This window comes from Temnothorax americanus, unplaced genomic scaffold (assembly GCF_048541705.1).
Source record: "Temnothorax americanus isolate GAGA-0224 unplaced genomic scaffold, ASM4854170v1 Scaffold65, whole genome shotgun sequence".
NCBI lineage: Eukaryota > Metazoa > Arthropoda > Insecta > Hymenoptera > Formicidae > Temnothorax > Temnothorax americanus.
In genome coordinates this window covers 296571-368659 of record NW_027509787.1, presented here as the reverse complement: position 1 = coordinate 368659, position 72089 = coordinate 296571, and the positions used below count along the sequence as shown (strand labels likewise).

At 43.5% G+C, this 72089-nt stretch overlaps 2 protein-coding genes, 1 long non-coding RNA gene and 1 pseudogene across 5 annotated transcripts; 2 read left to right on the top strand and 2 right to left on the bottom strand.

Moving 5' to 3' along the window:
* Positions 1-23652: 23652 nt before the first annotated feature.
* On the bottom strand, positions 23653-32938 carry LOC143905666 (uncharacterized). Of its 2 annotated transcripts, none has more exons than XR_013259285.1 (3): positions 32771-32938; positions 32636-32668; positions 23653-23977 (listed from the first exon to the last, which is right to left on the bottom strand). It is a non-coding gene; the product is annotated as an uncharacterized LOC143905666 (long non-coding RNA). The 2 variants fall into 2 exon arrangements; XR_013259286.1 differs by having other exon boundaries at positions 23653-23957.
* Positions 24001-25428, top strand: LOC143905669 (uncharacterized; annotated as a pseudogene). Its single transcript, XR_013259287.1, has 4 exons — positions 24001-24135; positions 24326-24578; positions 24658-24793; positions 24893-25428. The product of XR_013259287.1 is annotated as an uncharacterized LOC143905669 (transcript).
* A 5034-nt stretch (positions 32939-37972) lies between the features above and the next one.
* On the top strand, positions 37973-42640 carry LOC143905681 (uncharacterized). The gene is made up of 3 exons (XM_077421234.1): positions 37973-38452; positions 38652-38946; positions 39141-42640. Exons 1-3 carry the CDS (start codon positions 37973-37975, stop codon positions 42638-42640), a joined length of 4275 nt encoding a protein of 1424 aa, XP_077277360.1.
* Positions 42641-44312: 1672 nt separating this feature from the next.
* LOC143905680 (uncharacterized) lies at positions 44313-45515 on the bottom strand. Its single transcript, XM_077421233.1, has one exon. The coding sequence runs from the start codon at positions 45513-45515 to the stop codon at positions 44313-44315; it is 1203 nt and encodes a 400-aa protein (XP_077277359.1).
* Positions 45516-72089: the final 26574 nt, after the last annotated feature.

Below are 72089 nucleotides of genomic sequence, written 5' to 3'. Positions count from 1 at the left end.
AGTATTTATTTCGTTAACACTCGGGGGGGAGTGTGTAGGGAGCAGCATATCTGTCTCCCTTCCGATTGGTCAGCCCCCTCTCCTGCGCTAGCAAGAGGGTTGAGAGTTACGAGGTTGGCAGAACTGAGTTTCGACGACCGTTACATTTGTACTGACTTTTGTGGCTGTTGCGTGGTCCGCAATAAAGTATTATTTATATCAGCAGTAATCGAGTGTATAGTTATTCCTCGATACCTCTCGTCAAGACATCGGCAGTAGGCCGACACCCGGAGGAATAATCGACCTCCTGTGGTATTTAATTTTTACAGATACCCGATCGATGCTGCCATCTGAAGGGATGGCGCACCGTGATAACGGAATCTCGAACATTTAGATATCGAGAAAACTACAGCAATTCTGTTTGGAACAAAATAAATAGTGGCACTAAAGATACTGAATATTATCATAATGTATTGATAAAAAAAAAAAACCAGATATAGTATGTGTTGTGAAAATTTGTTTTTTTTTTTAATCAGTAGAGCTGTTTGAAATCAACGTATAAAGAGAAAGAGAGATTGTGTTGGTGCGGCCATCTATGGCGTTCATCTTGCGGTAGGTCGGAACGCGCGAATGTTTGTGCGCGAAATAGGTCCCGACCCCGTAGTAACCCAGGCGTTCGAGAACAGCCGAGCGCGGGCTTCCCGCGCGCTTGCGTGAGCATGTTAGGAGGGGCGCGCAGCCTGGGCGAGCGAGTATTCGTCTCCCAGACATCGTGCGTGATACATCGTGCGTGATACATAAGTTCGAGTCAAATATTTTCATCATCTTTTCGCAGTTAAGTTGTAAAGTATCCGAGATCGGCCTATCCGTGTGCAATAAACAGGATAATTGTGAAACATATACTACTCGAAAAAGGACAACAACGATCGTCACCGAGAGGAAGCCAGTGAGATACGTCCTGGCGAGCCATGCCGGCACGTGGAAGGCTCGAGGAAAGCAGCTATTTTCTGGAACGTTCGAGAGAGCCTTTTCGGCATGAGATAAAACGCCCTTTCGAAGTCTTGGATAAACGAGGTTTTGGCTTGGTACTTTCGATATATACTCGTGTGTGAACATCCTACGTGATGTTATCATCAAACAAAAGGTAACCTGTTTAAATATACTTGAGTGGGAACGTTAGACATTCGTCTACCGTTACGAGAGAGAGATAATCAATCCTCTCAAGGTTAGCTTTTGCGGTTACAACTTGCAGAGATCACGAGAGCAAGCGAGAGGAAGACTTCTGAAAAGTCTTTTGAAAAGAGATTAAAAGTTCATTTCGAGTCTAATTGTAACACTGAGCTCAGTCTAAAGTATATTAAATAATTAATCCTTCGGTTGCAACCATTTTAGTTACAAGGAAAAAACTTTATTTCTTTCTTTCATGCGATTGTTTCATTATAATTGATTATATCATATTCTTTATCGTTTATTACTTTAATTTGCGGACATTCGTTACATTCACTTGTATTACGTACTAAATGAGAATGCGTTCTTTGCGAAATATATAAATCGTTCCTGGCATTGTAATAAAACTATCGAATAACCGTTTCCGTGCGTTGCTATATAAGTTCTTATTCAATTACTTTATAATCTTCTAATAAATATCTTGCGAATTATTAGTTATCTAGTATTACGTTCATGCTGTGGTGAATTAATGTGTCAATCAAAGACTGCCTAGTACAAGATTTAGTTCAGTAAACTCAGTGAGAAACTTATCGCTTATGTTTCTGTTGTTGCTCATGTCATGTATATAGCTTATGTTGTAGTAATCGCTCATGATATAGGGTGCGTTCGGGAAGACGTTATTAGTGCTATTTGCATATTTTATCCTTGTTTTACACCTGATGAGCGATAAAGATAAAATGATGCAATAGCGCTAATAGCGCGCTTCCCGAACGCAGCCATAGTATAATGCTTTGCCGAGATTTAGACACTAGTTTGGTAATACTCAATCAGTATTGAAATTACAAATAACATTATTTAATAGACTGATGATAGTAATTTGTTATTTAAAATAAAAGATTGATGCATTATTTCCCAGATTATATAAATTATATCTGAAGTGATATTCTTGTATTAATTGATTTATGTTTATGTTTCAAACGATCCTTTCTTTAGAGAAGAACAACTAATTTTAAGCTTGACTACGTCAAGAGAAATTATACGAGAACATACTATGACAATTCTTCTTATAATGAAGATTTTATATGATAAAGAAATACCTCAGTAAAACCTCAAAGTATATTATGATACATATTTAAAGAAAGGACTGTTCTATGATAACCATTTATTTGTTTCTTTTATGCATTTGAGACATTTATTGTACTTATATTGTATTTTTATATTACCGATGTATAATTTTGTTCACGAATACTGGGAAGGTTTTAGGGCAGTTTCCCTTCTCCTATGCAACAAATGTTGGTATTCTTTGTATAGTTCTGCCCACTTTAAACTTTTCTTTTGAATTACATATAAATCACGAAACGCAATCTCTCTTTCAATAAACGGATTCTTTTTATTTGTTTCTTTTTTATCTGATTCCCGAGATCAGGCTTGTGCGCGAGCTTGTGCAAACAAGAACGTTTTAATATTACGAAAATACGAAATAAATTCAGTGACACAAAGATTGCAATTAATAAATTTATTAATCAAATTGTTAATAACTCATCGGAATACGTCTGCAAGATATGCAAAAAATATATTACATCAGGAGACGTTCCAAAAACAGCATCAAATGCAAATTTAAGATTTTCAAATGTGCCAAAAGTAGTGACAAACTTAACTGCCCTTGAAGAACGAATGGTGTCACCATATATTCCGTTCATGCAAATAAAAGCATTGCAACCGTATGCTATTAATCCTCAATTATCACTAAAAGGGGACTTGGTTAGATGGCGCGTGTGTGAATGGTAGCGGTGAAAGTACGTTGTGCGATTTTAGCTTTGTTTCTGGGTTTAAAGATTAGTATGTGGCAAGTAGGGATAATGGAAAGATAGGGAGATAGTAGGGGATGCGATGAGAATGAAGGGAGATAGTAGGATGCAAGTAGAGAAAAGTAGTATAGAAGTGTTTAGCGAACGTGGTAGGAAGAGGTTATGGTGACGAGTCAGTTAGGCGGAAAAGGCGGTAAAAGTAATGTAGGTAAAGTAGGGAAGGTTTCGATCGATGATTGTAAAGAAGATTGTATGGTAAATGATTAGCTAAGGAACCTTCGGCCGTAAATTAAGTATAGGTTAAGAAGATAGTTGAAAAGATGACAGGTTGAATTCAGAACACATGTAAATCTTAGATTGGGACAAATTTTAGACTAGGAAATATAGGATTAAGAATATGAATAAGAGGAAGAAGAGGTAAAGCATAGAAAACAGAGGAAAGGACAAGAAGTAGGTAAAAAAAGCGTTGTTATAGAAGAGGCTATACGAAACAAGGGAGGATTAAATGTGAAGAGGATTATCGAAGAAGGAAGAAGAAAAAGCAGTCGAAAATCTCTCGAGTTCCGGGTCAATGGAGATGGAAAGAAGAAAGGTAAAATAAAGCTAGGACACAAGGATGGGCGGGCCTAGAGGTATTCTGGGAAATGGAAAGTAAAAGAAGATAAGCATAGCTGAGGAAAGGTTAAGCCAACGATGAAGAAGAGATAAGATGAAAAGAAGAAAGGTAAAGGATTGGCAAACGTTGTAGGAAAGGAAAGGTAAAAGAAGATGAAAATAGGAAAATTAGTTAAAAGGACACGCAAGGTTTGGTGAGATAACGAAAGGAAGAAGAAGAAGGAAATGCGGAAGGAGAAAAAATTAAGAGGTATGAACGTTACAGTTTAAAGGACGCAGCAGTTTTCTGGAAATATTAGAATCTTTGGACGACACGGAGGCGAATCCAGGTATATTAATTATGCAACGGTAGATAGGAAGCATGGGAATATAACTAGAGAACGCGCATGCGAGAAGGAAATAAATGTTGTTTCAGTGGGAACGAGAGAAGAAGAGCTGAGACAAGAAGGAGACAATTTACTAGGAGTGAATAAAGAGCAGTATCGAGGAATTTGGCAAATAAGGAAGAGGAATGGAGCGATCCGAGGGCACAGAAGTGATTTGAGTTAAATTAGGAATGAATTCAAAAGATCAGGAAGATTAAGAAGATAATATATTGGAAGAAAAAAGAAGGGGAGGTAGGTGCATATAGGGAGGTGTGATGAGTTTAGAAGGGCTGGGGACATAGGATAGCATTAGTTAGGTAGTAAGAGATTTGTTATTAGTCAAGTTTATTATATGTATTGTAAGATGAGAGTTACGTTAATATTTGAAGGTAAAGGTAAATAATTATTAATATATTAAGATGTGATTGAAAAACAGTGTTGTGCCCTTTTTTGGGTACACTAAGATTCGATCGTTCCAAGGAGGAGGCAGGATGGGTGACTGATAGAACACTCTTTGATAAACGGCACTTTGAATAAAGAATACTTTAGTTGAATCTTTAATTGAATCTGCTTTACAGTTATTGCGTACAAGAATGCCCGTTACTGATCTGCTCCCTGACTCCGATTGCCCTGTCGTCTCCTGTTGTCGCTTCCTTTTGAGTCCTTGTCCTGTCCTTCGATATCGCTGAGTTGCTCGATCGTATGTGGGCCGATCGCGCAACTCATCTCTTGCTGATTCGGCGTTGCGTAATTCTTTCAGGCTTTCGCGGTTGCGTTCCCTATTGTTATTCTCGGTCTTTTTTAATACTATTCTTATTTTATTATTACATTAATTGGGGCCGCAACATCCCTCCCCCTTTGAGAAAAGAAAACTACGGTCTGTAGTTTTCGCTACAATTTTTCGCTGCTTATCCTATTTTTATTTTTATTAGGGTGGTTGATTTTCTTTGTTTGTTTCTGAGGTTACATTCATCAGTACAAAATTACTTTTTTCAAAAAAGGTAAAAAAAGGGCGCCAAGTACACGCGTGGTTGTTACCTCGAAAAAAAAACCCAAGTGGTAGTATCATTAATTTTATTCAAAAATAAATAAAATCTATTCTAACCTAGGTGGTAGTAGCTTTAATTTTTTTAAACAAAATTATTAAATTACAAAATTATTACTTTATTTAATCCAAGTGATATCTACTTCGAAAAAGCCTAAATAACAAGTAGTATCTATTTAAAAAAAAAAAAAAAGTGAAATCTTTTAATACTGCGCCAATTACAAAGAGAATATATACCTAAAAAAAAAACCAAGTGGTATGTATCTTTGTATTCCTGAGAGTCTTTCTATCAACCCAAGTGGTAATATAATAGTTTTAATTCTCCTTGATAAAATTATAATATTACAAAGAATTATTTTAATCACAAAGAATTAAAGAGGTAACATTATAAAATAAAAATATTTAATTAAAATAAAATAAATAAATTTTTCTTGTAAAAAACTTGGCGCTGCTTTTTTAAGGTTTAGAACCTTTGCACAAGACTTTCGTATGGCAACGTAATGTAACGAAACGTCGGTCAACGCACAAGAAACGTATCAGTTACGGCGTTAAGCGTCGTCTACAATGGCAGCAGGAGTATGCAATAAGACGTAAGCAGTAAACTATTCTATTGACCAATCACAGTCGATTATTCTTGAATTGTAAAAATTCCATTAGTCAATAACTTACTGCTTACGTCTTACTGTATACTCCTGCTGCCATTGTAGATGACGCTTTATACGTCAATACGTTTCTTGTGCGTTGATCTACGTTACGTTACCATACGAAAATTTTGTGCGGAGGCTCTAACCGATACGTTTCTTGTGCGTTAATCCACGTTACGTTACGCTACGATATCATACGAGAGTCTTGTGCGGAGGCTCTTATCCAGACAAATTTGCATAGCGCATAAACATAAGAAATTAATTGGTTTATATGTATATGTGCAAAAGGAAATAGACCAATCCATCTCTTTATGCATATGCTTATATGCACCTATGCAAGTTTGTCTAGGTTAACCTTGGACAAAGCAGCGCCAAGTTTTTTACAAGAAAAAATTATTTATTTTATTTTAATTAAATATTTTTTTATTTTATAATGTTACCTCTTTAATTCTTTGTGATTAAAATAATTCTTTGTAATATTATAATTTTATCAAGGAGAATTAAAACTATTATATTACCACTTGGGTTGATAGAAAGACTCTCAGGAATACAAAGATACATACCACTTGGTTTTTTTTTAGGTATATATTCTCTTTGTAATTGGCGCAGTATTAAAAGATTTCACTTTTTTTTTTTTAATAGATACTACTTGTTATTTAGGCTTTTTCGAAGTAGATATCACTTGGATTAAATAAAGTAATAATTTTGTAATTTAATAATTTTGTTTAAAAAAATTAAAGCTACTACCACCTAGGTTAAAATAGAATTTATTTATTTTTGAATAAAATTAATGATACTACCACTTGGGTTTTTTTTTCGAGGTAACAACCACGCGTGTACTTGGCGCCCTTTTTTTACCTTTTTTGAAAAAGGTAATTTTGTACTGATATCATGCGTTTTGTAGTGTTACGCATCCTCTTCTAAAAAGGGCATGTCATCCATACGATCTATCGAATCTATAGAAATATTAATTGTTGTCGCTTTTCCGCTTTTCTCGTCCTGCTGCCGAGATCATCCTATAAATACTAAATAAATTATATACATGTATAATATAAATATAAATAATTTTAATTACACACACACACACACACACACACACACACACACACACACACACTACGTTTACGCAAACTTTACTTCTGTAGTAACTTACGATAATTCCTTCGCGTAGACGGGATTTTGTAGTAACTTACGATAATTTACTCCGCGTAAACGAGTGAATTATCGTAAGTTACTACAGAAGTAACACTCGCGTAAACGTAGTACACACACACACACACACACACACACACACGCACGCACGCACGCATGCACGCACGCACGCACGCACGCACGCCCGCACGCCCGCACGCCCGCACGCACGCACGCACGCCCGCCCGCACGCACGTACGCCCCCCCGCCCGCACGCACGCCCGCCCGCACGCCCGCACGCACGCACGCACGCACGCACGCACGCACGCACGCACGCACGCACGCACGCACGCACGCACGCACGCACGCACGCACGCACGCACGCACGCACGCACGCACGCACGCACGCACGCACGCACGCACGCACGCACGCACGCACGCACGCACGCACGCACGCACGCACGCACGCACGCACGCACGCACGCACGCACGCACGCACGCACGCACGCACGCACGCACGCACGCACGCACGCACGCACGCACGCACGCACGCACGCACGCACGCACGCACGCACGCACGCACGCACGCACGCACGCACGCACGCACGCACGCACGCACGCACGCACGCACGCACGCACGCACGCACGCACGCACGCACGCACGCACGCACGCACGCACGCACGCACGCACGCACGCACGCACGCACGCACGCACGCACGCACGCACGCACGCACGCACGCACGCACGCACGCACGCACGCACGCACGCACGCACGCACGCACGCACGCACGCACGCACGCACGCACGCACGCACGCACGCACGCACGCACGCACGCACGCACGCACGCACGCACGCACGCACGCACGCACGCACGCACGCACGCACGCACGCACGCACGCACGCACGCACGCACGCACGCACGCACGCACGCACGCACGCACGCACGCACGCACGCACGCACGCACGCACGCACGCACGCACGCACGCACGCACGCACGCACGCACGCACGCACGCACGCACGCACGCACGCACGCACGCACGCACGCACGCACGCACGCACGCACGCACGCACGCACGCACGCACGCACGCACGCACGCACGCACGCACGCACGCACGCACGCACGCACGCACGCACGCACGCACGCACGCACGCACGCACGCACGCACGCACGCACGCACGCACGCACGCACGCACGCACGCACGCACGCACGCACGCACGCACGCACGCACGCACGCACGCACGCACGCACGCACGCACGCACGCACGCACGCACGCACGCACGCACGCACGCACGCACGCACGCACGCACGCACGCACGCACGCACGCACGCACGCACGCACGCACGCACGCACGCACGCACGCACGCACGCACGCACGCACGCACGCACGCACGCACGCACGCACGCACGCACGCACGCACGCACGCACGCACGCACGCACGCACGCACGCACGCACGCACGCACGCACGCACGCACGCACGCACGCACGCACGCACGCACGCACGCACGCACGCACGCACGCACGCACGCACGCACGCACGCACGCACGCACGCACGCACGCACGCACGCACGCACGCACGCACGCACGCACGCACGCACGCACGCACGCACGCACGCACGCACGCACGCACGCACGCACGCACGCACGCACGCACGCACGCACGCACGCACGCACGCACGCACGCACGCACGCACGCACGCACGCACGCACGCACGCACGCACGCACGCACGCACGCACGCACGCACGCACGCACGCACGCACGCACGCACGCACGCACGCACGCACGCACGCACGCACGCACGCACGCACGCACGCACGCACGCACGCACGCACGCACGCACGCACGCACGCACGCACGCACGCACGCACGCACGCACGCACGCACGCACGCACGCACGCACGCACGCACGCACGCACGCACGCACGCACGCACGCACTCACGCGCGCACGCACGCTCGCACGCACGCACGCACGCACGCACGCACGCACGCACGCACGCACGCACGCACGCACGCACGCACGCACGCACGCACGCACGCACGCACACTATCTGTCACGTATACTATGTTTACGCGAGCGTTTTACTTCCGTAGTAACTTATACGATAATTCCTCCACGTAAATGGAGATTCTGTAGCAACTTATGATAATTCATCCCGCGTAAACGAGTAATGCCGGGATTACGATGAATTTAACGTAACGGGACGCGACGGACGCGAAGTAACGTAACGTGAACTTAAGAAATTACGATCGCCGTAACGTGAAACAGCGTGCATTTCAGAAATGATTTGACAGCTTGGTATGAATAGAAGGTTAAGATTAAGGTTATCTTTAAATTACGGCGATCGTAATTTCTTAAGTTCACGTTACGTTACTTCGCGTCCGTCGCGTCCCGTTACGTTAAATTCATCGTAATCCCGGCATAAATTATCGTAAGTTACTACAGAAGTAACGCTCACGTAAACATACATTTTGACAACTTTTACAAGGCAGCATATACGTACGTGTTTGTACGATTTTGTAGATACACCTTTTTTCTTAAAGATCTCTCGGCATCAGCTCTTTACGGTCAATACTTATATGTATTTCACTATCTGTCACGACGCGGCAACGGTCACGACTATCACACACTTACACTTATCCTTTTCTAGGTTGTAAAAAACTGTCACGCACTGCGACAGTGCACGAGTGCACTCTTGTGTCAAAAATGGGAAAGTGACACACCAGCCGCCATTTTTGTCCGACGTGGACGTTTCTTAAAAAAAAATTTTCCACATTTAGTCTTTGCATTGCAATATCTTCGCTCGTAGGGCACGTAACGAAAAAAAAAGACTCTTATTTATAAATCAAACTCCAAGCTATCGATCGAACCTACTTAGAAGTTGATCCGTTCACTCGTTATTGAGATCTCAAAATCTCGGATAGTCGCAACTCATGCGTTCGCGTAAAAGAGTCACGGTGCGTCTCACTTCGCGCGTACTTGGCGCGAGACACTACCGTGTCTCTTGATCTTATGTTCTAGTATAGTATCGCTGAGTCGCCCTGTACGTGCGGTCGGGCGCTTGCTCGTTTCTTATGTCTTTTTATTACATAGATGATTATTCCTACTATGCTTAATATAATTATTAACGTAAGTGTCGATCCTACGGGATATATGACATAGGGATTTTTTATTAGAGTGTCTTGGGATTTTTCCAATTCTTTATTTATGTCGCTTATTTTTAGACTTAATTCCATTAATTCGTTCGGATTTCTAATTACAGGTTTTAATCTAATTTCTTTTTTCGCTTGTTCGTTAATATTTTTATTTTTGTTTGTTAGCGTTAAGTTGAAATCGGCTAAGTGCATTTTTATTTGTCTCATAGTCGTTTGTCTTTTTGTTTTTATAATAATGTCGGGTGTGGTTAGTTTACAATTTTCGATTATACTTAGTTTCCCTGTTCTTTCTATTTCTATTTTTTGTTCTGCCTGTTCATTACATTGAATCGTCAGCTGTTGTTTTTTCGGCGTTGGGAATAGCCACGTTTGTGGTTCGCTTAATGTTATCCATAAGGTTACGTTTGACATTATTTGACGTTTCTCGCAGGTGTTTACATATGCTGGCGTTTTTACGTAAACTTGTACTTTGCATGGTGCGTCGGCTTTTACAAAATATACCGGATAGTTTCGGTTACATACATATTTTACTCCGTTTCGTTTACAGTCGTTTAAATCGCGTTTCTCTAGCGTTATGTAATTATGATTCTCTTTATCTATTGCTAATATGTTGTGAGTAATTCTTAGGAATGTGAAAATATTCGCGTGGTTATAAACAGGTAATGGTGTCGCTCTTATTATTTCATACGCGGGGTATGCTACCACGAGAAATTTGATTATCGTATAAATGTTCGGTTTATCATAATACGCGTTAATTTCTACATAGCTTTGTATCTCGTTCCAATTTTCTAATCTAGTTTTAAAAGGAAAGTGGGATTCATGCGTCAATTGTGACGTTGCCTCTTTTAGTTCGGTTATTATTTTTTCTATTGGTAATAGGCGGGTGAGTATGACTCCTTCTCGCGAATATGTGAGGTAGTCTATCGTGTCTTTCACGTCTTTTATTAGATCCCCTGTAATTGTAGTTAGTATTAATAACTGTTTATCTATTTCTTCTCTTCTAGCGTACAGTGCTGTCTCCAGCTGTATCCGTCTCGTGACGTTCGTCATCAGTTGTTCGTTATGGTATAACGATTTTTCTAAGGCCTCCATGTGGCCTATTGTGGCATTTATCACCTTTAATTGACTTTTTGCGATGTGCCGTAGAGTCTGTTGCTGATTTTGTATCAGTTCAAGCTGCTCTTGTATGTGTTTTGCGTCGTCGGCATCCATAGTGCCGAAGCGTTTTGCTGATTGTGCCGATCGCGTCTATTAACCCTCGTTTATTATTATTTGTTTTATATATAGTCTGTAATCGCATTAATAGTTGCGTTAATTTTTTGTTATTTTTCTCTATCGTATGGAGAATGTTTTTGCACGTCTGCTGTTTGCGATTATCGTTTTGCATATTTCTTCGGCTTGCTGTAGAAATTCCTGAAGTTGGTGATATCGGTTTCCTAGGGCTGCTCGATTTTAATCGCTAGTTTCCATGTAGCTTCTACCTGTTGCAATTGTCCGGTTCTCTCAAAGTATATTTCTGGCTCGCTGCTGAATTGTCGTATCTCGTACGATGGTGCTGTCTCAGGTTTCGCTTTTTTCGCGAAGTGCTGGACGACGATCAGCGTCCTGTAAGATAAGGACTCATGTTACCTTTCTTCGAATTTTTACCTTGGCTTGATAATGCCTTCTCCTCGCGTTTTTTTCTCTCCTCGCGCGTTTAGTTGCTCTTGAGGCTTAGATCTGAGCACATATTTGTTTGCGCTAATTGTAAAATGAGGTGCAGGCTGTGCAACCGCTTTTTTGTTTTGTCGACGTGCGACGCATGTTGGCGCACGTACTGGCTACGCGCTGTTCGTGCGGGTGCCGTGAGTGGGGGTGCCGTGAGTGGGGGTGCCGCGCTTAGTGCGCGAGTGGCGGCGAATTTGGGTTCGGGGTCGACGTCGCCCCCTCCCTCATACGCGGAAGTGTTGCTAACACCCCCGGGTACATGGATGCATTTTCTCTACCCCCTGAAGGTCACGTTGGATGTGGCCACCGGACGCCGTGTGGTGCGACGTGTTTGATGTTCGGTAAGTACTTATTATCTTATTTTCCTTAGTTTTTACTATCGCCTACTTTCTATCGCCTACTTTCTATTGCTTGTTTTTGTTCTTTTGCGCTGTTTTTACTGTTCTATAAAGGGCTTTAATCGGTTTACGTGTACTCGCGTGGTTTTCCGTCCCTTTTTGATCGTGTAATTGACGTCTGAATGTTTTTCAATTACTTCATACGGTCCTATCCACGGGGATTCTAATTTTTTTTATCTCCCTCTACGCACCGTTTCGTTGTGCAAGAGAACTTTGTCTCCCACTCGGAAATTAATTTCCTTTGTCTTCTTATCATACGTCTCCTTGGCCTTAGATTTTTTGTTTCGCAAATGTTCCTTTGCAACTCGTTGTGTCGCTCTTAATTTTTCTTTTAGCTCTTGCGCGTAATCGTCATACGTATACGTTGGTTTTGGTGGTTGCGACAGTGCCGTCGGTAGTGTCGCTCGGTGCCCGTATACTAATTCAAAGGGTGTAAACCCGGTCGCTGTGTGTGGCGTCGTGTTATACGCGAACATTGCGTATGGCGTCCATTCATCCCAGTCTGTCTGGTCCGCGTTAATATAATGTCGCAAGTATTCGGCTAATGTTCTATGAAAGCGTTCCAATGCTCCATTACTCTCGGGATGGTAGGCCGTTGTTTGAATTTTTTCTATCTTCAGTAATTTACACGTGCTTTTAAATATCTCGCTAAGGAAATTCGTTCTTCTATCCGTCAGTACTTTGTCAGGGATACCGTATTCAAAGATAATCTTTGTGACAAATTCTTTCGCGATTGTATTTGCTTCTTGATTAGGTACGGGTATTGCCTTACTAAATTTTGATAAATTATCCTGAAACGTGAAGATATATTTATTTCCGTTTTCGGTCACCGTCAGTGGTCCTACTATATCTAAAGCACATTTTTCGAACGGTTTGTCTGCGGTGTCTGTTATTACTAAGGGTGCTTTATTTTTTCACGATAACTTGTTCTTCTGACATAGTTCGCATTTATTAATGTAATCTTCGACGTCTCGAGTTAATCCTCTCCAATTATGCGTCAACCTTATTCGGTTTATGGTGCGTTTCACACCCTGATGTCCTCCTACAGGTGCATCATGGTATTCGTATAATATACGTTGCTTCTCTTCTTCTGTATATTTTCTTTCGCTCTCCTCTTCGTTATTCTCTTCTTTCTCTATCTTGTTGATGTCTGTTGGCACATGTCGACTCAGCGCATCCGCGTTTCTATTCTCTTGACCGGCCTTGTGTACGATAGTGTAATCGTTTTCTTCTAATTTCAATCTCCATCGGATTAATCGTGATCCGGGGTCCTTTACGTTAAATAGCCAAACCAATAATTTATGGTCTGTCACTATGTTAAATTTTGTTCCATAAACGTATGGTCGGAAGTGTTTCACCGCCCATACTATCGCTAGTAATTCTTTCTCGGTAGTATTATAATTTTGCTCGGCTTTAGATAGTACTCTGCTCGCATACGCCACGGGTTGATCTTGACTTATCTTTCCCTGTGACATTATAGCTCCTATTGCGTAATCTGACGCGTCGGTCGTTACTACAAATTCTTGGGAGAAATCCGGGTATTTCAATACCGGTGCTGTGGTTAGTTTTTCTTTAAGTATTGCAAATGTGTTTTGTTGTTCTGCGTTCCATTCGAATTTGATATCTTTTCTGGTCATTTTTGTGAGTGGCTTGGCAATTGCTGAAAAATCTTTAATAAATCTTCGATAATATCCGGCTAATCCTACGAAAGCCTGGATGTCCTTTACTTTTGTTGGTCTCGGGATGCTTTTTACTGCTTCTAATTTTGAAGGGTCTGACGAGATTCCGTTTTCTGTTATTACATGTCCGAGATACGTCACTTCTTTCCGAAGAAATTCGCACTTATCGGGCTGTAATTTCAAATTAGAGTTTCTCAGTCTTTTTAACACTTCAATTAATCTCTTATTGTGCTCTTGTAAACTTGTTCCGTATACTATTATATCGTCTAGATAGACTAAGCATTGTAATCCTACTAGTCCTGCTAAGACGGCTATTATTGCTCGTTGAAATGTCGCTGGGGCATTTTTCAGTCCAAAAAACATTCGATTATACTCGTAATGTCCGTGTTGTGTCGAGAACGCTGTTTTTTCTTTATCTTCTTCTTCCATCGGAATTTGATGATATCCCGAGGCGAGGTCTAGCGTGGTAAAATATTTTGCTTTTCCCAGTTGGTCTAGGATATCGGTTATGTTTGGCAATGGGAAGGAATCTCCCTCCGTTAGGTCGTTCACAAACCAAAAATCTATTACCACTCTCAGTTTTAATTTTCCTGATGCGTCTCTTTTCTTCGGTACTACTAGCAACGGCGCTATCCACGGGCTTGTGCTAGGTCTAATAATTCCGTTTTTTAACATCTCTTTCACTTGTCTATCCACTTCTTCCTTGTGCTTTTCTGGTAAACGGTACGGTCGGACGTTGACCGGTACGCTGCCCGCCTTCGTGGTAATCTTATGCGCGACGATATCAGTGCATGTCAGTGGTTCTCCTTCCACGTGCAATACATCGCTGTAATCTCTGCAAATTTCCATAATGGTTTTCTTTTCTTCTTTGTTTAAATGTTGCGTGCGTATCAATTTTTCGACTTTTTCTCTACGCGTCATTGTTTCTTCTGCTTTGTTTACTTGGTTTATTTCTATCTCTTTTGCTTCTTCTGCTCTAACTCTTCTAATGTTACTTGCGGCATTAGCATTTCGACTGTCTTCTCCGTCGTATTTAGTATGCTTGCCGGACATAGAAAGTTTTCTGGCATCACCAGGCAATTTCCTATGAACACTCCTGGCAAATTGTCTTTTCTGCCTGTATTATTCCTAGTGAATTTTTATCGGTCGCAACTTGTACTATTGTCTTGCTTCGCGGTTTTAAAACCATTTTCTTATACGGGTATAATTTTAATGTGCTATCCCCTATGCGTATTGAACTCGATTCGTAACTATATGACGCTCGATGTTTCTTTATAAAATCTACGCCTAGTATTCCGTCGTATTCTATCGGAAAATCATCCTTGACGACATATATCGTGTGCTTGATCTTTCTATCTTTCAGGTCAATAGTTGCTGTAAATTTTTCAATCGTATGGGCTTTATGACCTGTTACTCTTGTAAGAGCCATTTTATCCTCTTATATCATTGTTTTGCCTTTCAAATGTTTTACGTTTATTATTGATACGGCCGCTCCGGTATCGAACAGTAAATTTAGTTTTTTGCGCTTCGTTTCTCGCATGGGCAGAGTGATTAAGTCCAGCCCTGCATGCTTTCGCGGCTTGTTCGTCATGTGTGACACCTGATACTCTAACGCCGGTTGGCGCTGCTTTGTGTCTTCTTTGTTTTCCTCATCGCTATTTACGGCTGAATTACTGTCTTTTTTTCTCGGGCAATTTGTTTTCGGATAAAAATTTTTATTTTGTCCTCGCGGATTATTAGGTTTGTTGTGATTCGTCCTTTCTTTATTTGGTCGACCATTTAACAGCCAACATTTTTCGCGCATGTGTCCTGCTTTCTTACAATAATTGCAGACTTTATCTATCGCGTTTACGCGGGGTGTCCTATCGGGTTTCGGTAAGGAGAAACGGTTCGCATATCTATTGGTACGACATTCCCTTCCGAGGTGCCCGTATTTTCCGCATTTTTGGCATTGTAATATTGATCAGTTATCGCGCGGTTGCGGCGAGTACGCATAATTATTTTTGGGACGCGGCGGAATTCCACTCGGCCCGTTTACTTTTTTTTCGGCGCTCGCTCCGGCAATCGCTTCTTGCAATGTTGCGAAATGCTGAGCTCAAACAAGTAACTTGATCTCGTTTCTCAATCCTAATTGGAAATTCTGTAATGCCTGTTGTTGAATCGTTTCTAATATAGTTCGCTTGCTTTCTATGGTGTGATGTCTTCCCTCTATCATGGAGTCGTATAGCTCCATCGCTAGCTTATCGGTTCTTATTCCGAATGCTCTTGCATTTTCTCCGGGTTTTTGCTTGAGTGTGTTAAACTTTAGTTGTAAGTGTGTTGTGCTTTTGCGGCTTAAATAGCAAACTTCTAATTCCTTCTTTAGTTGTGCGAAATCTCTTATCTCTCGCGTTTGAAAGTCTATCATCACTCTTTCTTTTAGCTTTGTGTATAGCACTGCTTCTAATAGCGTTCCTTCTTCCACAGGATTTATGTTTTTTATTGCATATGACGCGGCGCTTAAGAAATCTTGTAATTTACTCGAGGCTCCGTCAAACTCGGGTATCATGTCTCGTGCCTCTTTTAAACGTAGATATCCGATTGCGCGTTCCGCTTGGTTCCGAATATCGTATGACGTTTTTCCGTACGTTACTTCGAATGGGAGGTTACTTGGCTCGCATCTCGCGTAAAATTCGCGGCGTTCAGGATTCGCCGTTTCTAGTTGATTTACGCGATCTTGTAAGTTGCGGATTCCGTTTAATATCTCGTCGAGAATGGAATCTCTATTGTCCCGCGGCGGTCCGGCCCGTGCGGGTATCCGGTCACGGTGATTCGCCGGGGTGCCTCTTTGTGATAGCACTCGATTAAGACGGTTTATTTCTTCGTCTATTTCCTCTGGGGTTATCGGCACGTTGTCATTTACGTTATTCGCGTCGTGGTTGCTATTTGTTGCTTCCGCCATCTCGATTACGTTCACGTGTCTCGGGGCAGAATAATACTCTTGCGGGCCAAATACGCTGCTGTCATACGAAGTCAATGAGAACTCTCGTCTGTGTGTTTGCCTACTGGCCGTACTGTCCGCGTCTTCGGATTGTGCGTGCGCGTGTGAGGGGTGGAGTCTATTTTCGTCGGGACAGTTATTTTGTCCTATTACTCTCGCGTCTGAAATTATAACGGAATTGTCGAATTGGGATTCGCGTTCGATTACGCTGTTCGGGTGTAATTCCGGTTCTGATTCGCTTTTGCTTGAGTAGTACGCGTCTAAATTTCTACGCACGGTTTCGCGATTGTCGCTTACGACTTCTTTGGTCGTTTGCACGGGGCTTAACGGTCTATTTTTACGCGCTTGTTGTGACGTCTCGCTATGGAGCCACGATTGGTTTAGTTCCGCAGGTGGATTTTCGTTTTCCGACATTTACGGTGATTGTGCTTTACATAATTTGCTTAGTCGACTTACATTACGGTCGCTAGTCGCATATTGCTGGTCGGTGCTTGTGCCGCCTTATCAGTCGGTGAGCCTCCGTTGAGGTAGGTTGGTGCCTTCTCGGGTTACGCTGCTCGCTTGTCCCTCGTCGGCCGCTACCGTGTTGAATCCTCGTCCTGTCCTTTGATATAGCTGAGTTGCTCGATCGTATGTGGGCCGATCGCGCAACTCATCTCTTGCTGATTCGGCGTTGCGTAATTCTTTCGGGCTTTTGCGGTCGCGTTTTCTATTGTTATTCTCGGTCTTTCTTAATACTATTTTTATTTTATTATTACATTAATTGGGGCCGCAACAACAGGACTATAGCCTCGCGTTGACCTCCAAGACGAACCCCTGCCTGCCGTTTGTCCTTCGTTTTTACAGTTTTTTTTGTATATGGCCAACTTCTCCACACTTGAAGCACGTGCGTTGGTTTTTATTAACTGTGAAGACGCTTGAATTTTTGTTACTCGTCTCATTACTTTTATTCTTCATCTCTGCCATCTGTATCTTATTTTTCACATATTCTGCCGTTTGATCGGTTTCTTTTAATGTGTCTATAAGGTCGCCTATATAGCTGTACGACTCTGGTAGCGTATTCAATATATAATTCAACTTCTCTTTTTCTGTCACTGTAGCACCCGCACTTTTTAAATCATTAATGCACTTTTCAAAATCCAAAAAAAACGTTGCTGCATCACTATAATTTTTTAGTCTCAATCTTTCCAATTTATTTTTGTGCACAATTTGCATCGCTGTAGACTCTTTCAAATATATTTGATCAAACTTCTTCATTATTCCATAAGCCATTGTTTCATTACAAATGAACTCCATTTGTCTATCCAAAATAGAGCTGTATATGTAATTGATTGCTTTCAAATCAGCTTCATCCCTCTGCTCTTTGTCACTTGCCGTTTCTTCTCTAGTTATGTTTTCTTCACATTTCTTCATCTTCAAATACATTGCAATCCTTTTTCTCCACATTTGATAATTCTCTCCATCAAATACTGGTATCTTGAAATCGTCGTTTCCCATGGTGATCCGTTGAACTCTCAACAACGACACACTTTATTTTAGCACACTCTTTAAACCACGCTTTGCTACCATGTTAATTTGGTGGTTAGATAAATAATCTATAACTTATTTGTTTGAATGAAAGAGTGACATAAAGTGTTTATTATTTAATACAAAACTTATTTATGTGAAGATCAGGTATCTGTGCTGCGCGGTGCCTACAGTTCAACAGCTGTAATCGTTCTTCTCCCTTTTCTCGCGTACGAGCACGCTCGAACCGAAACTCCCTCTCCTACCTACTTGCACATACCAAGCGTGCTCACACATACTCGCTCGCCACTATAGCCAACACAAATGTACATATTCTCAACATAAACAAGAAGAACCAAGATAGAATAAAGAAAATTTTTGAGAAAAAATTAAATTAAAAAAAATTTAATGTTTGGAAATGTTCTTTATATTGACAAAGAATTAAGTAAAATTATGAAATGTTTACAATTAATGTATGTAATGTAGAAAAACATGTTAAATATATCTTGTGTTGATTGTGTTGTTATTAGATAGTTACTAGAGAGATTTTAGTGGAATGATATAACCTCAATTCTTGTTCGTGGGACTTGAGGTAATCCAGAGGACTGCTACGTCTTCGTTAACGTACGTCCGCGTCTGCAGCTGCCGATGAGCCTGCCAGGGCTCCGTCTCGCTCCGATCTTCTCAGAATTTTTGCCACCTTCTAATACGCGCTGCCGATCGGCCCCACGATTTCTTCTCTTTGTAGCGTCGTTCGCGGCGGGTCAACGCGAAACGCCCGCGCACCGACAATGACAACTTACGACAACTTACGAAGACGAGGGTCACCCTTATTGTTCTTATCCCCTCGTAATATTGTTCACGTACCCAGAGATCGGGAAAACGCGACGCGGCACGCGGGGTACCGTCGCCAATATAAATTATAATCAGTTATTCGTGATCTAGCTATTGTCTAGTCATCATCCATCATATATTAGATATAGCATTGCATTGTTATGCAAATCTAAAAAATAAAGCTAATAAAGTAAATAAATTTATAATGCTAATTATTTAGTATGTTTTATAATATTTTTAATTGCATTTATAAAAAAAATAATATAATTGCGTCAGTTATAACATGTATAGACAATAAAATATATGTATGTTAATAATATCAAAATGGCGCAGCAGCTAGGGAGTACGAGTCTGATCATCCTAAGATCCCGGGTTCAAAACCAGTCGTGAGCATGATAATGAAACAATATAAAACAAGTAGAAACTTGCACATTGCTTCCTTATAGTTTTTAGGTGTGCAAGTAGAAATTTGCACATTACTTCGTCACAATTTTTAAGTATGCAAATTATTTTTAAGTGTGCAAGTAGAAACCTGCACATTGTTTCCTTATAGTTTTTAAGTGTGCAAGTAGAGACCTGCACATTGCTTCCTTATAGTATTTAAATGTGCAAGTAAAAACCTTTGCTCACAAAGCTCCTCTATGAGGAAGCTTGTATTTTGTTCGATGTATAATTATTAGTATTTATTTGTTTTGGCTTCCTCATAGAGGAAGCTTTGTGAGCAAAGATTTCTACTTGCACACTTGAATACTATAAGGAAGCAACGTGCAGGTTTCTACTTGCACGCCTAAAAACTATAAAAAAGCAATGTGCAAGTTTCTGCTTGCACACTTAAGAACTATAAAGAAGCAATGTGCAAGTTTCTACTTGCACACTTAAGAACTATGAGAAAGCAATGTGCAAGTTTCTACTTGCACATTTAAAAACTATGAGGAAGCAATGTGCAAGTTTCTACTTGCACACTTAAGAACTATGAGGAAGCAATGTGCAAGTTTCTACTTGCACACTTAAGAACTATGAGGAAGCAATGTGCAGGTTTCTACTTGCACGCCTAAAAATCATAAAGAAGCAATGTGCAAGTTTCTACTTGCACACTTAAGAACTATAAAGAAGCAATGTGCAAGTTTCTACTTGCACATTTAAGAACTATGAGGAAGCAATGTGCAAGTTTCTACTTGCACATTTAAAAACTATGAGGAAGCAATGTGCAAGTTTCTACTTGCACACCTTTTTATTATCTTAAAACATCATTTTTTGATGTCCCATTTATTGAGACTTGAGATATTTTAACTGTTCTCCTTAGAAAGAGATAGTACAAATAGTAAGTGAGTAAACTAAAGTTTATAGTTAACCGACGTTTGTAAAATCACAATAGATTTCCTCGTCACCTATGAGGTACTATTGTTGACGCGTTTTTTTTAAAGTGGTTTCCCCTGTAGGCCTAATTCACTAAAAAATAATATTAGGATGTAATTGAATTTTTATGATTATAACTATAACATTGAATTTATTCGTCAAAAAAGAAAAGAAAAAATTTAGAATATTTTTTCTATTCTTTTATTATATTTTTTACTGTATATGTGTATACATATAAAAACTCGATCATTTTTTAATATTATTTTGTACACGTTTGTTTTTGTGACAAATATGATGCCTTGTTCAGACACGATGTCTTGTTTAGACTTAATGTCTTGTTCAGACACGATACTTTATTTAGACACAATGTTTTGTTCAGACTTGATGACTTGTTCAGACACGATGCCTTGTTCAGACACGATGTCTTGGAATTTGATGTCTTGTTCAGACACGATGTCTTGTTTAGACACGATGTTTTATTCAGACTTGATGTCTTGTTCAGACACGATGTCTTGTTCAGACTTGATGTCTTGTTCAGACACGATGCCTTGTTTAGACACGATGTCTTGGAATTCGATATCTTGTTCAGACACGACGTCTTGTTTAGACACGATGTTTTATTCAGACTTGATGTTTTGTTCAGACACGATGTCTTGTTCAGACTTGATGTCTTGTTCAGACACGATGCCTTGTTTAGACACGATGTCTTGTTCAGATTCGATGTCTTGTTCAGACACGATGCCTTGTTCAGACCCGATGCTTTGTTCAGACACGATGTCTTGTTCAGACACGATGTTTTGTGCAGACATTATATTGTTTACACACTCGTCTGTAACAAATATGATGCCTTGTTCAAATGCGATGTTTTGTTCAGACTCGATGCCTTGTTCAAACACAATGTTGCAGCCATAATTTTTTTACAAATTAACATATTAATATGTTAAACATGTTGTAATAGAATTACTTGTATATGTTTTCTTTATTTAAAATATTACCATAGAACTTAAATTGTACTATACTTTCCTTCCTTCTGCGACAACCACGATCTCCGCTTGAAAAATTTACCGGTCACCTGTCTATAGTAATCATGCTTAGGTTTACTTCACCTTTTTTGTTATTTGATTTTCTATGGCGAACCGCTCAATGTAGATTCTCCAAATTGTTCAATATTTTATTGTTTATCTTTCAATATTTTTTATACTTATTTATTTTTGTTTTCTCATATTTTTATACTTACTTAATTTTTTACTTATTTATTTATTTTTATATTTATTAATTTAGGCAACGTTTTTATAATTTACGCAATGTTTAGTATATATCACATCGTTATAATTTTAAATTATTATTCTTCCGGAAAAGGCAGTAATTCTTTTTCTTTGATAACTCTCAAACAATGTCTACGCATGTTTTGCATATTTATTGAATATTTTTTATTAGATGTGTGTGTGTGTGTGTGTGTGTGTGTGGATTTTCTCCTTTTGCTATTGATATAGCAAATGCTACTTCAAATATACCACACGATGCTAAGTCCGGTTGCTTTGTAACTTTTTCAAATATAACATTGTTCGGGGTCAAATTAGGGTATCGCTTTTTTATGTAGTTTTGTTCAAATAGTGACAGATTATTATAAGAGTGTGTTGCAAAATACAAACTATCATATATATGAAGTTTATCTCCGTCATAATAAATACAGTGCCAGTGATTGTGCCGGCTTGACGACCTCCAACAATCTGAACATCTGGGATAAAGATCGAATCAACCCAATGTAAACCAGTACATCAACACGCCGAAATTGAGTTTTATTCTCTATTATCTTCATAATTTTGTTTAAAGGTCTATCATCTAGTCACGAATCTTCTTCTAACACGTTTTATTCTAAGTTTGTGGTGGTTGGAAAATCTCTACACATTTTTCGTTATTGTTTATAAATGCCTCATTAGTATGACAGAACGTTATATTAATTAAGTATTTTTCTGAATTATTTTTATTCTTGTTATTAGAAATATCTTCCCTGAATACTTCAAATACGCTTGGTTTTGATATTTTGTTCTGCTTATTTAATCCAACAAAAATTGTGAGAAATAAGTTTCGTATACTCCAGCACTATAATTTAATATTCCCTCTGATATAAATATTACATCTATTTGCGTATTGATCTTTGTAGTTGATACTTGTGTGCCAATTGCACGTTTAAAGTGTAATTTATTTAAATGTTTTTCCAAAAATCCTTCATTATATGAGTCGTAATTGAAGTCACCTATTATAATTCATTCATTACTTACTGACTTGCTTAAAATATTATTTAGTTCATGCACAAACATAGTTCTAGGTGCTGATGGAGACTTATAACCAGTAATGATTTCCACCTCATTTATGGTTATACGTATTAAGTCTATATGACGGTATTGTCCATTTATAATTTCATCTTTTTGTATGTGATCATCTACAATTGCGTTCAATTCTTTTCTGATAAAACATATTACTCTCCTTTTGGTAAATTTTTTATCATAATTATCTGTTTGGAATAAAATATTAAATTCTTCAAATGTCAAATCATATCTGTTGTGATTGTTTGGGATTCTGCAAAAACTAATAAATCGGCTTGTTTATACCATTTATCACAAGATATATTCATTAGATTTTTATTCAGAGATCGTACGTTCTGGTATATAATTTTTATTCGATTTTTTTCTATTACTTTTGAATATGATATATTAAGATACTTATCTTCTCTTAGTCGTTTTATTTTTAACTCCAAAGAATTATCTGTGGATGGGTTTTTTGGAGGTGTGAAACTTCCAAGAATGTATAAATCCGATAATTTTGTCACTCTACTCAATGCCACGTATAGCATTGGCCTTGTCATACGACAATTATTTCGTAAATTTATCATACTTTTTCGTAAGTTTGACCTTGGCTTTTATGTATTGTCAAAGCTTCGGCGGGCGTGATGGGAAATTGTTGTCTTACGATTTGATACCCCAGAGAATTTTCATTAATATACTTTACGTATAGTCTCCGCTGTTCTATACCAATTCTATTATTATTGAAATCTAGCCATATTTTAATTGGTTCCACTGTATCTTGTTTAAACGGTATGTTTTTCAATATGCCACAAACTCCGTTAACTAGGCCATTTTCAACATCTATATTAGAAACTATCATGTATTTAATATCTACTTTTAATACTACTTTGTAAGCCAAGCCACCACATTCTGTTCTTTTTTTTTTAACGACGTTAGCAATTTATTTCTAAATTTACTGTTAATTTTTCCTAAAACTATGTTTTTGGCTATACATTCATGAGCTGTACTATCTTTTAAATTAATTTTTAATTGATTAAAACTATCTACTAAACGATTATCATAATCTGATTGCATCTTTTGAAACGTATTCTTCTGTCGTTTCTCTGGATTTAATTAGTGCAATATTTTTTTCAGACATTGTTCCTTTTGCAAGGTTGTTAAGAGCTTCAATGGCCGCATTCAGCGCACAAAACTGTTGCGGGATCCCTCCTTTTCCCAGCGCTGTTTTTCGCTAAATGCTTTGCTGAGTGAGCGGTCGATACCACTCGACATCTGATCCACGTGTATTTTATCTTAAGTGTAAATAACGTGAAATATGGATCCTTTAAATGTATTTTTCCAATTTGTGGCTGACGACGGGCTGAATATGAATATCGTGGGTAATATTATCGATAATTTGATCCAACCGTTGCCCGAGATCGATAACCTAATACACGCTCAGCGTCAAGAGGCAAAGACGCGAAACGCAGAATATTTTGAGTTAACGATTCCGACATACACGGACAATCAATTCAGAAAACATTTTCGAATGACTCGAATAACTTTTGAGGTACGTATAGTTTCTCCTGTAATTATATCCTATATGATATATGTATAATAGATTGATCATGGATTGTACACAATTATTCTTTAACATTTAGGTATTGCTGAACGTAGTTGGAAATCATATGCAAAACGATCAACTAAATATCAATATTCCTCTGAATAAAAAGTTAGTATCTACTATACGGTTGTTAAGTAAGCCCGAGTCTTTTCTGGCAGTTGGTGATCGGTTTGATATTCCGGACAAGTACAGAATATGGTATATTTAAATCAATAATAAGTACTTTAGCAGAATTAATGCCACAGTATGTTCAATGGCCGAACGCTGCACAACAAGCTATTTTATCGCAAGTAAGAATTTCAATAATGTGTGTTTTATTGTATATAAGTTTAATTTCATTAAGATTTAATCTTGTACATAATATTGTAGATATTTGAAAAACGTTCACGCGGCATACAAAATGTTGTGGGGGCAATTGATGGATGCCATATACCAATAAAGCAGCCAGTTAAAAATGCGAATGATTATTTCAACAGAAAACAATTTCATTCAATAATATTACAAGGTATAGTATTATACAATAATATTACAAAATACTATTTTCAAATTTTATGTAGTCCTTCCAAATAAATTATCAATACATTAAGAAAAAAATTTCTTACAGGGGTTTGCGATCATTCTGCACGGTTCATCGATATATTTATAGGTATGCCAGGAAGGATGCACGATGCACGCGTGTTCAGAAATAGTAGACTATTTCAAATGTTGACAGATAGGGAGAATCCAATTCTCCTTCAGCGCCAACATTTAATTGGAGACTGCGCATATCTGTTAATGTTGAATTTAATGACCTCATTTCGAGATAATGAGCATCTTCCCGCGGCTCACATTCGCTATAATGTCAGACTAAGTTCTATTCGCTCAATCGATGAGCGCGCATTCGGATTACATAAAGTAAAATTTAGGCGTTTGAAATATTTGGACATTTCCGATCCAGGCTTTGGAAACACAATTATAGCGGCTACATGCATGCTCCACAATTTTATAATTGACAATGGAAAAATAGAAGACTATAATGAAAGGATGAACGATAACGACGATGCTCCTGTAATCGATGTTCATGAGCAAAATGAAGTCCAAGACAGGTTTGGGATGCAGGAAGCAATAGAAAAGAGGAATGTTATTGTAGCTGATTTATAAGTTTGTAACAAAGCAATTTATAAAAATAAAATAAATGTTTATTTTTATGAATATCACTAAGTGTATATACAACCTTATGTTTTAATAGACATACATGTTTTAGAAATAAATGTGACATAATATGACATGTTATGTTATATCATCATGTGATGTGACATGACATCATGTTTTAGAAAATAAAAAACCTTATTTTTACATTTTTTTCTAGTACTTTCTTTAAAAGATCATTTCTTTCCTATTGAATTTTGTTGTTGTCGTCGATGCTCTTTTTTAATTCGGTCATTATTTCAACTCGCTCTTGTTCCACCAAAAGCAGTTTCTTTCGCAGATCATAAGTCTCTTTCCTTGAAGCCATTTTCTTCTGTTGTCGCTGAGTTGATGGAGTAGTACATTCTGAAGAATTTGGAACAGATCCAAGAACAGATTCAGATTCGCTAAAGGAACGTCTGCTGCTACACTAGAAAAAGAAGAGCAAGAAGAAGAAGAATGAAAAGAAGAGTAAGAGTTCGTAATATTTTCTTCGAAAAACGAATCCCCTTCGAACGTTGAATCGAAGAAATCTGAAGTATGCATGAAAATCCTCGTGTGTGCTGGTGGCGTGGATATCCTTGTCAGTTGTGTATGACACACATACCTTGTCGATGCGGGAGATGGTGTTCTTACAGGCGGTCTAAGAGTTGGCGGTCCTGTTGATGCTGAAGAAGCAACTAACCTCGTCGAAGAATATGCAGTGGATGTCGATGTAGGAGACAAAATTGTTGACGCAACAAATGATGACAGTATTGCAGTCATCAGTTGTAGCAGAATCTAAAGAAAAAATTGTCGGTCCAAAATTTATTGTCCGATCATCAGAGAATATTTCTTCAAAGATGTCATAATATTCCCATGTTATTCGTCCTCGTCTCGTTGAACTTTTCCGGTTGTTATCCTTTATTGTTCTAAAAGTTTTTTTTCAGATTGCGCAACTTTCGGTCCAGTATATCTTCAGTCAAATGCTTACAACCATTTTTGCCCATTTCATTTACGATCTCTGTCCACAGGTTTTTTTTTTGGTTTTGGGATCACGGAACTTTTCTTTTCTCTTCTTGTACAATTCTAATAATAATTTTGTACCTTTTACTGTCCATTGTTGTTTATTGCTTTCCTCTGTTGTCGAGAATCAAGCGTATCTATATCATAAAACATATTTTACAATGCAAAAAATGTTGATGACAAAGTTGATTGCAATGCCAAAACCTATAAATATTTTAATCAATTTACTCACTGCTTGCGATGTGTCGACTGCAATTTTCTGTCAAAGTGTCATTAATAGAACCAGTAACGTCCAGACAACCTAAGTTGTTTTTCATATATGACTGGAAGAAAACTTCGTCTGAAACATTTAATTATTACATAATACTATTATATAATCAATACATATAATTATTATATTGTTGCGCTCGCCGGGTCTTTCACTCTTTTACAAGCACTCGCGGCGCGCACTCCGTCACTCTCACAGAAATAAAGAAAGACTCGTTGTTATTTCCGAAAGAAACTTCTTTAATAAATGGCTCGATAATACAGGGAGCTCGGGATGACACGTCCGAACGTGACGATATCCCAGCTAAATCTGAACATCAGGTATAAACAACATCTGGTAACAAATCAATATTTAATTGAACATCGGGCAATCAATATCTAAACAGGCGTTACTAAGGGCGATTCGCATCTTGACGGAAGTCGGCCCGTTGCACGCTTCAGCTCGGAGTCAGAGAAGTACACCGGGCGGCGCGCACGCAACACTGCCCCCCTTCTTCAGATTGTCGTCCCGACAATCAGAGAGGCAGCTTGCTAAAACTCCTTGGAGACTGCTCCTTGGACGGTTTCCTACCCTACTGAGGCTGCTGCCTCAGGTTACCGGGCTCCGTCTATTCCTCGTCTCTGGGTTTTCTCAAGGCTTCTTCTTATAGAGCTGGCCAGGCTCCACGCGAAGATCCTGCTCAACCCCGGGCTTCGCCGCCGGTGTTCCTCTTCCCTCTTGAGTCTTGCGTGCTTGGGTCTTTTTTCTTCGGGATCAGAGGGGGATAGCTTCCGTGGACCCATCGCTCTAAGAGCACTCTGTCCCCTGTCTCGGCATTCGCCCTCAGTCTCACGGGAAAACCACGGTCAAAAACCGTGAGACAGACAGTCAGAAAAATTTCTCAGGAGCAACTTCTTCAGTTCCCCTGTCGCCATGTCTTCAAATCGATGTTGGAATCTGTAACACAACATTTTTAAACGCAGAAAAATTGAACAAAGAACATACAATAAACGATTAGAGTACGGGCTCAGACTCATGTCGAAATAAACTAACACTTCCTAATGATTGAAAAACTACTCTCTTTCCTGAAAAAGAGCCAAACGATCTGCGTGAACTATTTTATTCTTTCGACGAGGAGATTCCTGGATACAATACACGACATCGCTAAGCTTCTTTATTACCACCCATGGTCCTACCCAAGGACTTTGCAATTTCGGGGCCTTTCCCGAAATTCGTTGAGGATTGTAGAACCAGACTTTTTGTCCCGGTTCAAAAAGGACTCGCCTAGAACGTCGATCATACCAAGATTTTACGTTCTTGGATCTAATTTGAAGACGTTGTCTGGCAAACTGATGGATTAGATCCAATCTTTCCCTTCGATTGGATATATATTCTACCTCCCCGTCTTCTCTTTCTGTTAATAAAGGAGGGCTTCCCCTAAGAAGATCTAAAGGCAAACGTAGATCTTGTCCTAGATACATTTTCGCCGGAGTCACTCCAGTGGCTTCGTGTTTAGAAGAGCGAAAAGCTAGTAAATATAAAGGAATCCACCGATCCCAATCTTTCTGATTTCCACAAATAAATTTCGCTAAATAGTCCAAGATAGTACGGTGCTGTCGCTCGACCTGTCTATCTGATTGCGGATGAAGAGGGGTGGTTCGTGTTTTTCTAATTCCCATTAGGGAAGTCATTTCTTGAAAAAGTCGAGATTCAAAGTTTCTTCCTTGGTCCGTATGTAATTCTAAGGGCACCCCATGTCGAGAAAAAACTTGATCCACCAAGGATCTTGCTACCGTACTGGCCCTCTTATTTTTAAGAGGCATAGCTTCTGGCTATCTAGTGAAACTGTCGACTACCACCAACAGATATTTATTCCCGTCCAAAGAAGTAGGCAAGGGACCTAAAATATCTACCTGTATCCTTTCGAAGAAAGCTCCAACGTTGTATATTTGTAAGGAAGATTTTCCTTTACCAATGGGGCCTTTCCTAGCGACGCAAATTTTGCAAGTAGCACACCATCTTTCTACATCCTTCTTACAAGTGGCCCAGTAAAAACGTTTTCGGATCTTCTGTAACGTTTTATTTATACCAAAATGTCCACCGGTAGGAGAACTATGGGCCTCATTTAAAATTTCTTGTATCCTTTGTTGTGGAGCGACAATCTGAAAGATGTTCTTCTGCGAATTCGGAGAGAGCCACTTTTTATACAAAACGCCGTCCACCATGGACAACATTTCCCAATGGGTCCAATAAATTTTTAGGGATGGCTTTCCAGAAGAGATCTCCTGCCAATCTGGTCGTCTTCCAGCTTCTTTGGCTTGAATAATTTTCGAAACAATCGGATCTTGAAGCTGAGCGGAACGCCATTCCTGAAGGTTTTCTTCAACGAAAACTATACGTCCACAAGTCTTTTCCTCAGATTCTTCGTTGAGCTCTATCTTTGCACAGTAACGACAGAACGTCTCCAAACACGGACGTCTCGACAATCCATTCGCATTGCCATGAGCTTTTCCGCTTCAATAACAGACGTCAAAATCGTACTGCTGCAAACGCTCCAACCATCTGGCCAATTGCCCTTCCAAATTCCGGAAAGACATCAACCATCTCAAAGAAACATGATCCGTTCTCACTAGGAACTTCCTTCCATATAAATAGTGGCGAAAAGATTTTACTGAGTCTACCACTGCTAATAACTCTCGCCTGGTGACGCAATAATTTCGTTCAGTTTTGCTCAACACTCGGCTAAAATAAGCGATCACTCTTTCTTCCTTCCCCTGAAACTGAGAAAGCACCGCCCCAATACCATGATTCGAAGCGTCGGTGTCTAAGATAAATTGTCCTTCTCCTGAAGGAAAAGTTAAAATAGGGGGGGGGGAGTCAAAACACGTTTTAAATTATCAAATGCCTCTTGGCATTCAGAAGTCCAAGCAAATTTATTATTTTCCTCCGTCAGCCTGTACAAAGGCTTAGCCAAAATAGAAAAACCTTTGACATATCTCCTATAATACGAGCAAAAACCAAGAAAACTTCGCACATGTTTCCGTGTTTTCGGAAGCGGCCATTGTTTAACAGAAGAAATCTTATCCGGGTCTGTTGCAACACCCTTAGCAGATATAACATGACCAAGGTACTTTACTTCTCTTTTAAGAAAAACACACTTTTTAGGATTGACCTTTAAATTAGCATTCTGTAAACGAAGGAAAACTTCCCTTAAATTATTCATCATTTCTTCAAAACTTTTTCCGAAAACAATAATATCGTCCAAATATACAAAGCAAATTTTAGAAATTAATTCTTTCAAAACCTTTTCCATAAGACGTTCAAAAGTAGCAGGGGCGTTGCAAAGACCAAACGGCATTACCGTGAATTGCCACAAACCATTTCCGCAAGAGAAAGCAGTCTTTTCGCGATCCTTAGGATCTAATCTTACCTGCCAATATCCACTTTTTAAGTCTATAGTACAAAACCACGAATTCCCCGCTAAACAATCCAAAATATTGTCAATCCTTGGAAGAGGGAAAGAATCTTTCTTTGTTACGGCATTTACCCTCCGATAATCCACACAAAACCGTATAGAGCCATCCTTTTTTTTTACTAGAACAACCGGAGAAACCCAAGGGCTGCTTGATTCCTCAATTACTTTTTGATCTTTTATCTCTTCCAAAATTTTATTTACTTCCGTTCGTAGATGGAGGGGAATTCGGCGAGGTACCTGCTTAATAGGGCGAGAATCACACAATTCTATGGTATGACATAATACATCACAATTCCCGGCAATAATATTTTCGGAAAAGACATGATAAAATTCTTTTAAGAAATAAAAAAAAACAAGTTTCTGTGCAGGATCTAAATGTGAAGATCCTTGTTCAAAAATTGGGAGAAGAGCAGGATAGTCCTCTATTCGAGAACAAATTAGTCCGTGCTCACCCTCCACACTCTTCGTCAAACCAAGAGTGTTTTCGAAAAATCCTTCAAAAACTTCCGCTTTTTCAAGGAAATCAATACCGAGAATACATTCGTCGTTAATATCCGCGACATAAAAAGGGCATTTCAAAATTAAATTTGCCCAAAGGAATCGCGGCTAATACACGAGAAATTACCGGCATCCTCTCACCGGTAGGATACCTCAGATTACAAAAATCAAGTGGAATCTGTCTGAAATTCACCGATAATCTCACATTTAAAACTGAGACATCTGAGCCCGTATCTATCCTAAAAGTACAAGGTTTATTATTTAACAATCCGTCCATACAATAATGCTTGCGCGGATCTATACCACCGAGACGGCGTATAACGTTTGACGCGCAAACGGGGGCCCGGGCTTCGTCTGTCGAGCCAGCCCCGATCAACCCGACAGAAGCTAGTTTTCCTGCTTCTGTGCGGGGCACTCAGAACGGAAGTGTCCGGTCGCCCCACATCCTCAACACTCTTTTGTTTTTCGGCGTTCATTTCCCTTTTGCTGTTTAAAAGGTTTCTTCGTCTCCGAAGCCTCTTTTTGGCCGGAATGAGATTCTCCCAGGGTAGCGTTTCTTTTTCCCGAAAAACAATTCTGATTTATAAATTTTAGCGTCTTCGAACGCTCGATTGCTATTTTAAGAGACGCTACTCCCTCAACCTGAAGGGTGCGCTTCACGAAACCGTCGGACAACGCGGCGACGAATTGTGAGCTCGCGATTTTATCGCGAACTTCATGCGAACATTCGGGGTACGCTTTTTGCGACAATCTCTCCAGATCTGCACCCAGCGTTGCGAAATCTTCGCCCGGACGCTGTCTTCGATTGGTAAATTGGAAATAATAGTTTTGTGTAAGTTCGCTTTCCCCGAAACGCAGCTCCAATTTCGCCTTTAACTCCGCGTAAGAGAGGGATTCAATCCCGTCGGCAAAAGAATCAAGCAATGAACGCGCTTTCCCACGTAAACACGATGCCAATACGATGGCCTTTTCCGTCTCATTCCACTTATTCGCGGCGGCGATGAGCGAGAATTGCGAAAGAAACTCGCGTAACGGCGCAGTCCCGTCGTAAGTATCGGGCTTCAATTTAATGCCGCGAAAGATTTGATCTCCGGACGCGTCTATACTCGCGCCCGTCTCTCGCGTCGCGCTACTCGCGTTTTCGCCCGAAGCAAAATTATTGGAGGGACTTAGCTGTGAGATCCTCTCCTGGATTCGGCGTAGCTCGTCGTCACGCTGCTGCACCATCGCCGCGAATTCGGCTTCTCTCTGCGTGCGCTCCGCGCGCATCTCGCGGATCTCCTGCATCACCGCCTGAAGCGTGATCACCTCCGTCGTCATCTCTGGGATCAGTGGAGGAGTCGCTGCCCGGAGTCGTTTCCTTGTGAGAGCGGTCGAGGTCATATTCCGTTTAGCGCGGCTCGTCTTTCCTCAATCCCGGACGAGTCCCCAAAATGTTGCGCTCGCCGGGTCTCTCACTTTTTCACAAGCACTCGCGGCGCACACTCCGTCACTCTCACAGAAATAAAGAAAGACTCGTTGTTATTTCCGAAAGGAACTTCTTTAATAAATGACTCGATAATACAGGGAGCTCGGGATGACACGTCCGAACGTGACGGTATCCCAGCTAAATCTGAACATCAGGTATAAACAACATCTGGTAGAAAATCAATATTTAATTGAACATCGGGCAATCAATATCTAAACAGGCGTTACTAAGGGCGATTCGCATCTTGACGGAAGTCGGCCCGTTGCACGCTTCAGCTCGGAGTCAGAGAAGTACACCGAGCGGCGCGCACGCAACAATATTATTATTATCGCGCATACGCAAATATGATATGCGCAATAATGCATCCTAACAAACATCAAGTTACATGTAGCTTGGTGTTTGCTGGGCATGTGTAATTTATTTGAGATTTTGTAGGTTAGTTATACAATTTAATTTAAAATAATATTTTATTTCTAATTGTACATACCATTTTTCAATTTCTCGTGCACTTCCAATATATCTACAATATTGTAATTTAATCCGTTATATGTATATTGATCTTCGTAATAATCCATTGCAATGCAGCATAGCACATAACCCAAGACAACTTACATGTTTTCACATGTCTTCACATGTCTCCAGTCAAATCTCACAACAGTTTCGTCGATGTAGCATCAAAATTTTCGCTCTAAAATATGGCGTCCGCTACCGCCACATGTTGTGGGAGCGCTCCCGATCACAGGCCATTCAGCGCATAAATCCGCAACTGTTCTGTGCGCTGAATGCGCCCATTAAATGTTTTATCTTCTTTTTGTCTCATTATGTTAGGGATATCGCAAATCCTCGTACTCGATGTCGATGTCCGTATCGATATATCGATACGCCATCACGCGTTATCAACACGCGGTGGCGTATACCGTCTACCACCTCATGTGATCCATGTTCTTCTCAAAAGACGTTACGTAATCTCTCTACGCTCGATCATCACGCACACGGACGCGAACTGCTTTGTATCGAATCGTTTCGTCATAACCATTTTATGTAAATTGTATTATTCCAATAAACTCAAGAGTTACATTCGGCTTTACATCCGTCTCGTTTTCTCGGTCGTTACCAATCCACGCATAGCTCGAACAGGTTATGGGCCCAGAGCCACAACGACAAAGTGAAGAAATACTTTTTTATATCTGAATTCGCTAAATCCACGCGAGAGTTTCTTTGTTATTTCCGGGCGTGATACGTCGTGAACGCGATATATCGGCCGTGACGCGTCGTAAGTAAAACATCGTCGTTAAAGTACGTTCCGCGAGAAAATAGACGATGGTACAGACAAATACGATAAACTCTACGCGATTGGAAACACTGACCAAGGACAACTATGATATTTGGGTGATACAAGTGGAAGCGTTACTCATCAAGAATGATAACTGGTGCTACGTGAGTAGCGAGAGGCCATGCCCAAAATCTCGTGGCGATGCCAACGACGCGGCAACGCGAACAGCCATTGCAGCGTGGGAGAACCAGGATCGCAAGGCAAAATCTGACTTAATCTTAGCTATAAATCCCTCTGAGTTGAAACAAGTACGTGGTTGCAAAACGTCAAAAAATGTGTGGGATAAATTAAAATCCATATACGACTCGAAAGGTCCCGCGCGCAAGGCAACGTTACTCAAACGCCTTATTCAAACAAAAATGTCGAAATGCGGGGACGTTAAGACACACATCGCTCAATTTTTCGATGCCTCGACAAGCTAGAGTCCATGGACGTTCAGATCAACGGAGATCTTCTCTCGATCATGCTTCTCTATAGTCTACCTAGCAGTTTCGAGAACTTTAGATACGCGATAGAATCTCGCGACGCGTTGCCAAACGCTGAGCAATTAAAGATAAAAATCGTAGAGAAATACGAAGCGCGAAACCAAGTCACCGTCGACGAATTAGGCGCGATGCTCGCTCACGGCAGACGCAACCCGAATTCAAAATCCGGCAATAATAACGCATCGACGTCACATAACGATAAGAACGCGAAAGCACCCTTTCGTCCTAAATACAAATGCTCTTTCTGTAAGATTACCGGCCACAAATACGCTGACTGCCGTAAAAGGAAGACGCAAAAAGCCGAAAAAGCAAACAATACAGAAGTGGAAAGTTTCTTCGCGGAAATCGCTCAATATTTGTCACACGAGCCCGCCAGGGGCATAGACGCAAGTCAATGGTGTCTCGACAGTAGGTGCACTTCTCATCTGTGCAAGGACGCTCAAATGTTGACAAACTCGATATCCACACGAAGCGACATCAGGTTAGCCAATAACGCAACAAGCACGGTAGATGCAAAAGGGAACGTAGAGCTCCTCACGAGCGTTAATAATAAAACTAAAAGGATTCGACTGGAAAATACGCTGCATGTTCCAGATCTGAGAACAAACTTATTATCTGTGGCCAAGATTGTGGACAAAGGCTATCAAGTCGTATTCGGCTCAAACCGAGCATCCGTAAAGGACATCAAAAGAAATATTAAGCTCACCGTTGAACGTCAAGGTGACTTATATATTCTGAAAGAATCCGGCAAACAAGCTAATTTTAGTCTTGCAGAAGAAATACTCTGATACCGAAATCTGGCATCGACGCCTTGACCATCTTAACTTAAGAGACTTACTACTAATGTCGAAAACTCAAGCGGCATCCGGTTTCAAGCTAAAGGATAATTCCGAGGTTTCGAACTGCGAAATATGCATCACACAGAAACTAACAAGTTCTCCATTCTCAACTCGACTTAATAGATCACAGCACTGCCTCGACATCATTTATTCTGATCTCTGCGGACCAATGCGAGTAAATTCAACGGGAGGTGCGCGCTACTTCATGACGCTCATTGACGATCATACAAGATAGTGTCAAGTCTATTTTCTGAAGAGCAAGGATGAAGAAACAAACAAATTCATCGACTTTAAGAACTTCGTTGAAAATCAGACAGGTCTCAAGGTGAAAGCCTTTCATTCAGACAACGGAAAGGAGTTTTGCAACTCCACCATGGATCGTATATTGAAAGATTCCGGAATTCAACGACGCCTAACCATTCCGCATACTCCCGAGCAGAACGGGGTCGCCGAACGGAAGAACAGAACGCTGATTGAAACCGCTCGTTGCCTGTTGGCACAATCAGGACTCCCGACGAAATTTTAGGGAGAGGCTATCAACACTGCGAATTACATACGGAATCGTTGCATCACTGAAAGTTTGGATGGATGTATTCCTTACAAACTATGGAAAGGCAAAAAGCCCGACATAAGTCATCTTCGATCGTTCGGATGTAAGGTACACGTTCTGAATAAGAATCCAAATAAGGGAAAATTTGAGCCCAGAACCATTGAAGGCATTTTCGTCGGTTACGCAGACACTTCCAAGGGTTATCGCATCTGGATCCCGAAGGACCGAAAAGTCATTGTCGCAAGGGATGTGAAATTTCTGGATGGATTCGACTCGAATAACACTTACAAAGACTTCATAAGTAATGAAACAACAAATGGTAGGACAAAGCTTCTCGATGACGATGATGACTCACTTCAAAACCTAGGGATAGACATCGCAAACAATGATGAAATGACCCATCGTCGAGCACCCGAAGATCCAGAAGATGCTGATATCACGGCTGAAGACGAGGATGAGGACGATGATCCGCCACCGCCTGCAAACGAAAATGGCCACGTTAACAAAGATCAACCGCTTGCACGAGGTCCTGGACGTCCACGGAAGATTCATACAGGGAAACCTGGTCGACCAGCCAAGCAGTACCACATGAAAGGACCGGTTTTGCAACAAAGTCGGCCCGCAGCTGTTGAGGAAAATCCTGAAAAAGAGAATATGGCCGAAGATCTAGAATGGTTCGACGCGCAATTTGCCATGGCCGCTTCTGAAATATCTTTTTCTCAGGCTGTTTCAGGTCCAGACCGTAATGAATGGCGAGACGCTGTGTATGCCGAGATCAAGTCTCTTGTAAGCAACGACACTTGGACACTCGTTGACAGACCCATTGGCAAAAATGTGATCGGCTGCCGAACCGTGCTAAGGAACAAATACAAGGCGAACGGAGAGCTAGAACAAAGGAAGGCCCGCGTAGTTGCAAGAGGATTCTCACAACGTCCTGGCGTCGATTTCCACGACACATTAGCCCCAGTTGCAAGACTCAGTTCGTTGAGGGCGCTTATGGCTGCGTCCGTGGAGCAAAGTATGCAGATCTCCCAAATTGACGTCGCTACTGCCTATCTAAATGGTATAATGGACACAGTTGTTTATATGGAGACGCCGGAGATGCTATAGGAGATGCTTGAGAGGATAGTCGCAACGGAATCCGACGCTGTTCTAATCGAAAAAGCTAAAGAGATGTTGTATGCGCTTAAAAAGAGTAACAAGGTATGCAAGCTCAAGAAAGCAATATACGGCTTTTGTCAGGCAAGTCGTCAATGGAATGAACGACTTGACAAAGCTCTCAGGAAACTTGGGTTGATTCCAACACATGCCGACCCGTGCGTGTACTACGACAAAAAGAAACAAACATTGGTATTGGTCTACGTAGACGATATCATCATAGCTTCTCGCGACGAAACCCATATAATTCACTTGAAAGAAGAACTTGCCAAGGTCTTCGTAATCAAGGATCTCGGATACCCCAAATATTGTCTCGGGATTGAAATATCTCGGATCAATAACGGGATACATCTATCTCCAGCTGGATACATCCGTGACGTTCTAGACAAATTCGGTATGACAGATTCACCAATATCACCATTATCCCCGCAATTTACAGCGCTATCTATACTTGTATAAATTCTTTCATTGGTTATATTTAATAATTCAACAACTTGTTTATTAATTTCATCTACATCGATATTTCTTGCAGAAAGTATTGCACATTTAGCTACTTTATCAAAATCTTTTTGACGTAAAACTACGTCTTTCTCGGGGGGTATGGGGGTACGACTGCAACGTTTTCTTGCAACGTTTTCTTGCAACGTTTTCATGCAACATTTTCTTGCAACGTTTTCATGCAACGTTTTCTTTTTCTCGAAAAGTATTAAAAAAATATATACTTTATTATATAGTTTTTGAAAACTCTCTCTCTCTCTCTCTCTCTCTCTCTCTCTCTCTCTCGATGTAAGCTAAATGTTTTCATGGTTAATTTTTCGATATGGGTTTGTTCTCGAAAAGTATTAAAGGAAAATATACTTTATTATATAGTTTTTAAAAGATCTCGAGGGAAGCTAAGGGTTTTCGCAATTTCATAAATAAATAAATGAATGAATAAATGGATGATTGGATTTAATAAATACATAAATGAATGAATGAATGTGTTCGGGATCGCCGTGTTAGAAACCATATTCGCGAAGCTCGTCAACAATCTTCCCCCTCGTACCACGATATCTACATCGTCGAGATCACGCTCACCGAGCATCTTTTCAAAACACCGATCCGATCGGCCGCCGCATCGATCACGCACCTCCAGTGTGATCGCCTAAGTCTTGTCAATACGCTCTCACCGCGCTCGGCCTCAGTTCGCTGCCGAAGCCCGCGCTATGCGCGTCTTTTGTAAACGGCAGCCGCCGTCGTGTTCGAGCTTGTAACGCGCCGAACCACCGGCTCTCAATAAAGGAAATTAAGGTGTAATTTAAACGAGTTTTAAAGTCATTCCGCCTTGGCGGACGAGCCTTTTGCTAAGGCTGTATCAGCTGCACAACAAACATTGGTCCTTCGAGCCGGATCGTCGCCAAGGAAAACACCGCATTGGCTTTCAAAGCACGGCTACGCAACGCTCGCAACGGTTTCCACCATGGCTTCAATCGAAGAACTATTGGTCATGCAAGACCAGCATATGAACGCCGTGTCTCGCGCGTTGCCCAATTTCAAGAAGCTCGGTCAAGCCAAGATGACTCCGGCCGTTACACGACAGCGTCTTACAACGTTAAAAGAAACTTTCGCGAAGTGCCAGGAGCTCCACGGCAAAATCTCGTTTCTTGCCGACGAAAAACTAAGAGTTTCGCACCTTTACTTCACCCAGAACTACTTCATCGCCTGCGAGGACTATTACAACGAAGCTGCCGACTACATGGCCGACGTTCTCGCCAGTCACGAGGACCATCCGTCCCCTTTCGGCACTCTACGCGACGGAAGCAGCCTCTCCGAGCCATTCCGCACCACGACGCATCTTCCCAGGATCAACTTATCGACCTTCGACGGAAGCACAGATAAGTGGGAAAGTTTTCGCGATCGATTCAAATCTTTAGTTCATAACGAACCTACTTTGTCAAACGTAGATCGGTATGCACTACTTGTGCTCGAGTGTAAAAGGGGAAGCAAGTAAGGCGCTTGACCATCTCGCGGTCACCGATCATAATTTCGACGTCGCGTGGAAGATTCTAGTGTCTCGTTATGACAACAAACGGCGCCTTATAACGGTTCACTTACAAAATCTATTAAATTTACCGTCGGTCAATTCCGAAACCTTCAAGGATCTTCGCAACCTTCGCGACCAAACGAACGCGGCTATTCAAACTCTTAAAAACCTCGATCGACGGGTCGAGCATTGGGATGATCTGCTGGTTTATCTCGTGGCGCAAAAACTCGACAAATCGACGCGTAAATCTTGGGAGCTCAAGCTCGGCGACTCGAGGGAATATCCACCTTATAATGAGCTCGATCAATTTCTTGACGCTCGCATTCGCGCCTTAGATGCCATCGCGCCAGCCGCGTACAAAGAAAAGAAAACGCTCGCGTCTCATACCGCTTCCGCCGTTCCGTTTGCATGTCCGCTGTGCAAAACGAACCATTTGCTTTATCAATGCCCCGCGTTCTTAAAGCAGACTCCATCCCAACGCTCCGACTTCATTCGAAAAAATAGGCGATGTCTGAACTGTCTCAGCACGAAGCATTCAGTCAAAGAATGCACGAGCTCTTACGCGTGCAAACAATGTCATAATTCGGCCTGCTCGTTCTCGAAGGTGTTCGCAAGGGGTCCGTCAACGAGCCCACGGCTCAAAAAACAACTCTCGGCTGGATAATCTCCGGCCCTATTTCCCCAGCCCATACGAGCGTACCTACCTCTCTCCCGACGCATCACGGCGTCGTCCACGAGGATCTCGACGTCGCTTTACGTCGGTTCTGGAAACACGAGGAGATACCTCCGGAGACTCATCTAAGCCCGGAGGACCGTCAATGCGAAAAGCATTTTCAAGCAACACATTCCCGCACGCCCGAAGGGCGCTATGTCGTCAGGCTACCGTTCAAGAACGGAACGCCGACCTTGGGCGAGTCACGCCCCGCCGCTCTCGCCAGCTTTCTTCATTTGGAACGCCGTCTCCAGCGGGAACCTACCCTCGCGGCCGAGTACCGCGATTTTCTCGATGAATATGAGCGGTTCGGTCACATGATAAAAGCACCTCCGCTGGCGTCACGCGATAGCTCCCAATCATATTACATACCTCACCACGCCGTCCTGCGCGACAGCAGTGCTACTACTCGTTTACGCGTGGTCTTTAACGCTTCTAGCCGCACCACGAACGGCACGTCCCTGAACGATCACCTTCTGATTGGCCCTAAACTCCAGCGCGACTTAGCAGCCGTTATCCTTTCATGGCGTCAACACCGCTATGTCTATACAGCCGACATCGCCAAGATGTATCGGCAAATCCGCCTCCATGCCCTCGATGTCAACTACCAGCGCATTCTTTGGCGCCCATCCCCTCTCGATCCTATAATTGAGTACCTCCTCCTCACCGTTACGTACGGCACCGCCGCCGCCGCGTACATCGCGCTACGCGTTTTAGAGCAGCTTGCCAAGGATCACGGAGCTCAGTTCCCCCTAGCAATCCCGGTTCTACGGGATAAGACTTACGTTGATGACTGCGCCTTCGGCGCGGATGATCTTATCCTCGCCCGTCAGACGCGCGATCAATTAGTCGGCCTCCTCGCCAAAGGCGGCTTCCGGCTCCGCAAATGGGCAAGCAACTCACCCGATCTTCTCTCTGATATCGACCCCTCAGATCACGGACTCGCGACTCACAAAACCTTGCAGGATCATGAGCATATCCAAGTTTTAGGTATCGTCTGGAATCCCGCGCTCGACAGCTTTCAGTTTCGCGTAGCAATCCCTCCTTCGCCCGGCGGCACTAAACGCGCCATTCTGTCGACCATCGCGAAATTCTTCGATCCCCTAGGCTGGGCCGCTCCCGTCGTCATAAAAGCGAAGATCCTTTTGCAGCAATTATGGCTACTCAAATGCCAATGGGACGATGAAATCCCCCGCGAACGTCTAGACCATTGGCTCGAATACTATAACCAGTTCTCATCTCTAGACGCTATTCGAATACCGCGTTGGACCGGGCACGGCTCTCACTCAATGCATAGTACCCTTCACGGCTTTTCTGACGCCTCGATCAAAGCTTTCGCCGCCGCCGTATACCTGCGTATTGTCAATTTAGACGGCTCAACTTCGGTCACTCTCCTTATCGCAAAATCTAAAGTTGCCCCTCTTAAAACGATGACCATCCCCCGCCTTGAATTACGCGCCGCTCACATGCTCGCCCGGTTAATCCGCTACGTTTGTTCTGCCCTTCAAATGCAGAACTTTGCGTGCTTCTGTTGGACAGACTCGGAAGTCGTGCGAGCCTGGATAAGTCAATCTCCATCTCGATGGAAGACTTTCGTCGCCAATCGGGTGGCCGCAATTCAATCGATTCTCCCGGACGCGTCATGGCGCCACGTCCCGACGCAAACAAATCCCGCCGACTGCGCCTCCCGAGGCCTCGCTCCAAACGAATTAGCCAAGCACAGCCTTTGGTGGTCCGGTCCTATCTGGCTGAAACAGCCTCCCGAATGCTGGCCAACTCCCCGCATTCCGGAACCGCCATCAGACAATCTCGAAGAGCGCCCGGAACGCTGCCTCCACGCGCTTCACACCTCTCCCGGCTGGGACCTCCCCTCGCGCTTCTCATCATGGCCCAAACTCCTACGCGTCACCGCTTATCTATACCGGTTCTCAGCTAGGTGTCGGCCTTCCAAGCGCAGCGAAGGGCCCTCTACGTCTTTACGCGCGGGTGAGATCAACCAAGCCAAACTTCATTGGCTCAGAACTATGCAGGCAGATACGTTCCCCCGAGAGCTTTCGCATTTGACCGATCGAAAACCGATACCGACCGCCAGTCCTTTAGCTTCCCTCAATCCCTACCTGGATTCCGATGGGCTTATTCGCGTCGGGGGACGGCTTCGTCACGCACGCCTCCCCGACTCGACTAAAAACCCCGTCGTCCTGCGAACGCACTCACTCCTAACTCTCCTTATCGAGCATCATCACATGAGAACGCTGCACGCCGGCTCGCGACTCACCCTCGCTTCCCTGCGAAGTGAATTTTGGATCCTCCGCGCTCGAAGTACCGTTCGCTCCGTGCTCCACAAATGCGTCCGCTGCGTGCGAGAACGCGCCGAAATACCGGTCGAGCTCATGGGTGATCTACCCGATGCTAGAGTTAACCGCGCGGCTAAGGCGTTTGCTCACACCGGTGTCGATTATGCAGGGCCGATCGCCACCCGAACCGCGTCCGGACGCGGACACCAATCTAAGAAATCATACGTCGCTTTATTTGTCTGTCTAACGACAAAGGCTGTTCATTTAGAGCTCGTTAGCGATTACAGCTCCTCCGCCTTTCTAGCAGCCTACAAACGCTTCGTCTCCCGCCGCGGACTACCGCACTCTATGTACTCCGACAACGGAACCACCTTTCAAGGTGCCGACCGCGAGCTCTCCGCAGCCTACGCGAAAGCGATTCACGATCCGAACGTTATAAATCTACTCGCCACCGACCAAACAGCCTGGCATTTTGTGCCCCCGGCTGCGCCACATTTCGGTGGCCTCTGGGAAGCTGCCGTCAAAAGTATGAAACATCATTTGAAACGCTCTGTCGGCCTCCATACTTTTACTTTCGAGGAAATGACCACACTTCTCTGCCGGATTGAAGCTTGTCTAAATTTGCGTCCCATTGCACCCGTTTCCGACGATCTCGACGATTATCAAGCATTGACGCCTGGTCATTTCCTCGTCGGCGCCGCTCTTATTTCACCGCCCGAGCCCAGCGTGCTCAATCTCAACGAGAACAGGCTATCTCGCTGGCAAATGATCCAACGGTTAACCGAGGTTTTCTGGAGGCGCTGGTCAAGCGACTACTTGCTCACCCTTCAGCAGCGCCCGAAGTGGCGTGTCGCACAGCGACTTGCGCGAGTCGGCCAGATCGTGCTACTACGCAACCCCTTGGCCCCTCCGAGTCATTGGGAGCTCGGTCGCATCACGGCCTGCCATCCAGGCCCTGACGGCTTGACCCGTGTAGTCACCGACAAGACGAGCCGTTCCGAATACAAAAGGCCGATCGTTAAACTAAGCTTTCTTCCCGTTGAAATTAACAAAGCCGAGTCGTGTGAGTCTGCCACGGCGGGCGGCACCGCCAAATAACGCTCACCTCTCGCGCCCAGTGTAAAATAAGGGAAAGTGAACTGTATAGCCCTGCGCTTTCTGCGGTTTTGTCCTTTTCGAATGTTAATTCGAGGCGGGCGGTATGTTCGGGATCGCCGTGTTAGAAACCATATTCGCGAAGCTCGTCAACAATCTTCCCCCTCGTACCACGATATCTACATCGTCGAGATCACGCTCACCGAGCATCTTTTCAAAACACCGATCCGATCGGCCGCCGCATCGATCACGCACCTCCAGTATGATCGCCTAAGTCATGTCAATACGCTCTCACCGCGCTCGGCCTCAGTTCGCTGCCGAAGCCCGCGCTATGCGCGTCTTTTGTAAACGGCAGCCGCCGTCGTGTTCGAGCTTGTAACGCGCCGAACCACCGGCTCTCAATAAAGGAAATTAAGGTGTAATTTAAACGAGTTTTAAAGTCATTCCGCCTTGGCGGACGAGCCTTTTGCTAAGGCTGTAGCAGCTGCACAACAAACAGAATGGATATAAATGGATAAATAGATAAATGAATAAATGGGTGAATGAATGAATGGATTTAATAAATAAATAAATGAATAAATGGATGAATGGATGAATGGGTGAATGGATGAATGGATTTAATAAATAAATTAATTAATTGATGAATGAATGAATGGATGAATGGATAAATGGATGAATGGATGAATGGATGAATGGGTGAATGGATTTAATAAGTAAATAAATGAATAAATGAATGAATGGATTGATGAATAGATGAATGGATGAATTGGTGAATGGATGAATTAATGAATGGATTTAATAAATAAATGAATGAATGAATGAATGGATGAATGGATGAATGGGTGAATGGATGAATGGATTTAATAAATAAATGAATGGATGGATGAATGGATGAATGAATGAATGGATGAATGGATGCCTATTGCGTATGCGCATTGCGGACGATTAGGCTTCACTACCTTTCTCTCTCGCACAATTAACGTTTTTCTCTCGCACGATGTCGGACACAGACTCGATGTTCAATGCTTCTTCCATATATGTTCTATTCTAATAGACGTAGTTCTACGTGTTGATTGCGACACAGTTGTTACTGTGCTTATTTTTTTTTGTATTAAATCGCCATATATATCTGTGACAATATCTGTGTCAAATAATGCTATGCAACATTCAGGAATTTGGATATTATCATTAGAATCATTTAACTTCCCATCTCCCATATCTATTAAAAATTTTGCAAATTTAATTTCTTTTGGAAGAACTTGCATGTTTTGTGTTAAACTGCGTTTCTGTCTTCCCATCGTAATCCATGGTGATTGCGAATCAACCAGGTAGCGCACAATTTGTCGGATTTTGTGAGGAGATTCCACGGCATGGGGTAATTAAAGATGTGATGCGTCAGAACGTAGCCATTTCTCAGCACCGCCACCTCCTTCACGGCAAATTTCATCCCGACGAGGAATCCTTGCAGGTCCACGAACGTTGGTACGGACATGACGAGATTTCTTTATCTTTCTCTCGCTCGTCGATGCGTCAATCGAAAAGAATGACGCGCAACTCTGCAAACCGTCTCGCGACACTCTGATTTATACTCCCTCCTTTTTTACCCCTCTCAATAATTGTATCGGAGATTGATGGAAAAAGAAAAAAATATTTACGTCGACGTTGCAGCAAACATTCAGACTATTTTGCGCACTACGTTCGTCAACGGGTTGTACTCAATCACGCGGTCGAGTATGATGAGACAGTACGCGGAGGTATTCGGCGGTACGTTTTCCATGCAGTCGAATTCTAGTCTAACATCCACGGTGGCGTTTTTGACGGATTCGTTTTGGCAAGAGCAATCGATGATCACAAACAAATCGTTACGTAGAAAAGTCGAAACGGTGAGACTCGGCTCGAGATATGCGTATCCGTAGTATCCCTTGCAGAAACGTGCGTACATATCGTACAGAATCGCCCATCTGTGTTTACCAAAATCCAAATTTAGGTCGTCGTACGGATAAATTTCCGAGTTTATATAGAGTTTTACGTTGGTCAAGTTGCAGTCGTCGAATCGGCTTGTGTCGGCGGACATGACGTTTTTTTGACCCGTCTGCAGAGCGAAGACGACGTATCGCGGTTTCTTGCGCTGGGTCGCGGTCTTAACGGCCCACGAGTGCTTGGTCGTGTTCTGCAACAGGGGATACTCGTACAGATCCCACGAACGGAAACCCATACTTAGATATCGTCCGTCTTCCAAAGTGCGCAGCATCGACAGCTTGTTGATCTCGTTCAATACCACGTGAGGCATTCGCCATTGTATCTTGAGTATTTTGATAGTAGGCTCCAATTCGAGACTTCCCACCAAGGAATTGTTGTCGTTGCGAGCTCGTATCAAGATCAATTCGTGACGAGCGTTGATCACCACATGTTTGTAATCCTCGCAAAATCCCAGTAACAAGTTGAGCGGTACGCAGAAATTGAAATATCCATTCGGGTTATTATGTGGTTCCCAGCCCGCGTTTCGCAGGATCACGCTTCTGTCGGACGATACCGTAACGTAGTTCTTGAGCGTGCTGGTTATTCCTACGTTTCTGCAGCAATCAATCTCCATACCGTCAAGCTCGTATCGAATCTCATCGAACATGAACGCGACGCAATTAGTACTCAAAACCACGTTATCGACTTGGTCGGCTGCTCTGATCACCGTCAATGTTACTTCGACGTAGAGAAAACTTTTGCACGGCAACGTATACAGATCCTGCTGTTGTATGGGTATTCGTATCTGGTCGCTATAGTCAAACGTTGTGTTGGCGTACGGGTTGTACGTGTGAGTCTCGATCTTGACGAAGCGATCGTCAAAGACCGGCTCGCTTCCAATGCTGAGAATTTCAGTCATCGTTCAGATGTTTCGCACCGCAAATCCCAGAGATTGTAAAAACTTAACGTTCGACGCGTTGAGCTTCTTTCTCGTCGTTTGTTTAACGCCACCGAATGTCACGAACTTGTCGATATCGTCGATCGGTGCAGCCGTAAAGATATTATTGTTATTTGTCGCGTGCTCCGAGTCGTTCTACACTAACATCTCATATGTCGCGCGTACACTCACGTTCACGCATACACTGGCGCGTTATCGCTCTCGCCGTCGTACGTGCAATCTGACGGTGATCTCTTCTCCGCGAAAATCGAGCAATCGTCCGTCTTGATCAGCGACGCGTATCGTTAGATTTGTAACGCTCCGCGCGATGATCGGCAGATAAATGATCTGCCGGCGTTTCCGATATTTTATATCCCGGTGGTACGCTCGGTGAAAATTCGTGTATCGTATGAACGCGTTTGTCGTTGCTGGTCACGGTCACGTTACACTCCACGCGGATAATGTTTACGTTGATAATATTAATCGGTGCATCTAATTCGTGCCACTGTCCCGGTTGCAATATACGCGTCGACAAGAATCCCAGTAGCGATTCGACGTTGTTCGGTTTGTTAAAGTTCACTCTGGAAGCGCACTTGGCACTTGATATCGCTCTTCATCGTATTGTAATTTGCGCGAAGCACTATCGGGTATTCCGCAACCTCGTCTTTGTAGCCGTTCGCGCGAACGGTCTCCTCTCGCGCGATATCTGCGATCGACGTACGACGATCGTCGTTGGAACGAACCACGCGTCGCGAACGTTTACGTGAAATTTCACGTTTCAAAAACTCGTATGGCTCGTATCTCGTACGATCCCTCGGGAATCGTAATTTCCGTGTCAACCTCGTCGAAGTGAAATTTATTATTCGAAGAATTCACGTTCGGAATCGTGTGATAAGTCTCAAAACACGTTAGACCGAGCTCGTAGTCACCGTCGCTCAGATCCACGGCGGGAAAATAGTGCTCCGGGAGGATGCTACTCTTCCCGGTCAGCGTAAACGTTATAGACATATCGGTGGAAGCTGTTCGACAAATACTGAGTCTCAGGTTTTAAATTAGCGCCGATCGTCATCGATCGATCGGAGAAATTGCAAGCACAACTGGCCACAGATGCTCTGATTGTAGCGCTGATAAGACGTGTGATTGTACTCAATCTTTGTCACGCTCGGTCCGAAATAATGCACCAGTTTTTTCGGTGGTCGAAGATTGCCGAAACTGTCAAAATATACGACTCGATCTCCCCTCTTGGCGTACGCTACCCAATGAGTACCGGGGCCGACTGCATCGTCCAAATTCACGATACCGCGCTCGTTTCGACGTACGCCATCGACGATCGGTAACAAATCACGCATGAAAACACCTCTGAAGAACGGTACGCGCATTCGCCTTGCCAGTCGACTCAATTGTACGTTAGTCGTAACACCCGTGGGCATATTAACGACTTTTTTGATGTTTTTTTTTTAAATCTTCAACGCTACTCTTCGCCCGCGTTTGTGTGGGCCGAGATACAGTTTTTGTCTATATTTGTACGGAGCGAGATACAGTCCGTGACCTTCCATGGCGCGATTGTGACGTTGCGTCTCTTCCAGCTGACGTCGCGCGGCTTTGCTAGCGTTCACCGCCGTTGTAATTCCGGCCGCTCCACCGGCCAGAGAACCGAAAACTCCCAACAATGGTAGAATCGGCAATACGCCGCCTCGTTTCGCTGTCGGAAGTATCCGTTTCTTCGTCGGCCTTTTCTTTGTTCGTGTTTTTTGTGTTTTCAAACCCATTCCCAGCTTTGTCTTAGCCTTCATGGCCGCCCAGACGGCTGTAGCGGCAGTTCTCTCTCCGAGAGTCGAATCTCTCGCGGTAATGCGTTTTCGCGCTTCCCCAGCGAGTATCTCGTCCACCGCATGTCTTTCGGTGAGCTCGCGGTTACGCGAATAGGCTATATCGTGCTCGCGACACGCCGCGTCCAATGGATTTACACCCGGATCACCTCTAGCCAATCGTTCTCGCAAACGAGTTCCCGGACCGCAATACTGATAGCCGGGAATGTGCAGTTTGAACGGAAGTGCATTTATCGCGCGATTAAACAGGCCTCTACCTGTTTTTATTTTTTTTGTTGACATTCGCTGCAATCCTTTATCATTGGCGCGGGACCGTCAATGTGCGAGGGTACGACGATCTGTGGCAAACTGATATCGTCGAGATGCGCTTGTATTCACGTTTCAACGGAGGCTACCACTACATACTTACCGTCATCGATGTGTTGAGCAAGTACGCGTGGGCCGTGCCGCTCAAGAGTAAAAGTGGCAGCGAGACAGCTGACGCTATCGCTGAGATAATTCGAGATAGCGAGAGGTGTTCTAGTAATCTACAAACCGACATGGGGAAGGAATTTTACAACACCGACGTGCAACGTCTCGTGAGAAAACACGACATCAATCATTATTCCACGTATTCGGTGATGAAGGCGTCGGTTGTCGAGCCATTCAATCGCACGTTAAAAAACAATATGTGGAAGATGTTTACGCTCAATGGAAATTACAATTGGGTCGACGCCTTGCCGCGACTCGTGTCGGATTACAACGCGAGCAAGCATCGAACGATCGGCATGTGGCCCGTTGACGTTACCCCCGCGATCGCTGAAAGACTCTTGGCTACGGTGTACAGCGGGATAAAGATCGCGGGCCCGGCAAAGTTTAAAGCGGGCGACTCGGTACGCGTCAGCAAATACAAGACAATTTTCGAGAAGAGTTACACACCGAATTGGACCACCGAGGTGTTTAAGATCGTTAAAGTGCAGCATACCAATCCCGTAACCTACCTACTCGAGGACTATCGTGGAAAATCCGTCGTTGGAGCGTTCTACGAGTATGAGTTGCATCGCGCGATTCATCCGGATGTGTATCTCGTGTAGAAAATACTGCGCAGGAGGGGCGACGAGGTTTACATGAAATGGCTGGGATTCGATGAATCGCACAACTCATGGATACACAAGAACAATATGATTTAATTCGTGCAAACTGTATTTTATTCTTAATATAAACGTTTGTGTGTGCCCTGCTTTAACAGAAATCATTAAACAGTTAAATCGTGCAGAATAACCAAGCATCCCGATTCAAGCAGTTAGGTCTCACGCTGGGAGTTTTTTTAGTTTAATTATGCGTGGGAAGCACACACACACACACACGGGTGGGGGGGGGGGGTGCGAGGGGGGGCCTTCGGCCCACCCCTCCCCCGCACCCACCCCGCCGGTAGGCAGCGTTGACCTCGCTTTACAACTTAAAGTACATGCTAAGTTGTAAAGCGAAATTATAAAGCACATGCATGGAGGGGTGCAAGGGGGCTTACATGCGTGAGCGCACGTGAACAGGAAGGTTTTTCTCCACTGCACTCCCCCCATGCATGTACTTTATAATTTCGCTTCACAACTTAGCATGTACATACTTTATGTTGTAAAGCGTGGTCGACGCTGCCTACCGGCGGGGTAGGTGCGGAGAAAGGGGGGCCAAAGGCTCCTCTCGCATCCCCGCCGTGTGTGTGTGATGTGTGTGTGTGTGCTTCCCACGCATAATTAAACTAAAGAAACTCCCAGCGTGAGACCTAACTGCTTGAATCGAGATGCTTAGTTATCCTGCACGATTGATTCATTTAAAATTGGCGCAGTTTTACATGCGCATGCGACCACTGAGCATGCGCATGTGGCCGCAGGGCACGTTCAGTGTTGCTACATGTCGTCGGAATGACAGGAATCATAACCTGATTCCTGTCAACTTTAACGATTAGTATCTCGCGTCGCGGGGCAAAGCGAAACAAAAGAATCTGGCAGCTTTTGTTTCGTGCAAAAACGCGTCGATTGAGCCTAAGTTCATCAAAATCGAAGGTGAGGGGTGTAAACTGAATAATTACCAAAATATTAAATACTAAATACATGTGCGCGATATCCTTATTAATATCCCTTCTCATATATAATACGATATTTACTCGAGGACTATTTCTGACATACATACAAAATTTGCACATTGCTTCCTCATAGTTATTAAGTGTGCAAGTTGAAACTTGCACATTGCTTCCTCATAGTTATTAAGTATGCAAGTTGAAACTTGCACATTGCTTCCTCATAGTTATTAAGTGTGCAAGTTGAAACTTGCACATTGCTTTCTTAGAGTTATTAAGTGTGCAAGTTGAAACTTGGACATTGCTTCCTTAGAGTTATTAAGTGTGCAAGTTGAAACTTGGACATTGCTTCCTTAGAGTTATTAAGTGTGCAAGTTGAAACTTGGACATTGCTTCCTTAGAGTTCTTAAATGTGCAAGCAGAAACTTGCACATTGCTTTCTTAGAGTTATTAAGTGTGCAAGCAGAAACTTGCACATTGTTTTCTTAGAGTTCTTAAGTGTGCGAGTAGAAATCTGCATATTGGTTCAGTTTTTAAGTGGGCAAGTATTTTTTTATTTTTTTATTTTAGTGAATGTACATAATTATGTATACAGGCTCCTAAAGAGTTAAGTGTGCGAGTATAAACCTGCACATTACTTCATTAGAGTTTTTAAGTGTTTAAGTAGAAACCTTCGCACACAAAGCTTCCTCTATGAGGAAGCCAAAACAAATAAATACTGAAAATACATTGAAAAAAATAAATGCTTCCTCTATGAGGAAGCCAAAACAAATAAATACTAAAAATACATTGAAAAAAATAAATGCTTCCTTTATTTGAGCCATCTGCAATACCAGTTTGAGTAAATATATCTACCTCTTGCTCCTCTTCTACATTTTTTTAAATAAAAGATTCTATTTCTTCATCTTCAATATCTTGCTGATCTTTTTGTGCTTGATCTAACGCATCGTTAATTTCTGCATCCCCTATAACTGAGTATTTTTAAATCAAATAAATAAATAAATAATTAAAAATAAAAAAACGGCGTCCCATATTCCCTCCTCTTCTTCGTTCGCTTGCTTTCCATTCGCCTGTCCATCCTCTTCCTCTTTCTCTCCTTTCGCCTGTCCATCCTCTTCCTCTCCCTCTATATTCTCCGCTTCTTAAACTTTCTTCTCTCCATCCTCTTCCTTCAATCCATTCTCTGCCTTGCCAATTTCTTCTGCTCCTGATCCCACGCGCTCGAGAACGATAATAACTAAATGTAAAATGTAAAGCAGAAAACTAATATCTAAAATAGTTTATAACTGTATTTTATAACTGTAATTGTATAATCACAAAATTATTATACATACTATTTTCTTTTTTCTTTCTCTTTTATTCTATTCCTCTTGCTTTTTTCAATTCAATTTTTTCTTTTAAAAACTTTCGTTTTTTTGCCTCTGCTTTGATGACGATTTTAAGAATTTTTTGATCTATGATCTGTTTTATCCAAATTATTGTTTCTTCATATTCCATTATTGTTTCAAGGAGTATATTGTCCATTCCATCATCCAAAACTAAATAATTTAAAGAATATTATTTTTTTTCTAAAAGAAATTAAATTGATATATTTATATAATAATTAATTAATTATTACTTTTTCTACATTCTTCCATTTCACTTTTATTTTCCATTTCGACAAATATAAACGTTAAATATATTTTTAAAAATATATCACAGATTACTAATATTATGTGAAATCATCAGCTTATACAATCTTTTTTTCAAATATTATGTAAATATAGCTACATAACAGGACCGTACCTAGGGTATGCATAAAAATTTTTCTCCTCCAAAGAAAAAAAACAGTATAAACTGATGATTTCACATAATAATCTCATTTTAGTAATCTGTGATATATTTATAAAGATATTTAACGTTTATATTTGTCGAAATGGAAGATTTTAAAAGTGAAATGGAAGAATGTAGAAAAAGTAATAATTAATTAATTATTATATAAATATATTAATTTAATTTTTTTTTGAAAAAAAAAATAATATTCTTTAAATTATTTAGTTTTGGATGATGGAATGGACGATAAACTCCTTGAAACATTAATGAAATATGAAGAAACTGTAATTTGGATTAAAAAAAAAACAGCTCGATATCTCAATATTTGTGGAAGTTAGAGCAACCACGGACATTAAAAAAAAATTTTAAAATTTTTTTAAAAAAGAACCCCTTTACCGATCATCTCCAAATTCAATACCAACTTTCCTTGAATGATACTCTATCGATTAAAAAAAAAAAAAAAAAACAGCTCGATATCTCAATATTTGTGGAAGTTAGAGCAACCACGGACATTTCTAAAAAAACTTAAAATTTTTTTAAAAAAGAACCCCTTTACCGATTATCTCCAAATTCAATACCAATTTTCCTTAAATGATACTCTATCGATAAAAAAAAAAAAACAGCCCGATATCTCAATATTTGCGGAAGTTAGAGCAACCACGGACATTTCAAAAAAAATTTAAAATTTTTTTAAAAAAGTACCCCTTTACCGATCATCGCCAAATTCAATACCAACTTTCCTTGAATGATACTCTATCGATTAAAAAAAAAACAGTCCGATATCTCAATATTTGCGGAAGTTAGAGCAACCACGGACATAAATCCGCACATATACACACACACACACATACGGACATTTTTTTTAACGCGATATTTTGACCTTTTACAACAATATGAACATATTGGCATAAAAAACTTAAAAACCGATCTCTTCTTTGGTTTCTTCTACCCCTATTTCATATATAATTAATTTAAATTTGGATAACTAGATCCAACTTTATACGCAAACAAAAATCCGTAAACGATTTCACGAAAACAAAGCTTCCTCTATGAGGAAGCAATAGAATTTGGGAGCGCTTCACTCGGCGGAATGACGTCACTGTTATTCGAGAACGTAAAGTAACCAATCTCTTCTATCGGTGTTAGTATATTCTCCAAATATCGATATTTCGGTTGTTGCAACGATTTCGAGTACACATACACGTTCTCGAAACGTACACCGTGCGGACTTTCCAGCAAGCTTATCAAAACAAGTTTATCTTGCCGCAATTCGACGGACCGCAGATGATACCGCGTATAGAAATCGGTAGCATGCCTCCATGTTTGCGTACCCCTTTTGTTAACGGCATCCTATCGCCAAAGTTTTTTACTTTGATCGTCCGCGATTGTCGTACGAACCGCATTTTACCTCCCCTCCACAACGAATGAATAATAATATCAAGAAAGCTGGCCTATTTATAGAGACGCGTAGAACTGAGATGCTCAGTCGTTAAAATGTTTTTGCTCGTGTCGGATAACAGCGATATTTACGATTTAACCGCCGAGCAGTTAAAGTATATACCAAAGGTCATTCTACTGCGACAGTTTTATAATAACATAGATTATTTGTGGGATAAGCTTCCCGAACATATCAAGACAGATTTGGAGGTTCAGCAATATCGGCGCTGTTTAATACATTATAATTTGCCGTGTCAGCAAACACACATCGATGGTCCGCCGCCGTTGATAAAAAACTGCGGCGAATGCCACCGAAGATAGGTCGAGGTCTGCTGAATCGCGCGATAAACGCGCTTCCGATCGAATTACATATCCCCGGCTATCAATTTTGCGGACCGGGAACTCGCTTAGAAACACGATTGGCAAGAGGTAATCGGGGTATTAATCCATTGGACGCGGCGTGTCGCGAGCACGACATAGCTTACTCGCGTAGCAGCAATCTCGCAGAACGACACATGGCAAACAATATACTTGCCGCGGAAGCGCGAAAACGTGTCATCGCGAACGATTTGACTCTCGGAGAGAGAGCTGCGGCTACAGCCGTCTGGGCGGCCATGAAGGCTAAAACGAAACTCGGTATGGATTAAAAAACGAAGAAAAAGAAGAAGACCAAGCGAATACTTCCGGTAGCGAAACGCGGCGGTATCCTACCGATCTTGCCGTTATTAGGGGTTCTCGGCTCGTTGGTCGGCGGAGCGGCAAGAGTCGCAAAGGCCGTGAATGACAACAAAGCCGCGCGACGTCAGCTGGAAGAGATGCAACGTCACAATCGCGCCATAGAAGGTCACGGACTTTATCTCGCTTCATACAAACGCGGACGGGGAGTCTCAAGAAAAAAAAAACGTCGAAAGAACGCTAAAAACTCCCAATAGTGTAACTACTAATGTGCAACTGCAACAATTGGCAAAACGTATGCGCGTTCCATATTTTAGAGGTGTTTTCATGCGCGACTCGTTACCGATCGGCGGCATACGTCGAAACGAGAGCGGTATCGTGAATTTGGATAATACTGATGGACCGGGTACTCACTGGGTGGCGTATGCGAAGAAGGGAGATCGTGCCATATATTTCGACAGTTTTGGCAATCTTCGACCACCGAGAGAATTGGCGCAGTATCTAGAGAACAATGTAATAGAGTACAATCGCACGCCTTATCAGCGATACGATCAGAGCAATTGCGGACAACTGTGTCTGCGTTTTCTACAGTCGGTTGACAATCAATTTAAAGACCGGCGTTACGCTGTTTAATCTCAGTATTCATTCAAACATGTCACTGACATTTACGCTCACCGGCAAGAGCAGCATCCTCGCGGTAAGCTACTTTCCCGCCGTGGATTTGAGCGATGGCGATTACGAGCTCGGTCTAACAGATTTTGAAACATATCACACGATACCGAATGTAAATTCGTCGAACAATAAATTCTACTATGACGACGACGACAAGGAGATTACCATTCCCGAAGGATCGTACGAACAGCGTGATATAGACATGTATCTGAAACGCGCTCTTTTATGGGACCCATCCAATAATGTCTCGACAAACGAAGATGAACCGCACCCATTGATTATTATTCATGCTAATAGCAATACGATGAAGAGCGAGATCAAGTGCGCTTATCGGATAAATTTCACAAAACCGAACAACATTGGATCGCTGCTGGGATTTTCAGCGAATCGCGTGCTGGAGTCGCGACAATGGCACGAATCGGATGTTCCGCTAAATATCATCAACGTAAACATCATTCGCATAGAGTGTAACGTGACAGCGGGTGCGTACAGCAACGACAAGTACGTGCACACGATACACGAGTTTTCACCGAGCGTGCCACCAGGATATAAGATCGGAAACGCCGGCACAGATCATTTACCTTCCGATCATCGTACAGAGCATTTCGGACTTGACGCTTCGCGTCGTGGATCAGGACGGTCAATTGATTGATTTTCGCGGAGAAGAGATCACCGTTAGACTGCATGTACGAAGACGACAGCGATAACGTGAGATGCTCGTACTGAACGAAGCTGAGCAGGTGCGACAGACGAGAAACAAAAAGACAATTTGATTGCCAAAGAAGAAACTCACTGCGTCAAACATTGAATTTTTGAAATCATTGGGTTTCGTCGTACGAAATGGCTAATATCTTAAACATTGGAGGTGAACCGATCTTTGACGACAGCGTCGTCAAGATTGAGACACACACGTACAATCCGTACGCTAACACAACGTTTGGACATAACGATGAGATAAGAATACCCATACAACAGCAGGATTTATACACATTGCCGTGTGAAAGCTTTCTCTACGTTGAAGGACGATTGGTAATAAAGAGAAGGAATGACGAGTCTGTGACAACGCTTGCGAATTATTGCGTGGCGTTCATGTTCGATGAGATTCGATACGAGCTCAACGGTGTGGAGATTGATCGCAACAGAAACGTTGGCATAACCAGTACCATCAAGAACTACGTATCGCTATCGTATAATGATTCTCAACTCATGCGGAATGCTGGCTGGGACGTTACATCGAGCATACCGGAAGGATACTTTAACTTTTGCGTACCGCTTAAGTTGTTGCTGGGCTTTTGCGAGGATTACAAACGCGTCGTTGTTAATGCTCGTCACGAATTAATTTTGATACATGCGCGTAGCGATAACAATTGCATTGTAGGAAATCCTACGACGGAGCCGGAAATCGAATTGTTTAAAATACAGTGGCGAATGCCTCACGTTACGTTAAACGAGGTCAATAAGCTATCTATGCTACGGGCCTTGGAAAGCGGGCGATATCTTAGTGTCAGTTTCCGTTCGTGGGATCTGTACGAGTATCCCATGTTGCAGAGCACGACCAAGCATTCGTGGGCCGTCAAAACGGCGACTCAGCTGGAGAAGCCGCGGTACGTTATCTTTGCGCTGCAGACCGGCCGCAAGAATATCATGTCTCAAAATGTTAGCGTATTCGATGCCTGTAATTTGACCAACGTGAAACTTTATCTAAACTCCGAATTTTATCCGTACGACGACATGAATCTGGATTTTACTAAAAATCGATACGCCGTTCTTTTCGATATGTATGCGCGTTTTCGTAAAACTTATTACGGATACGATTCCTTCGATACGCTTTGCAGCTTGTATACATTCCTGATGGAAGGACCTTTTGTTGTCATTGATTGCTCGCGACAAAACGAATCTGTCAAGAGCGCCACCGTGGATGTGCGAATAGAATTTGATTGTAAAGAAAATGTACCTGCAAATACTACCGCCTATTGTCTCATCTTGCATGATCGTGTAATCGAATACTGTCCGTTGTCGAATGTAGTGCGCAAACTCATGTAAATTGCAATATCAGCAGATGTTGCAATATACGCAGATATTACAATATAAGAGACACTGATGTACCGCGATAAGATACAGATTGCTCCGCCGTTTCGTTATGATCGTACCGACGTTTGTCGATCTGCAGGGATTCACCGTCGGGATGAAATTTGTCGTAAAGGAGGTGGCGGTTCTGAGAAACGGGACCGTTTTGACACATTACATTTTTACATGTCCCATGCCATGGAGTCTCCTCGCGAAATCCGACAGATCATGCGCTTCCTGGTTGATTGCGAATCACCATGGACTACGATGGGAAGACGGAAACGTGTCCTACAGCATGGCGAAACATCTAATTACATCGGCTGTACTTGGAGAGGGCGACGAGACGTCGACTCTTGTGTACGTCAAGGGATGCCAGAAACGAGAATGGCTGGTGGATCTGCTTGAGAATAAAGCGAGAAGACATCTAAAAATTGAGACTTTGGATGCAGATTACGAAGATATCGAATCTTTAAATAATCTAGATGTTACTAATACTGTAAGATGCGGAAAACATGTTAAGAATTGCGCATTACAAAATGTATTAAAAATATTTAACTGGTGGTCGCGACACCAGAAAAAATTATGATTTTTTTGAAATAAACTATATATGTATATATAAACGTTTTATTTTCTTTTCCCACATACTTTGTAGTATAATATAGATGTTTTAGCTGTTCAAGAGCTGTTTTTAGTTGTTTAAAAGAAGTTTGATAACGGTTCAATAGCAGTTATACAGATCGCAGTTATACAGATCGTTGTTATATAGATAACTGTTTTGTTTGATAGCTGTTTAAAAGCTGTTTTTAGTTGTTTAAAAGAAGTTTGATAGCGGTTCAATAGCAGTTATACAGATCGCTGTTATACAGATAACTGTTTTAGTTGTTTGATAGCTGTTTAAAAGCTGTTTTTAGTTGTTTAAAAAAAGTTTGATAGCGGTTCAATAGCAGTTATACAGATCGCAGTTATACAGATTGCAGTTATACAGATCGCTGTTATACTGATCGCTGTTATACTGATAATTGTTTTAGTTGTTTGATAGCTGTTTAAAAGCTGTTTTTAGTTGTTTAAAAAAAGTTTGATAGCGGTTCAAGAGCTGTTTTAGTTGTTTGATAGCTGTTCAATACCTGTTTGATAGCTGTTTCATAGCGGTTCAATACCTGTTTGATAGCTGTTTGATCGCGGTTCAATAACAGTTTTACAGATCAAATCATCGAAAGTCAATGGCGCGATATCGTTTTCGAGAACATACGTGTCTCGCGGTGACATCATTGCACACGTGCAATTGCACAGGTGCAATTGTATGGATGCTGAGATGAAATTAGATATGATAAAAAACAATGTGACAATTGTGAGATGTAGAAGGATGAATATGAATGTACGCTCAGTAGTCGAGGACTAAAAGTAAGAGTCGGTTGGCATACTTGATAGTGCGGTTTATACAACAATTGGTTCGCCATCTTAAGCTGTATATCAAAGCCCACCGATATGAGCGAGTACGCAAAACTTTGCAAACCAGTGTTCTATCCTGAAGGGAAACCGATCGTGAAAATCAACGATCTGTTCGTAAGGAATGGGGATCCGCGGACCGTCGATGTAACGAAATGTCAGATCCGTCGGGTAATCGGAATCGCCGATCTCCGATCGCATCGGAAGTTTCTCGAATTTTATGAATGTCGTGAAATACTAATGTGGCAGGATTTTGATGATCATGAAATGTTTAAAAGAGACATTGTATGAAGCGAAGAAAGAGGCCGCATATATATGTGTTTGTAGATTTTTTCCTGGGAAGCATCCGTCGCGAAATCGGAATCGTCGATCGCTAATCGAACTAGATGTTTCTCTATTATCAAATATATTGGAAAAGAATAGAAGACGGTCGAGAAGACGGTAGAGAATATAACGTCTAATTGATTTAGACGCGTTAGTGCAACACCGCGGTTTCATCATTAAAGTAAAAAATGGATTTCGAAGAATTGCAGTTTGAAGGACATGATATGGAAGTTGAAGCAAACGATGAAGAAATGGAAGTGTCTGGAGAAATATTTTAAGTGTATATTATCTAAAATTAAGAAACCTATACTGCTAAGAGATTAACAATAAGTGTAACAATAAGTGTAACAATAAGTGTAACAATAAAAAGACAATCAATGTTGTGTCACACACAGTGCGGAAGGTGACTCAGGAGCCGGGGGTTTTAGGTTGAAATCAAGCGGTGGTAAGCAATTTTTCTATTTGTAGTTTTTGTATAATTTCTGAGCGAGAACGCGCTAACGGGAGAGAGAGACCGCGCGAACGAGAAGACGCGCGCAACCGGGGGCCGGGGGAGAAACATCTACGATGGAGAGATAACGCGAGCGGGAGCATGTGACGTCACGCGGACTCCGCGGCGCCGGAAAACGCGGACCCCTCGCCCCGCGGCGCCGAAAATCGCGGACCTCTCGCCCCGCGGCGCCGAAAAACGTGGACCCCCTCGCCCCGCGGCGCCGGAAAACGCGGACCCCCTCGCCCCGCGGCGCCGGAAAACACGGCGCCCGAAAAACGCGGTTCCCCCCTCCCCCTTCCCCCGCGACGCAGAAAAGAACGCAGTTCCCCCTCCCCCTCCCACCTCGGCGCCCAAGAACGCAGTTCCCCTTTCCCCCTCCCCCGCGGCGCCCAAGAACGCGGTTTCCCCCTCCCCCCGCGGTCCCCCTTTTCACCCCCGCCCGCGGTTCCCCCCTGCCCCTCACCACCCCTCGCCCTCGGTTCTCCCCTGCCCGCGGTTCCCCCCAGCCCCTCACCACCCCTCGCCCTCGGTATGTGGTCTAGAATCGGCCTAGCTTATCTACTATAGCGCAATCGTTTACCTTTTGGCAGTCTACAGTGTGAGACTGCAACTTGTCGCTCGAACTAAAGTAGTGAAGACATCTGCAAAAAAAAAGAATCATAAAATATAAATTGTATACACAAAATATAAAAAATGATATATATTATTAAAAAATATATGTACTTACCGATCACAAATGTATTTCTGACCATAATGCTTGCTCAATTGTGAGCTCACGAGACGGGATAGATTTTTAATCCACGCGAAATGTCCAACATTGTTGTCTCGCGGATCCTGCACGTACAGCAGATTCACATGTTTTTTAACACTCGTGCGGTCGGTAAGCCGTATTGGAAGAACGTTTGACGTCTTCTGTCCCTCGATGGTATAGACGTTGACGGATATATTGTTGAGTCGTTCGAACTGTTTAATTTGACTCAACGTCATTGGGAACTCAATGCCTTGTAAATCCAGTACCCTTGAATAATGCGGGTATGATGATTCCCGTTCTGAATGTCTTTCGGCTGGATGTAAGGCGGCGACCACTGACCATGCAAAACATGCATTGTCCATAGACAGCACATTGATCACTGCGTTCTTTACTTTAATGTCTTTAGACAATTCCAAGTGACACCCCGCGCGCAAAGGATTGTACTTGTTGACGTTCACCGTCAAATTGAGGATTCGAGTCAACGCCCACCCACTGTCGCGTTCCTGGAACTCCTCGAATTTCGCTAATGTGGGCTCGATAACGTGTCGCTCGTACCAATCGCGCAAGTGCGATGTACGACAGAGTTCTATGTTATTTGTACATATACTCTTATTGTCACGTTTATCACCCGCCACAAACTCCCCGTTGAACGCAGTGTTCACTTTGACACAGTTATGTTTTTTTATAATGTCTCGCACTCGCTTGCACACTACGCTGCAGGCGTTTTCTAAAAATTGTCGCGGCTCTATATGGTCTATATTAATTACCGCACCGGTCATTATTCGCGTTTTGAACGCGGCATTGATTCCTCGCCATACGAGTTCTGCCGCGCGCGTGTCGCCACTGTTACCGGCGTTCGCATAATCACCACCGCTATGGATAAATTGTCTTTCCAATCGCGACTTCACACCCTCGAGTCGCGCTATTCTGGCAACCAACGATTGCCTTTGCCCGATCGAGAGCGGACGTTTGGCACTACTGCAAAAGTCTCGAGCTCGTGTCTCGAGCTGCTCGACGAATTTTGCGCATTGCAGCGTCCATGTGAAATATTTACCCAAGGTAGTTACTTGGTCGGACAGTTCCAACAGATCGCGTTCGGTTTGCTCGAATTGCTCCATGTTTTATCTATTCAGATTCAGATTCAGGTTGTTCATCAGATTCAAGTTGTTCATCACCACGAATTCGACGCATATTCCATAATGTAGTCTTGTCGATTACGTCACACTCTTCGAAGGGGCACTTGCACACGCATCGATGACACGCTGGACAATTTCGAAAGGTATACTGAATGTTATAGTGTTCCAACATAAATTTATAAAGACTGAAGAAAGGGACATCACAGTGCCAATTATCACAATCGATAAGTTCACGTTCAAGAGTTCTTTGCATTTTATTGTGGACGAAAAGGTTATAGTATATCAGATGCACATTGTACCTCGCCACCACTTCAATGCACTTCCCAGTGCCTGTGTAAATTTGAACTAGCAGATGAATTGAGTACCTTTTTATCTCACGCATAACTTTAGTCGCCCAATAGCGATACTCCTCATACTGCGATTTAAAGTCATGTTTAAACAGTTTAATGTATAAAGGATTATTACGATCTAGACGAGCTTCACATTCTTTTACCTCGTTCCGCACCTGTATGTATATTTTTCGTCTTATGTTAGACTTCCAGTCATAAGGATGCTTATCGGTATTGATAACAACTCCTTGTCTAACGATGCGTTTATCGGTTCCGCGTATCTCGAGTTCGCGATCGCGAACAAACTGCACCAGCGATATTCGTTGCACATCCGTCGATTTTCGTCTTCGATCTTCATCACGCAAAGCATTTGCGATATCATCTATTAAATGGTCACCATAGTAAAAACGTTTGCAAGAGTATGGAATGTCATCGCTTTCATCACTTTCATAGTCCGGTAACACCGAGCGATTATTGACAAGCGTCATTTCTTCTTGCTCACTGTTATAAAAATAAAAAAATGTTCACGTTGCGAAAGCTAATGTTTGTTTCGTTGACATTCGCCGCAATCCTTAATCATCGGAGCAGGACCGTCGATGTGCGTTCGCTGCCACGGTTGGTTGTAATGTTCGTCACAGCGATGATAGGTCTGAACCTCCGAATCCGCCTTTATATGCTCCGGAAGCTTGTCCCACACGTAGTAAATGTGATCGCCGCACATTTGCAACAGAACGGTTTTCGGCACAAATTGCAGCTGTTCGGCGCTAAAATCGCGAATGTTCGAAGGTCTCAACAGCAGGACGAACATCTTTGCGATTGAGCGATAAAAAAATCTCTTTTCCAGAGCACTTGCACGTGATAATGTTCAACCATACAATAACGAAGAAACCGCGATACTTTTCGATCGATGTATCACTCTCAAATCTGACTACTGCGGCTCGATGCGCTTCATCCCTCGTTATATACCCTTTGCTCTCTCTCTCGCTCTAACTGATTTTTTGAAAGATCTTTTCCTTTGTTTTGCGTACTGCGTTGTAAAAAATAGCGCAAAATTGTTTAGTCTACGCGATAACACCCCCTTTTTCCTCGAAAATGTTGTTTACAACGAACATGTTCCAACAGGTTCGATGCGTTATCGGGTCGATCATCGTCCCGATGACGTCCCGATGACGTTCTGGCGGACATCGGCGCTCGCAGGTGTAATAGCGAGACGTATCGCGACTATCAGTTTTATACACTGCCATTATATTTTTTTATCTGGCGACTTCTGCAACCGTCATTGAATTCAGTCTCGTCGAGTCCGCGCAAAGTGTTACACGTATATATTTTTTACGAGTTTCTTGTGTACGAACGTGTTTTGTGTTTGGGTGATTAAACTAAGTTTTTTGTAATGTCTCCGCGCGAAACTTTTGTGCCTAAAGACATAGAAAACAATGAAATTTTGAGGGGGCCCGACGCTCCCCAGTTTGAAGACGCTGTAGAGGTGTTTGAAGAAAGAGGCGCTCCTCCCGCGCCCCGGCTTCCATTGGGGGCACAATATCCGCGCCCGGCCGCGCGCGGGAAGACTTGTTCCGCCTGACGAAGGGTCGATTTCCCCTCATGGACGAGGCGCTGATTGCCTACGCGAACCGCGTAGCGAGTTTGTAGAGATAAAAACGTCTACTACTAAGGAGTATAAGTTTAGTGCGCAACCGCGGACTTCTACGCGGCCCCCGCGGACCCCCGCGGACCCCCACGCGGACCCGCAGCGCGAACGCGAACGCGGACTCCCTCCCCCCCGCGCGCACCAGCGGCGCGGGTGAGTCATCCCGGTGAGTCATCCTGGTGAGTCATCCCGGTGGTATGCCAAGGTCACCCCTTCCCCTCGTAATCTGATTCGCCTGTGTAACCCGATACCTCCTCCCCCTCACCCCCGCGAAATCCGATACCCCTGTGTAACCCGACACCCCCCTCCCCTTCACCCCCGCGAAATCCGATACCCCCCTCTCTCACCTCCCCGCGTAATCCGATACCCCCCTCCCTCACCCCCTCACCACCCGCGTAATCCGATACCCCCCTCCCTTACCCCCTCGCTCCCCGCGTAATCCGATACTCCCCCTCCCTCACCCCCCTCGGAGCCCCCGGATTGGAACTCCCTTATTACCACTACTAATAAGGTTTACATAATTTATTACTGCAGTATTTATTAGCCTTTACAGATTTACTTTTTTACTTACACACGCTTGTCCTTTCCATATTTTTTATTTTTGTTTATATATTTTTTATATTTGATATTTTATATTTTTTAATACTTTTTTATTACTCTATTAGCATACATGGAAAAACGTAAGACGTAAAAAACTAAAATATCCCAGATAGCAGATGGCAAGTGGCGTAAGAGTGCAGTTAAAGTGACGAATTGTTGTCGTTAGAGACGTCACTTCTCATACAGCACAAAATATTTTTTAGGAAGATTAAAATAATTCACAAAAATATTTTTAGAATGTTTCTATGTCCGCCAGATTATGTCAGAAAAATATTTTTTAAAATATTTTTAAAAAATTGCAAATAAATATATATTCAGTAATATTTGTAAAATTTTTTTAGAATATTGCTTCAATATTGTAAAATATTGTAAAATAAAAAATACAAAATTTGATTGCACTTATTTTTATTTATTATTGATACATAGATAGAATCTTTGATGTTTTAATCTACAGAAAATAAACTAGGTCCCAGTCTTGGCGCCAACTTTGGCCCGACACAGAGTACTAGTACAGGGACAACACTGATTGCCATATATCATACTCGCGGAGTGTTGCTTTTGTGCCGCGGTCGTTACTTCCGGCGCTGCTCGAGCGAGAATTTCTCCAAGTCCAATTCGGTCTTTCGACACCGACTTGTGGCAATGCTGTGTTCGTATAAGTTACACGACGGTAGCGATCAACTACGAGCGCGAGCGAACGGGAAACGATGCTCTCCGCATCGACTTCGTTGTATGTACGTGCTCTTTTTGTGTACGTATTCAACAAATGTTTTACACATTTGTACGGACCAAGCAAAACGCGTTTGCACGTCCATACGTATCGCTCGTGTCGCTCGGTTCGCTGAGCGCACCGCACTTCTTATAGTACCCAACCGGCCGGACGAGCGATCGGCGACGCACGGTCTTACGCACGGTCGCTTACGGGCGCCGGAGGCGAAATATCGAGACTTGACCATCGGGACTTGACCGCTGAGAGCGACGACGACGCAAATTTGATTACCGTAAAGAATATCCGGCAGCCGGTCTCGGGGGTCGACGATACGCCACGTTGACGCGAAGCGAGACGAATGACACCATAATTCAAGGTACTTGTAACCGAGAGGCACGAACGCGGTCGTTACCTCCGGCGTGGGCTCTAGCAAAAAGTCCTTTCGCGGCGTGTTGCTTCCGCGCCGCGGTCGTTACCTCCGGCGCCGCTCGAGCAAAAAGTTTTCTAAGTCCCCTCGCGGCGTGTTGCTTTCGCGCGGTTGTTACCTCCGACGCCGAGCGAAAATTTTCTAAGTTGACCCAATACATGCCTAGTACTGAGCCGACTCTCGGCCGTAGATCAATATCATTTCTGGCCTTATACACGGTCAGTACAGAGACGAGACTCGCCTCGGAACAAAATATGGTTGGATGGGGATACTGGTCACCGAGACTGGCACAACACTGATCTAGCGGTTTATCCGTACTAGGGCAGTACCACCCATCAAGTCTTGGCAGCCAATATTGTGCCACTTCTAGCCATGCAAACAACTCTGGCAAAAGTCCGACATTCGCACATGGGTTGCTAAATTATAGCTCTCGCTGTAAAAAAATGTTATAGTTTAATCCGACAGAACTTGGACGCTGTACCGATTCGTCCCAGCGAAAGTCACACGCCGCGAGAGAACTTAGAAAACTTTTGCTTGGGCGGTCCGGAGGTAATGACCGCGGCGCGAAAGCAACACGCTGCGAGAGGACTTAGAAAATTTAAAATAATATTTTTTAAATATTTTGGAACAAGATTATAAAACAATATATATATATATATATATATATATATATATATATATATTTTTAAATATATTTTAAATATTTCAGAAAATATCTGAATGGTAAATAAAAACATTTTAAAAAGATATTTTTAAAAAATTTTTAAAATATTTTTAAAATGTTACCACAAAATATATTTTTAAGCTATTTTAAAATATTCCTAAAACCATTTTAAAATGTTTTTTGCAATATTTTTATAGAAATATTTAGACATATTTTTTGAAAATATTTTGTGCTGCATGGGTTTGACGGCATTATAACGTCATTTAATGCACTCTGCTATATAGGATACAGCCTTTTGCGACTTACGTTATTCTCTACCTTATTTTAGTCTATTAACAGCCTTCCGAAGTTCCGATCACGGACTTATATTCAATTGCAGCACTGCTGTTTGGTGCTGTCGGTGCTCAACGAAATATTCAAGTCGTTACTCGGTTGCCGGGTTATTTGCGCACGCGCAGCAAAGGGCGGCTCATACATATAACGCAAGTAATAAAAAGCTGTGTTCAACCAGAGAGAAACTTGAGAGAGCCCATCCCGGCATTTTTCGTCAATTTTTCTGTGTCGCATTTTCCAACGCGCCGCTTGAGAAAGTGCGCATCAACTACGTCGTTTCGCTCGGTAACCGCACATGGTTTGCGTCCGTGCTAATGGTTCGTGTCCGAACTAGCCAGTTAGAGGGGATATGCTGCGGCCGCGGCGGCCGCGCTCGGCCAGCCCCGGCGCTCGCCGCTCGGCAAGCTTCAAGCGAGGAGAGAAGGACAGACATACGATTCACTGTCTCGGTTGTCTCCGTTTATGACGTAGCTGCTTCGCCGGCTATGCGACGTTGCCACGCATTTTGGGTATCGCGTACGGTGTCTTGCCGAGTGCCGAATCTCGAGTTGGCAAATCGACAAGATGCGCTACGTTACATTTATAAATATTTATAAATTATATATATATATATATATATATATATATATGTATATATATATATATAATTTATGTATAATTTGTATGTATATATTGTATATGAACGGGGATAGTTTCGCCCCGGAGGCAAGATTTGCGATACTCGAAGGACCAGAGGGGGGTTCCCCTCACGACTATCAAATGTTTAACGCGGAAGCGGAAACGCATGCTACGAAATATTAAGCGAAGCGACTCACCGTGTCGGCCGTCGTCCCCGTGATTCCGCCAATCCTTGTCCTGTCCCCTGACTTGGCCGCTCCGTGGGTCTCGTTCGGCATGCGATGGTAAAACTCGTGCAAGCAAGCAAAACGGTGGAGAGCAAGCGATAGAGCAGGCAAGAAAAGGCAGTAAGAGACGTGCGCACTCCCGGTTGAGCAAGGCGGCAAAGGCGATTCCGTGATGCGTTTTGCCCGGCAAACGTACGCCGTAAGACGGCTTTTAGACTATGTGTGTGTGTGTGTGCCGCACGGCGGCTTGACGAGAAGTTCTGATCAGAGGTGTGTCCTCTCCGACTATTTGACGATGAGAGGGTGTGCCGTAAGGCGGCTGTCCAAAATGTGTTTGCCGTAAGACGGCTGGATTGCTAATGCTCTGTCCCCGCGGTCCTGGAACATGTCGCTGCGGCGAGTAGTTGTTCCCTTTCCGGGGGGGGGGGGTGGATACCGTCGGCGGATGGGCGATGGCAGCACCGACAGGTGAGTCGCATGATTCGGCTGACCGCGATCCGCCGACGTTTTGCGCGAGAATTACAAACGACTTATGCAACTAGGTATAAACGATAAATGAATACATGAACATGAAGTAACTATGCTATTTACAAGGCGATACGCCGCGAACAGTATATATAATTTAAAAATATAAAAATTGTAAATAAAACAAAATAAATATTTATTAACATAAAAATTATTTGTTAAGGTAATACTATTTTTATTAATTAAGGAAGGAAAAGGTTTTTAGGAATCAGAAGAACAGCTACGCATAAATAAAATATATTACCTATATGTGTATTAATGTTGTTATTTTATTTCAAAGTAAATTAAAAGAAGTACGTATGATATAAAAGTTATTTCTCATAATAAGGAATTTAAATTTCCGTGATTTTTTTCTCTTCTCCAGCTTTGCCTCTGCCTCTGCCTTTTTCTCTATCTCCACCTCTTCCTCTGCCACTGCCACTGCCACTACCACTGCCACTGCCACTGCCTCTGCCTCTGCCTCTGCCTCTGCCTCTGCCTCTGCTTCTGCCCCTGCCTCTCCCTTGCATCGCGTTATATACCTCCAGAGGCTCGCAATCGCGTCTTTATCTCAATTCCGCGGCCACGATACCATCCCGAAGCCCTTCGCTCTCGCTGTCGATCGCCATTCGATACGCGGTCTCAAGGGACCGCACGCGTCGCGATATTACAACGTTATCCCGGACGAGAGCGTGCACCGGAGGGCGGCGTCGTGTCTTTACATCTCGATATTAATTACTGCGGGCAACCTCACCGATGTGATGTCTCCTCGTAGGGCTCCTCGCCGTCACCTCGTACGGAGGATCGTCGCAACGTAACAGATTTTCCCGACTCGGGGCGGCTATCGCGTAGTTTAAGAAGAACGTTCGGACTCGCCGACGGATGACCAGAGAGTGTCTCGCTAGATTCGCTCGATAACGGAATCGATGCGGCACCCTCTTCCGTAGGGGCGTGCCAACCAATCGAGAGCGAGCTTGCAAGCTTGCGCGATATTCTAACGCAGGATCGTCGTAAAGTGGATCCTTCGGGGGCGCGCAACGGTCCCTCGGCGGCGTAGCGACTTCTTCAATTTGTCCCTGGGCAGTGGACTGGACTTTGTTCTGGCCGGTGTGCCTCCGGTTGCCCTCGGGGCGGTCATCAGTCACCCCGCGGGCCGGTATTCCGTGGAGGCAGATTGCTGAGGCCGGGTTTTCCCCGGTACCTGGGGCCCCGCTATCGGCGGCCTTGTCCATCGCTGCCCCCTTCGCCGCACGCCTGCCGCGTTGCTCTCGCCGCTCGTGATCCCTGTAGTTTCCGTTCTCGCCACCCCTCCTCGGTCCTTGGTCCTCCCGGACCCCTTTCGTTATCGGTACTCCCTCGAAGATTCGCCGTGGTGTGGGTGAGGCGCCGCGCGCATTATAATTACACATGAAAATAAAAGAATAGTCAAAACGCGGAAACGAAATCGACTTTTTGGCCTCTGGAGATCTCGTCGTCGCCTCTCTGGCTCGTCCCTGGGCGCACATTTCCGCGCCTTGTGACGACGGGCGCTGCCACGAAGCGGCGGGCCGCAACGTCACAACACCCCACCCCAAGAGGAAGCATACCGGGTGCGGTTGCCCCGCTCAGCCACTCGCCCTCCGGGGTGAGCATAAGAGCGCTTCGCGATCGAGATCTCCAGCTCAGGCCTCGGCACAGTAGAACGAATACAAAATAAGACGTCATAACACACACAAAAAATTTATAAACTAACAACTACTTTTAATTTACGAAATTCTGTCCCATCCCCACGCCTTGTCAGACCTCGGAACTCGTACTCGGGGGCAGTCATCTACCGCCCCAGCTTTCCATTTCGGATTTATCGTCGCGATACAAGTCGGACCTTCCTACGATTGCCTACGACGGCGAACGCCTCGCGCTTGCTGTCGGCCGCTTACTTAACTCTACCTAACGTCCTTTTAAACGGGAGGTTAACTCCCTTTTGGGGGCCGAGTACGCTTGCAGTACTCGGCTAAGTTTTGCTACGTCGTTTTCGACGAGCGGTCCTAACGCGACACCAACGTAACATGGCGTGTCGACTGCATAGCGGGAGCGCGGTTTTATGCCTTATCGTGGCTTTATTACGTGATGTCGGACCAACGCGGTACTACCGAGTAAAGGTGACGGGGTTAACGGCGGGATTCCTTATGACCCGTAAATGAGCAAATAGCCGAAAGGTTCGGAAGAGTTCTATTGCGCCACTTTGATTTTTTTACTACTTTATTCGCCTTGATAAAGGCGTTCGTACAAAAATAAAAGATCGACCATACAAATGATTCTCCTCAGTACGAGAATGACGAGAAAAGAAAAAAAGGAAAGGAAGAATCAAGTGGGCGCGAAAGTCTATTCATAATATGGTTTCAAATCCTTAACGTGGATTTTTCCGATCGAATTACCTAATGAATCGGCAAGTTCGTATACTACCGGCGACAGAATTCTTAGCACGGTAAAGGGACCATGAAATTTGGTCGCTAACTTTGCAGACACGTGTTGAACGGCGGACGATAAGACGTGCTGTCGCTTCAACACTCGGTCGCCTACGGAAAACCGACGGTCTCGCCTACGCAAATTATAATACCGAGTTTGTTTCATTCGCGCGGTCTCCAAGTTTTCGACAATCCAGGCCCGCAACTGGTGGATTCGTTCTATCCTCTCCCTCCAAATGGCGGGGTCGGAGTTCTCTACCTCGACCGCAGCGTCTGCTCGTTCGCAAAATAGATTAACAGGTTGTGGTTCCCTCCCAAAATTCAGAAACGCCGGGGTCGCTTGAAGCGAAGTATGGTGCGCGGAATTATAAGCAAAACAAAATTTGTTAATGTTTTGGTCCCACTCGCGGTGGTCTTGACCCAAAAAAGCCGTAATCATCGTTTTGAGTACGCGATTAACTCGTTCGACGGGGTTCGCCTGGGGATGATAGGGCGGTACCGTCGTATGCTGAGATTCGTACTGTCTCGTTAACGCCTGTAATTCTCGGTTTAGAAATTCCGTGCCATTGTCGGTTAATAAAACGCGTGGGGCTCCCCAACGAAAAATAACGAGGTTTTCGATAGCCTCGCGGATATTCTTACCGGTCGCTTTACGTAGCGGACAACACTCAATCCATTTGGTGAACAAGTCCTGCATCACGAGAAAGTACGCGTGCCCTGTCTTACTGGGCGGAAGCGGCCCCATAATGTCGGCGGCGACAACCGTCCACGGAGCTTCGATCACTCGTTGGCCCATTAATCCCGCGGAAACATCCTGTTCTACTTTTGCTCGCTGGCACGTGTCGCACCGGCGCACGTACCGGGCAATATCGTTGAACATCCGCGGCCAATAATACCTCGTCGCGACACGGCGATAAATTTTCTCAACACCTAAGTGTCCGGCCTGAGGTGGATCATGGTTGGCGCAAATAATTTCATCGCGAGAGTCCCTTGGTACAACAAACTTCCATTGGTCGAGGTCATCTACGGTTTCGTTAGTTACGGGATGAGGTCTACGAAAATATAACCGATCCCCCTCTATTTTCCATCCTGGAAATTTTTGCAGGTGCTCGAGAACCTCGTTAAATCTTTTCGCGTACCAGTCGTTCTCAACCCCGGCGACCGCGCACAAGTCGTTATCTGGCTCGTAAATTTGCGAGAGTGCGTCCGGCACATAGTGCATCGCACCTTTCCTGTGCTCGATTCGGTAGTCGTATTCAAGCAACTCGAGAGCCCACCTCGCTAACCGTCCCGTCGGATTCTTTAAATTATGCAGCCACCGGAGGCTGTTATGGTCCGTTACGACGGTAAATCGGTAGCCCTCAAGGTAAGACCTAAGCTTTCTAATCGCCCATATAACCGCGAAGCATTCTTGCTCGGTGGTAGAGTATTTTCTTTCCGCGTCAGATAAAGCCCTACTCGCGAAAGCTATTAAGTGTTTGACCTCGTTTATTTTCTGAGTGAGTATTGCGCTCAAGCCGACGGAACTGGCGTCCGTTTGCAGTTCGAACGGGACGCTGAAGTCGGGACACGATAAGGTGGGTGGGGAAGTGAGACACCCTTTAATAGTCTCAAACGCGGCTTGCTGTTCCTCGCCCCACCCCCACGGCTGATTCTTTTTAAGCAGTCGCGTTAATGGCTCTAAGTGAGTAGCGCACTGCGGGATAAAACGGCGGTACCACGACGCCATACCAATAAATCGACGCAATTGCCGGAGGTTACGCGGCGCGGGATATTCCCTGATCGCGACTGTCTTATCGGGATCGACCTTTAGACTCTCGCGCTGCACCAAAAATCCGAGATACTTCACTTGCGAGCGGCAGAACTTACTCTTCTCGGGATTGATCGTCAAACCCGCTTCGCGAATACGCTCGAAAACGCGTCCCAACCACTCGATATGTTCCTCGAACGTTTTGGTAGCCACCACGATATCGTCTAGATACGCGAACGCGTACGGATTCACTCTGGTCCGATTAAGCGATCCAACAACCTCTGGAAAGTCGCAAAGGCCCCCGTTAAACCGAATGGCATCCGTTTAAAATGAAACAAGCCCTTTCCCGGCACCGCAAAAGCCGTGATTTCTCGGCTCTTTTGAGATAGCGGAATCTGAAAGTAGGCTTGGCTTAAGTCAATGGTCGAAATGTACCGAGCTTTCCTTAATTTATCGAGGATCCCGTTCATGTACGGTAACAGGTACGCGTCCTTTTTCGAAACATCGTTCACTTTTCGGAAATCTAAGCAGAAACGATATGTCCCGTTAGGTTTTTTAATCATGACGACGGGTGTCGACCACTCGCTTTGCGACGGCTCGATTATACCGGCTTTCAGTAGGCAGTCTACTTCCTCATAAATGGCCTCTTTGATTTTCGGCGACACGGGATAACATCGTTGCCGAATAGGAGGGTGATCTCCGACCTCGATATGGTGTTCGGTTAACGTGGTGGCTCCGAGCTCTTCCGAATTGACCGTAGCTTTAGACGCTAAAAATTCTTGTAGACGCTTCTATTGGTCCGGCGTTAATTCACTCAACCCGCAACAAACGAGGAGCGACGCTTCGGGTTTTCGCGCCTTCCCCCCTTTTTCCGCTAAGTCCGGTTCGAGATTTATGGCATCTCCCTCGGCTAACGTTACGCACACGCTTGCGAGAGAACTCGAAGAACCCATCTCAAACTGATATTGCTGCAAGGGATCTTCTCTAAAATTCCACGTATCGCCCGCAAAATCCACGATTATTCCAAACGCTTTCAAAAAATCCACCCCTAATATACACGGGGACGCTAAGTGTGGTAACGAACCGACTCTGATATTTCGGATTTTACCCTGAACGCACATTGGGACCTCTACCTCTCCCCTTACTTTCGTAGTCTGGTTAGTCGCGGTAGTCACGCGTCGTCCGCTCGCCGTATAGACGGGGAAACCGAGCTGTCGGAACAACGCGGTGACCTCCGGACCCGCAAACGTACGGCTAGACCCGGAATCTACCAAAGCTCTTATCTCATTTCCGGCAATTTGTACGCGTAGAAAATGGAGAGAGACCGAGCCTCCCCGTTCATCAAAGGTGCTATACGAGGCATTACGATCCTTCTTCAGTAACAAATCGTTAGGGGCCAAGGGGGTAGGAGTCGGGTAGCCCCCCTCTCGCGACTCCTCTAATCGTTTCCCGAGCACGTCGGACAGGTACGGGTAGTGAATCCGACCTTCCCGCAACGATAACAATGTCTCCTCGTCAAAGCTCTGCAGTCGCGCGAGAAGTGCCCCGTCTGGTCGCAATTCCAGCACGTGGCGGGGAGGTTCACACTCGCGGAAGCCGAGGAACCGACCG

What these genes read in the sequence shown, in the direction of transcription:
- LOC143905681 (XM_077421234.1), top strand. Translation starts at nt 37,973, where the DNA reads ATGGCTTCAATCGAAGAACTATTGGTCATGCAAGACCAGCATATGAAC. An exon ending in ACGAACCTACTTTGTCAAAC is followed by an intron (nt 38,453 to 38,651) that starts GTAGATCGGTAT and finishes GAAACCTTCAAG; the next exon opens with GATCTTCGCAACCTTCGCGA. An exon ending in TTCCGCCGTTCCGTTTGCAT is followed by an intron (nt 38,947 to 39,140) that starts GTCCGCTGTGCA and finishes TCGTTCTCGAAG; the next exon opens with GTGTTCGCAAGGGGTCCGTC.
- LOC143905680 (XM_077421233.1), bottom strand. Translation starts at nt 45,515, where the DNA reads ATGACTGAAATTCTCAGCATTGGAAGCGAGCCGGTCTTTGACGATCGC.